Below are 70,551 nucleotides of genomic sequence, written 5' to 3'. Positions count from 1 at the left end.
GTGCTTGAAAATGATGATGAACATGTTATGGCAGTAATATTATGGGGAAGGCCGTTCCAGTCAGCTGCTGCACGAGAAAAAAATGAGTTGGCAAAAACAGTGGTACGGCCACAAGGACGCAAAACTTGGAAGAGAATGATCGACCGATGCGGTGGGACTTACATTGTGGAAGTGCGCAAATGTATGGTTCTTGTTTTAGTGGTGAATAAAAGAACTTGTGAAACAGGACAAGACTGGCTATGCGACGGCGACTAGAAAGATTAGCTAGACCTGACTACGATTTGAGGGATGATATGCTGACATCGTACTAGTATGAGGAGTGCATGAATCTGATAGCCCTGTTTTGAAAAGATTCGATAGCGTGTGTTAAATATTCTTGATAAGGGCTCCAGATGGGTGATGCGTATTCAAGTTTAGTTCTAATGAATGAGATGTACGCTTGTAGTCTTACGTGTTGTGGGGCTTCCCGTAGGTGATGTTTTAAGAAACCTAGTGTTTTATTAGCAGATGATATCAGGTTAGTCACGTGCAAACGCCAAGATAAATCATTAGAAATGGTGACTCCTAAGTATTTATATGACTGGACGAGGTCAACTGGGGAATTGCAGACTGTGTATTTGAAAACAAGAGGATTTCGACAGCGGGGAAAGGACATGCACTTGCATTTGTTAGAGTTGAGCATCATCATCCACTGGTAGCACCAGTCTTGCACATGGCGCAGGTCTGCCTGAAGGGATTCTTGGTCAGAATGGTTAGTCACTGAGCGATAAATGACGCAATCATCGGCGAATAAGCGGATGTGACAAGAGACATGCTGGGGTAAATCATTAATGTATATGAGGAATAACAAAGGACCGAGAACAGAACCCTGTGGGACGCCAGAGGTTACTGGAAGCGGGTTGGAAAGTTGGTTATTAATGACGACGGACTGAGAGCGATGCGTGAGGAAAGCTTTAATCCATGCAATTATGTTCGGATGTATACTTCAACTGGGAGAGTTTAAGAAGCAAGCGTTGATGAGGTACTTTGTCGAATGCCTTAGCGAAATCTAAGAAAATGGAGTCAGTTTGCAGGTTAGTATCAAGGTTGGCGTGAATATCATGTAGAAAAATGGCTAGTTGAGTTTCGCAGGAGAATCCCTTGCGAAATCCATGCTGTGATGGATGGAAGAAATTATTTGAATCCAAAAATTGCATGATTTGAGAGTAAATGACATGTTCCATGATTTTGCACGGTACACTTGTTAATGAAATGGGGCGATAATTAAGAGGTGAATCAGTACTACCTGATTTGTGGACGGGAACGACCTTTCCCACTTCCCAGTCGTCTGGAATGGTACCTTCGGAGAGTGATTGCGAGAACAATCCTCAAAACCTCAAAGCCTCAAAACTGGCTGCACTTATTTTTGATGCAGCGTTACATGTTCCATGGGTGTGTTCCGGGAACCAAAATTCTGTTACTGCTGTCAATTAAGTTGCCGTATACCCTACAGTGATACGAAGAATTTTTACGCAAATGCCTTTCAAAGAAGGTCCTCCAGCCAGTGGAGCTGGCCAGTTGGTGTGATGTGATGGTTAATCCCCATTCACTTAGTGTGACATACAGGGGGCTGGGAATTGACTGCATAGAGATCATGAATCCAGCGTCAAGGAATATGTTCACTTGACATCGCGGTGCTAGGTGGGCGAGTTTAATGTTTTCAATGATACACATCGCCAGAGTGAGAGAGACTCTTTAATGAAATACAGAGAATTTGGCCGGTGTTTCAATATCGCTGGCATGCTACTCTGCGTAGGGAGGGGAATTTGGGAGATAAAGACTGAAGGAGAGCCGCACATGAGTTGTGCGGCTTCTCATGACAACACAGATGCCTCGAGGGGACTTCAGTGTACTCACTGCGCTTGGCTTCAACAGTCAATGCAAGTGCAGGGCGCTTTCCTGCTTGGTGAAAATTATTTAAACAGAAACGTCGCGCCATGGAAAAAAAAAAATATTTGCGCTGTCGTTCAGCGCGAGCAATTCGCTGCACGTCTTTGCCGCGCTTATAGCGCTGTGCGCTGCATTCAGTCACCTTAATCCCCGACTGAAAGGTGCGCTGGCGTATGAATTCCTCGTGACTACGAAAATCGGTGCGGGCGCGCGCTCCCGCGTAGAACATGGGCACTGGTTTCGTTGCCCGATCGAGGAAGCTCTGGACGATCGAGCATGCATGCAGCGTCTCCACCTTGCTGAAAGGATGATCGAGGATCGAGGGAAGGCTATGCGTAGTAGAAAAAGTTAATTCCGACTGGCGCAGTTCCTGGCCGGTGTATGCCGCACACAAACATGCGTACGTGTACTGGCTATCAGATAGGCAGATCTGCCCTGATAGCGGGCGGGTTCACTGCACGCGGTGCGCAGCATATGCATAACGGAAAGGTCGAACCTAATCAGTTTTGAGTATGAAGTATGATCGACGTACGTACCGATACCACATTTGCTCTACTTTTTGCGCGCAACGCGCACAAACGCGTTAAGCTAGAATTAATTGTGCAGCTATAGCACCTTTTAAAAATTCATTCGCCTCAATATATGGTTCTCCCTAGATTAAAATTAACTGCGCAGCTAACACACATTTTTTTTTCACCTGGCCGTAGTTTATGCCGTGCGCCTGGAATCGTCTGCGCCGAGGACGAGTGAAGAAAAGTCAGCAAAGCCGAACAGCGCGGCCGGCCGTCTTTGCATGGGTGGCCATATATATGCTTCGCACGAAACGCAGAAGTACTTCAGTTATGCGAACCGCTTGGTTGTACGCATCAGTTTTCAAGTTCACTACGAGACAACGTTTACCGTACAATATTGATATATGATATGTGTACATCTTTGCCGAAAATGAGCCAGGATCGAGTGAAGCCGGCCGGATGATCCTTGAAAGCTAAGCATATGATCGAGAGCGATTCATGGCCTCCGTGCAAAGAATGATGCGCAGCTCATTAATGCGCGCTTGCAAGAATCATGCAATTTGCACGAATATTGTATATGTTTGAGCATACGTACGTGTGTTTCAGATATGTCCCCGCTAATTTCGTAAGCTGCTTTCTGGCCAAATAAATCTCCACCGGTGAGCGGTTGTGCTGGTACTACAAGATGTGTGCTACACAAACCGATTAAAACGTACAATTAAGCTTCTTGCCAGTATTATAACTTTCCCGAAGCGATTCGCAGCTATACCGGTGACGGTCGAAGCTAACGTCGCCCGCAGACAGAGCAGCGCTGCATGCAGATTTCTGCAGGACCGTCAGAGCCACGCCGACCGGTAAACAGAGCTGCTAATGGAGATGCCTTCAGCACCATCAGAGTCGTGCCGGTACAAACAGACGTGCTGACGGAGATCCCTTCAGCACCTTCAGAGACGCGCCGGTGCAAACAGAGCTGCTGACGGAGATGCCTTCAGCACCGTCAGAGTCGTGCCGGTACAAACAGAACTGCTGACGGAGATGCCTTCAAGACCGTCAGAGCCGCGCCGGTGCCAACAGAGCTGCTAATGGAGATGCCTTCAGCCCCGTCAGAGTCGCGCCATTGCAAACAGAGCATCCATGCAGATTCCTTCAGGTCCATCAGGTGCATGTAGAGGTGACAGTCAAGAATCCTGTTGGCTCCCTGAAGGAACTTTGAAGGATTTTTTGACCGGGGTGGGTGGCGGGCGACGACATTTACCCTCCCCACCCCCTGTCCCGTTTGTGTATTTTTTGTTAATTTTTTCTTTTTTTTTCTATATATATATATATATATATATATATATATATATATATATATAGCACAATAAGATAAACGTACTTGGTTGCTAGTTCAAATCACAACTTTGCGATTATCTTCATTTAATACCGACAGTTTCGAACAGAGGACCGTCCTTACTAAGGGTATACACACGAATGAGCACAATTTCTCATTTTCTAGGCACCGTACGCAAAGGTAGAGGTGAAACCACTCTCTCTCCCGTTAGAGCAAAGGGACGCAAAGTCTATGTCCATTTAGGGGAAGAGGGTGAGGGTTGCAAAGGACAGGGAAGGGGAAAAACATTTATGCATAAAAATATAAAAATAAAGGAAGCAAAGGTAACATTGAAAAATAAAAATAAATATAGGAAGGCAACGGCAGAGGCTTGGGTAACAAAGCTATAGAAATAGATAGGGAAGGAACTAGTTGCTTCTCAGAAGGCGCCAGCAAGAATGTTTCGAGAGAAGCTCCCTTCGGTGTGGTTGGTGAACCCAGGAGAATGAATAAAAACAATAATCTAACAAGGAAAGTACAAAGCAAAACCACAAAGAAAACAGAAAAACGAAACAAAAAAAAGAAAGAAACAATCGCATGCATGCATATGTACAGTACATCACAGAACGGACCGCTCCTCAGCGGTGCAGGTGTTCTGGATCGTTGTAACGTGAGTTACGAGTCAGCCACAACATTTAGAGCTCTTTAAGACAAGCCAGTGATCGGCACGGCGGAAGCGCGGCGCCGCGGTCGAGGGAGGCAGGGCGGCCGGCCAGACGCCGTGCGGGAACCGGATCCCGCAGCCGAGTGCCGCGGCGTCCGTCCCACAGTAGGCCATTCCCTTCGTGCTTTTCGTCGCGAAGGCATTCGAGTACAGACTGGTTCTTTAAAAGAAGGGGCCGGAAGGACCGGTGAAAAGGAACCTAAAGAGTAAATACATTTAGAAAATAAAATTAAGAAAAATAAGATTGGGGACGTGGGACCCCGCAGAGTGCAGGCTTCATGGAAGAGGAGGGATTCCAGACGTTCAAATTGTTCTAGCTAGTTAGGCTTTTGAGGAAGGGGAAACTGCCCAAGTTTACATTAATTCCATGTCTTAGTGTCCGAAATTTGTGTATGAAATAGGACTCTCTTTGTTCTCTTTGGCGACTTGTTTGGAAACCCGATTGGAGAAGGTTGACCTGAATGTTTTCGAATGCATGCTGGGGTAGGCACAGATGCTTGGAAAAAGGAAGATTGGCAGCGCGTGAATATGTGCCTTGTGGTTGTTAAAACGCAATCTGAACGGTGTTTCCGTTTGACCGATGTATTCCATGCCACACACACTGCAGTGTAGATGTATACTACGTTCACGCTGTCGCAATTTAGGGTTTTCCTAATCCTGAAGATGCAATCTGAGAATGTGCCTTTAGCGATGGTTGTAGTCTGGATATGACTGCAAACCTTGCAGCCTGGCTTACGGCACCGTTGACATCCAGGACTCGGGTTGGAGTTGGGCGTTGTTTTGGATTTAACTAAAATCTCCCTCAGGTTCCTGCTGCGCCGGTATACTGCTCTTGGTGGTTGTTTAAAAATGAGAGACAAGTGACTGATTTGCTGGATGATATTAAAAAGTTTTGATAGGATACTATTAACACGTGGAATGTTAGATGAATGCGTGAGAATAAGGTTGCTTGGACTTTTACTATCCCGCGATTTTGGGGAATTTAGTATTTTATTCCTGTCTAAACCACGAGTTTTCAGGGTAGCGTCATCGACGATGGACGCTGGATATTCCTTAAGTAAAAGATTTGTATTTAGCTGCTCAGCATGGCGGTCAAAGTCAACGAGCGCAGAGCAAATCCGTCGGTATCTGTGAGCCTGTGAGTAGGTTATGCCAGTCTTGCACTGCCGTGGGTGGCTGCTCTTAAAATGTAGGTACTGCTGGCGGTCAGTGGGTTTTTGTAGAGGGTTGTCCTAAGCACGCTGCCTTTTTTCTCTATTTGAACGTCCAAAAAGTTTATAAATTTTGTGGAGATGCTGTGGGTGAACGATATGGAAGGATGAAATGGGTTATACCTCGCTATGAATGCCAAGAGGCTGGCTTCGTCGTATGGCCAAATGAAAAATATATCGTCCAGGAAACGTTTATAAAGGAGTGGTTTGAAGGACTGAGTGTCAAGGAATTCTGTTTCCAGTGCTGCCATGAATAAGTTTGCGTAGGCCGGAGCCATCTTTGTTTCCATCGCCGTGCCGTTGACCTGAAGATAGTGTCTTCCCTCAAATTCAAAGTTGTTCTAGTTCAGTACTAAGCCTGGGATTGCAGAGAGAGTTTCCTCATCAAGATGACGGGGGAATCTGTCCTCAAGTATGCATCCACTGTCGCGCGTATGCCGTCTGGGTGGGGGATATTTGTATTAAAGATGTCACATCCATTGTAACCAAGAAGCTTTGGTTGGGAATTTTGAAGTTAGGTACCACTCATAGAAAGTGATTTGTGTCCTGAATGTAGGCCGGGATAGTTGCAAGGTATAATGGCCTTCAAAAGGAAGTCGAGGACGCCAGATATATTTTCGGTGAGTGTGCCGTTGCTTGACACAGTGGGACGGCCCGGACGGTTGGGTTTGTGTATTTTCGGGAGTAGGTAGAACCGTCCAGGAACTGGTCTGACTGGAGTCATTGCTTTAAGAATTTCCCCGGATATCTTTTGATCTTGATGAAGTGATTTTAACGTATTGTTAATTTTGATTTCGAACTGACTTGTGGGATCACTGGTTAGCTGCGTGTAAAAATGTTCGTTTTCCAATTGCCGGAAACCTTCTGTTATGTATTCGGACTTGTCCATAACAACAACAGCACCGCCTTTGTCGGCCGGTTTGATGACATCGCTGATTTAAAGAGTCAAGGGCTCGCCGTTCCTTGGATGACAGGTTGTTCGGGACTTTTTTTATTTTGATTTTGAATATGAGGCGAGGATAACCTTTTGAACGGCGGCGATGTAAATATCTAGATGTTTATCTGTGTGTTCGTTTGGAGTCCATGATTGGTTTGATGTCCAGGGTATGTTGATTTCACGGTTGCGTTCGCGATTTCGGAAGTACTCGCGCAGACGTAGATTCCTTGCAAAGTTATCCAGATCCTGATATAATTGGAATTCGTTGAATTTTCCGGTTGCGGGGCAGAATGTTAAACCCTTGGAGAGCAACTTTCGTTCCGAAGGAGAGAGTGGATGGCTCGATATGTTCAAAACGTTGTCAGCCTCGATGGAAGACCGGCTAGTATTAGGTTGCTCAGGGCCTAGCGTGCTTTTAGTAGAAGGCGGAATTGGTGAACGTGGCGCCGGGGTCACACCGTTTCGCCGGAGTTTGCTAAGTTTCTGCACATTTTTGTCTTTTTTCGTTCCTTCTTCGAATTCTTTTAGCTGAGTTATTTCTCTCGGCATAAGGTCCGGTTCACGACGTAAGGATTTTTCGACATGCTGGAACTCAAGAGCTTTTCGTTGGCTGTGCCGTATAATTAGGCCCACAAGACGTAATGCACTGTCATGTAGAATCTGTTTCCATTCCGCGTCCTCATCTGCGTTAAGGGTTGTCATCGCCGGGGTAAGCTGCAGTCGCAAACCTTTTGGGATGGTTTCCGATTCTGAATAGCTAGTTAGAGTGGTCGCGTGGTATTCATATCTAATTAGTTTTCCGATAGTTTTTCGGATTTTTAGAAATGACGGTGAGTTAGTTTCTGGGGAGCGGGCCGTATCTGTGGCGGCTGCGAGTCAGTCGCTGCGCTGCGTTAGGTTGTGGCTTGCCGCCTCGGTGCAGGCCTGTCTCGTCATGTAGGGGCGGCGTGGCGGTACGGGGGGTGTCTCCGCCTCTTGAGTCTTCGGACGAGCCAGTGATGGCGCTGTTCTTGCGCCGCTGCCTGCCTGGATCGTCGCCATCGATTGTGCACGAACACTCCATCCCGTAGCGGGGGGTCTGGCACCGAGGGCGCGTTTCAGGTGCTCGCACATGATAGCCACGCCCTCGAAGCTCAGATGATGTCCATCGGCCACGAGCACTCTCCATGGTCGCAGCTCTTCAAGTGCGTGATTGATATACCACGTCCCTGCCAAGCCGCCGTTGGTGACACAGCCTCCGCACCTGTTCCACAAAAACTTTCGCATGAGCGTTGAACCAGTGGACGAACCTTCTGTTGGCTCCTCGGCGTCGGCGGTTCAGGGCGCGTGGAACAGGAAGACTCCAACGAGGGGTGCTCATGGCCGATTCTCCCCACGATCTCCCTCATGCTTGACAGAGCGGCAGCGGCCCCCGTGGCCGCGATGTGAATAAAATACTAAATTCCCCAAAATCGCGGGATAGTGAAAGGCCAAGCAACCTTATCCTCCCGCATTCATCTAACATTCGACGTGTTAATAGTATCCTATCAAAACATTTTAATATTATCCAGCAAAGCAGTCACTTGTCTCTCATTTTTAAACAACCATTAAGAGCAGTATACCGGCGAAGCAGGAACCTGAGGGACATTTTAGTTAAGTCCAAAACAACGCCCAACTCCAACCCGAGCCCTGGATGTCAACCGTGCCGTAAGCAAACCTGCAAGGTTTGCAGTCATATGCAGACTACAACCATCGCTAAAAGCACATTCTCCGATTTCACCTTCAGGGTTAGGGAAACCCTCAATTGTGACAGCGCGAACGTAGTACATATGCTACACTGCAGTGTGTGTGGCATGGAATACATCGGCCAAACGGAAACACCGTTCAGGTTGGGTTTTAACAACCACAAGGCCAATACTCACGCGCTGCCAAACTTCCTTTTTCCAAGCATCTGTGCCTACCCCACCATGCATTCGAAAACATTCACGTCATCCTTCTCCAATCGGTTTTCTAAACAAGTCGCCAAGAGAACAAAGGGAGTCCTATTTCATACACAAATTTCGGACACTAACACATGGAAATAATGAAAACTTGGGCAGTTTCGCCTTTCTCAAAACCCTAACTAGCTAGAACAATTTGAACGTCTGGAATCCCTCCTCTTCCATGAAGCCTGCACTCTCTGGGGTCCCACGTACCCATTCTTATTTTTCTTAATTTTATTTTCTAAATGTATTTACTCTTTAGGTTCCTTTTCACCGGTCCTTCCGGCCCCTTCTTTTAAAGAACCAGTCTGTACTCGAATGCCTTCGCGACGAAAAGCACGAAGGGAATGGCCTACCGTGGGACGGACGCCGCGGCACTCGGCTGCGGGATCCGGTTCCCGCACGGCGTCTGGCCGGCCGCCCTGCCTCCCTCGACCGCGGCGCCGCGCTTCCGCCGTGCCGATCACTGGCTTGTCTTAAGAGCTCTAAATGTTGTGGCTGACTCGTAACTCACGTTACAGCGGTCCAGAACACCTGCACTGCTGGGAGCGGTCCGTTCTGTGATGTACTGTACATATGCATGCATGCGCTTGTTTCTTTCTTCTTTTTTCTTTTTGTGTTTCATCCCGGACGCGGCGGTTGAATTTCTTTGGAGGAGAAATTCTAGAGGCCCGTGTTCTGTGCGATGTCAGTGCACGTTAAAGAACCCCAGGTGGTCGAAATTTCCGGAGCCCTCCACTACGGCGTCTCTCATAGCCTTAGTCGCTTTGGGACGTTAAACCCCACAAACCAACCAACCTTTTTGTGTTTCGTTTTTCTGTTTTCTTTGTGGTTTTGCTTTGTACTTTCCTTGTTAGAATATTGTTTTTATTCATTCTCCTGGGTTTAGCACCCACACCGAATGGAGCTTCTCTCAAAACATTCTTGCTGGCGCCTTCTGACAACCAACTAGTTCCCTCCCTATCTATTTCTATTGCTTTGTTACTCAAGCCTCTGTCGTTGCCTTCGTATATTTATTTTTATTTTTCAATGTTACTTTTGCTTTCTTCATTTTTATATTTTTATGCATCAATGTTTTTTCCCCTTTCCTGTCCTCTTCAACCCTCACCCTCTTCCCCCTAAATGGACTGGAGCCCTTGCGTCTTATACTGACTTTGATTCCCTTTCCTCTAACGGGAGAGAGAGTGGTTTTACCTCTCCCTTTCCGTACTGTGCCTAGAAAATGAGAAATTGTGTTCATTCGTGTGTATACCGTGAGGAAGGACGGTCCTCCGTTCGAAACTGTCGGTATTAAATGAAGATAATATCAATGTTGTGACCCCTTCTTCTACAAGTCTGCCTGGCCCATTGAACGACAAGACCTGCTGCAACTAGCTCAGAGGTAGAGCACCGCACGCGTATTTCGGAGGTCGTGGGTTCGGATCCCACCGGCGGCATGTGGTTGTTTTTTCTTCTGCTTTTCTAATCAATTAGCTTTAAGCGACAGTAATATTCTTACTTGATCAACTCCACAAAAAATAAATTAATTAAAAAAAATCCCCTGTGCTCCTTGGTTTCTGTAGCTGTTCGCTTCTCTCATATATATATATATATATATATATATATATAGGCAACCGCGGTGGCTCAGTGGATATGGTGCTCGGCTGCTGACCCGAAAGACGCGGGTTCGATCCCGGCCGCGGCGGTTGAATTTCTTTGGCGGAGAAATTCTAGAGGCCCGTGTACTGTGCGATGTCTGTGCACGTTAAAGATCCCCAGGTGGTCGAAATTTCTGGAGCCCTCCACTACGGCGTCTCTCATAGCCATAGTCGCTTTGGGACGTTAAAACCCCATAAACCAAACCATATATATATATATATATATATATATATATATATATATATATATATATATATAGACCCGTGTACTGTGAGATATCAGTGCACGTTAAAGAACCCCAGATGGTGGAAATTTGCGGAGCCCTTCACTACGGCGTCACCCCTATATACCGGGTGTTTCACGTAACTTGAAACAAGGATTTAAGAAAGCCGTAATCCGCAGCCCGCTGAAACCAACGATACATTGTTCGCCATCTTGTGGCGCTCCTTACAATACTTTTGTATTGAGCTTAATTAGTTAACTAACTAAGGTGAATTATACAAATTTTCAAATACTCATTTTAGTGCCAAGACCGTTATGTTAGGTTGTAGAGTAGGTTTATAAACAACCCATCCAGTTTATTATAGCATCGTATCTCCTACGAGGTCCTTTTTTCCGGCATCTAAAGAAAGTCGGCGAAATATGAAAAAATACCACGTGTCTACGCTCGTCTGCTACCAAATTGCAGCGCTCTCAACGGCGCTTCGAGCAATCGGAGCATGCCCGCTGACCCTGGCGAAGTGAACTGCCGCCGCGCCGCTGCGGAAAGAGATGACGCGCTGACAAGCCGCTGCTAAGAGCGGCGGCCGTTGTATATATAGTAAGGACGTGGACCAACGTTTGAAACGCTGGAGATAATTTATTGACGTTTCGACCCTGGAACGGCCATCGTGAGAATGTCGGACATTCTGAAGAAAGCCGTTCCACGGTCGAAAAGTCAATAAATTTTTTCAAGCGTTCCAAACGTTGGTCTACGTTCTTACTACTACATACCGTGCCAAGATTTTCCCTTTCTTTTTGGATTATATATATATATATATATATATATATATATAGCGAAGTATACGCTTCGTTAAGGGAAACATATTTATTCAACTCGATGTTTCGATCGGAAGACCGATCTTCTTCAGGAGTGATCACTCCTGAAGAAGATCGGTCTTCCGATCGAAACGTCGAGTTTAATAAATATGTTTCCTTTAACGAAGCGTATACTTCGCTATATATTTTTATAAGCAGTCTAGTACTTCACGCTTTCGCAACCTATATATATATATATATATATCAATCAATCAATCAAATCTTTATTTACGTCATCCAGATGTTAGGGGCGCAGACAAAAAGCTCTCACTGGAGCTTGATTGCGCGCCTGCGCCCCCGTACAAGGTTTCAAGGTTTGTTTGATGCATATATTGGCAGCAACTAACAAAACAATTGCGTTTGAGGAAAAATAAGCGAGACACAACTGACTCGGAAAAAATAGATAAACAAGAGATAAAAACAGACAAAAACAGCAAAAGAAATAAGATGCAAAAATACTGGTTTGTAAGACTAACACAAAGCATTTAGCAATAATGGTAAGTGGTAGCTGAGCATTTGACGTCCATAGTTAGTACGTATTTGGGGAATGAACCATTTATCGCGGTTTCTTATGGCATGAGTGTGTTCTCTAGGTGTTAGTTGAGACAAGGTTTCAAGAAAATTACGGTAGGTATTACTTCTCCTATATCGTTTTATTAAGTTGACATTATATAGATCGTGTATTGGAGTTATGTGGAAGGCATTAAAAAGGGGTTTTGTCGTAACGTCGCGGGGGATGCTTGCAATGCTTCTTATGGCTCGTTTTTGGATTACATGTAACCTGTTTAAGTTTGATAGTGTGGTAGTTCCCCATACCGTGAAACAGTAGTTTAAAACGGAAGCAAACATGGAATTATAAAGAATTAGTTTCACTTTTTGTGGCAGAAAATAGCGCAGTTTACTTAACACACCAGTTATTTTTGACAGCCTGTCCGCTGTTTTATCGACATGTGTTGACCACGATAAATGCTTCTCAAAATATACTCCAAGGCTTTTTACGACAGGGACAACTTCTAAAGGCACAGACCCAATCCGAAGTGAAATGTCGCTATCGCATACTGTTTTGTTTCTTGGCCTAAAAAGCACGACTTTTGTTTTATTTATGTTTATAGATAGTGAGTTTACGATCGACCAATGATTTAAAAGATGCAAACACGTGTTTGCTTGTTCAGTCAGATTATGTATATTGCTAGAGGTGAAAAGTAAACTCGTATCATCAGCATATATTATAAATGTTGGGCGTGGGTCAATGAGAACGATGTCATTAATGTAGATGATAAAAAGTAGAGGCCCCAATATGCTTCCCTGCGGGACGCCTGCTAAAACTGATTTCGGGTCGGATAATTTATTGTTAATTACTACTTGTTGTACTCGCGCTGATAAATAAGAATTCAATATGTCATGAAAAACGCCACGGAAGCCATAGAACTCAAGTTTAGCAAGCATTGTCTGATGATTAATGGAATCAAATGCCTTTGAGTAATCTACAAATACACCAAGGGTTAATTGGTGCTGTTCGAAAGATTGCAGGATTAGTTCCTTTTGAGTTAAAAGCGCTGTATCTGTGGAATGGCCACTTCTAAACCCATGTTGATGAGGTGTCAATAAGTTATGTTTGATACAAAAGCTAATGATCCTTTTGTACAGCAGTTTCTCTAGGCATTTTGAAAAAATGGAGAGGATTGATATGGGACGATAGTTCGACAAGTTATTTTTCTCGCCACCTTTAAAAACTACTGTCACCCTAGCAACTTGCATGGCTTGTGGGAAAACTCCCTGCAGAAAGCATAGATTAAATATATGCTCTAAAACAGGGCTAATTAGACCCATGGTATGTTTAATAGGTTGAATTTTTAGACCATTTACGTCCCTTGTACTACTCGTTCGGAGAGCAAGAAAACAGCTTTCAATTTCACTGCGATCCGTTGGTGATAAAAATGCACTACTGTGATTTCTAGATTTGAGATAGCTTAGGGAATCAGGATTATGTACACTGTTAACTAAAGACACGAAGTGATTATTAAAAGTATCTGCTAGTTCTTTTCCCGAAAGTTTCTGATTTTGGACTAAGATTTCTAGCTCGACGGGTTCCTGTTCTGTACGGTTTAGAACTTTATTTATTCCTTTCCACATGAGGTCGCTTCGGTTTTGTACATTACCAGTAAATAATTTTTCCATGTATTCCTTCTTGGTTTCTCGAAGAAATGTAGTTACTTTGTTGCGATATGACTTAAATTTGGCTAAGTCGTCGGAAGACCTAGTTCGAAGAAACCGTTTAAAAAGATTATTTTTCTTTTGAATCATATTTAAGCAACGACGATTTATCCAGGGCTTCCGTGCTTTACTAGGCCTCTTAGTTGTTTTATAAGGGAAGCATTTATTGTACAAAAATTTAAGTGTGTTTATAAATGTGTCATATGCTTTGCTAGGGTCAGTTATTTTGTAGACGTGATTCCAGTCAACTTTTCGTATTTCATTTCTGAAATTTTCGATAGTTTCATTTGTTATGCACTGGTATGTCATATAGGAAGGCTTACTCTTTCGAAATGCCGTTGGCAACTCGACAAAAAGAAAAATTGGCAGGTGATCACTAACTTGCGCTAGTACCACTCCAGACTTAATGAATTCCTTTGACACATTGCTACAGAAAACATCAATAGATGTCTGTGTTAACGGTCGCGTTTCTTCATTTATGTAGTTGGTAAGGGCGTAACATTCGAACAACCTGTTTGCTTCTTGTGACTCGGGAGATGATGACGAAAAGTCAATATTAAGGTCACCACTTAGTATTAGCTTTAAGTCATTTTCGGTTACCCAAGATAACATTTCATCTAAAAAGGACAAAAAAACTGAGATGTTCCCAGCTGGGGGACGGTATACAGCAGAAAATACATTGCGGCCAGATTTCAAAGACATTATCTCATAATTTTCGTTCGTTTTTGAGAATTCTGGAATAAGGCAGCATTGGAAACATTTCTTAGCAGCTATCAACACGCCTCCGCCCTTTTTATTCGGGCGAGTTTGGAGATAAATATCGTACTGCGGCAGTTTCAATGGCACCGTATCTTTTTTATACCACGTTTCGGTTATCATAATAACGTCAAAATCAAAGGTAAAAGCATCCAAAAGGGCAATAACTTCATCTTCCTTGTTACAGAGTGACTGTGCGTTCAGATGAAAAAAAGTTGAGGCTTTTTTGTTTTTTGCGTACAAAGATGAAACATCATTTTGTGTAAAGAAGCCGGACACCACTTAAGTAACAAAAAGAGTGCATGGGAGGGCACGCCTAGTTTATCTTGTCTAAGTCTTTCAGGCAAGCGATCCTGACCACATCCGAACTTTCGTCCCTTCTAGCTAGAATGTGGCCATGACGTGTCCAAACGAATTTCCAGCTTTTCTCCTTTTTACGCGAAATTGCCATTCCTAGCAGCTTTTTCAGGGCGGGACACAAGTGCTCATTTATGTAAATGGAAGTTTGTCCGGGGTGGCCAAGGTCGTTTGTAGTCATATTGTTCTTTTTTGCCTTTGCTAGAACGGTGTCCCGCTTCAAGCGGTTGCGAAACTGCACAATGATGTTCGGGATTGTGGTATTCCTGGTAGGAACACGGTGACAAGCATCAATGTCATCGAGCGCTATGGACTCGTTAATCACTTCACCAACCTTCTGTAATGTGTCTTGAAGGTTCTCATGCTCAGTTTCGGGAACGCCCTTAATTTCAATGTTTTTATTTCTGGAATACTGCTCTAGAACAGTGCATCGCTGTTCAAAATCTTCTACAAGCTTCTTGAGTCCATCACGCTCAGATGACAGTGTAGCATTTTCAGCTCTGAGTACCTTGTTTTCTTCCTTAAGCGCTGTAAACTCAGCAGCTATGTCATCAAATTTTTTGGAGCAGAAGTCAACACTGTTGGATAATTCGCGGCACTCTTTTCGAACGTCCCTCTCGATTGAGCTACGCAACGAAGCAATTTCCTTTCGGAATTCTATTCGGAGTTCTTCACGTAGCTTGTCGACATCAGTAGGCATATCTCAAAGGCAACGTCAGCTTGGCAGCGACAGCAGCAAAAGGTACTATAATACTATAAACGTAAAAGGAGCACAACCACAGACCTGTGGGTGACAAGAAAAGCGTGTGTCGGTCAGGCTTTGTCCCGCTGCCCCTGTCGCTGCCAAGTGAGGTAGACGCTGGTCCGATGGCGCTTATGTAGTTGATGGCCCCTGGTGGTGGTTCCCTGTCGTTGCAGCCCTCGGCGATGAGAAGAATAACTTGCGAGACGTAGGCACCGCAGGCGTTGCCGTGACGTCACAAAAAGTTCTTTTCCGAAGGATGAAAATCCTGGCACGTGGATTACGGCACAGCACAGCAGATCAGGGGTATCTGTGGGTGACAAGAAAAGCGTGTGTCGGTCAGGCTTTGTCCCGCTGCCCCTGTCGCTGCCAAGTCATTATATATTATATATATATATAATATATATATATATATATATATATATAATATATAATTATATATATATATATAATGCCGCGAATCTTTGTAGCGTTTGTTGTGTTTATTTGTTCATGCTTCAAGGCTGCCGGCACGCCGCTTTATCGCTCCGTTTGTGACTCAAGACGCGCCTAGAATTATCTCGATTGATCGCATCCAGGCGGAGCCGATTCTGCTTTGTGCCAGAATGTTCTAGTAACTTCCCAAGCTTTATCTCGAATGTTCGCTGTCAGCTTTAAAAAGAGCACGGCCTACAGCGGCGGGCATTCTGTTCGACGACCGCCGAGCACACTTGTTGCTACGCCGCCGCCGAGTGATTCAGTTCTTTGCGGGCGCAAGTCAGCCCAAATAAAGAGTTTCGTTTCGAATACATTCTCGCTGTGTTCCTGTTCGCCGGACTGCAGTCACCACTACGTGAGATCTGGTGGAGGTGCTGATCTGGTATCCAGCTATGCCCCTCACGATGGAACCTGGTGCACAGCTAACGCCTGTCGTGCTTCGACAGCCCCGGGAGCCACCGAATTTTCGTGGAGAACCACACGAAGATGTAGAAGACTGGCTGTACCTGTACGACCGTGTAGCAGCACTGAAGGCCAGGGACGACAGCTCTAAGTTCCGAAACGTTTACTTTGCATTGGATGGCCCTGCGAGAACGTGGTTTGAAAACTACGAATCTTCACTCACGACCTGGACGACCTTCAAGAAGCAACTCCTGGATACGTTTAGTAGCGTCGTATACAAAGAAAGAGCTCAGCTGCTTCTAGAATCACGTATCCAACACCCGAACGAGTCAGTGACCGCATATGTTGAAGGTATGAAGCGCCTTTTTCGACGAATCGATCCTGACATGGCGGAGGAGAAGAAAGTGAAGTTTTTGATGCGTGATGCTAAAGAGGCACTTTTCGGCGGTCTGACCCGCAACCCACCGAAGACGGTCGCGGAATTCACCAGTGAAGCAGCCGCCATAGAGAGAACCTTGGAAGCACGAGCGCGTCATTTTCCTCGACAGCCCCAAGTGACCTCCACTGCCCTCCTGGATGGCACAGCATTCGGAGGCAACCTGCGGGATGTTATCCGAGAAATTGTACGGGAAGAGTTGCGTCGCCTGCTACAATCTTCCAACCAGCCTCAAGTAGCGACCCTTGAGGAAATCGTACGCGAAGAAGTGCAGCATGCGCTTGGCACCCCGTCATCTTCGCCTCCAGCTGAAGCTCCAGCCTTAATCTACGCCGCTGCACTACGCAGTCCTCAGCCCCAACGCGAGAGCCGAAGTCCACCTCTTCGACGTGAACCAGCTGTTCCAGAACGCCGTCCCCCTGCCCCCGCCCGCCCAGCCTACGAACGACGCCCAAGCCCCAGGAAGTGCGACGCCTGGAGGACTTCCAACAACCGGCCGTTGTGCTTCCATTGCGGCGAAGCAGGCCATGTACTTCGCCACTACCCGTACAGACGCGTCGGCCTGGGTGGTTTCACCATTGACGCCCCACGACCATTCCCCGGCCAGCGACCACGGGAAATAGACGACTACCTGCACACAGGGGAGTACGCGTCGTCAAGCCGTCTTTCCCGCTCGCCGTCGCCGTGCACCGCACGATTTGCATCACCGGGCCGCAGCTACGCCGCGGCTGTCCGAGAAAGGTCCCCTAGCCCCCGTAGGGGAAACTAAACAAAGCAACCTGCGGAGGTCAGGTTGCTTGCCGAGTAAACGACGAAGATCCTCCAGCGACCACGCCGTATGAAGACGCCGCCCCCACTACGCCGACGCCGCATACAAAGACAACCTCGACCACGACGCGAACCACCTTTAAAACGACGCCGCCATCAAGAAAAGCTTCGATCACACGCCCCACCCACGATTCACACACCCGACGAAGCCGTGGCACGACGCCGAGGTCGACGTTCAACTACAGAGCCAGGACATCCGACTTAGAAGTGGTTATCGACGGCCGGAAAGTCACTACTTTATAGTCGGCACGGGAGCCGATTATTCGGTGATGAATGGACCATTCGCTGCGCAGCTGAGGGAAGTAACGACCGCTTGGGATGGCCCACAAATTCGCACCGCAGGAGGCCACCTCATTACACAATCAGGACGATGCACAGCGCGAGTGACTCTCAAGGGACATACCTGTCCTGCTACCTTCGTAGTGCTACGGCAATGTTCCCGACCTGGGGCCGAGGAGTGCGGACGCGCGTCACGTCGGCTCCACAAATTCTGTCTCGTTCCACCGGAAGTTTTCGTTGGATTTGGGATATTCAATGGTACCATTGCGCGTCGCAAGACGTCAGGATCCTGTGGATACCAAATTTGTCCCTGTGAGTGCAACGGTGTGGTTCTTACTATCGATATTGTGTGGACCACCTGGAAACCGCTAGGCGTCCGTTAGGCTTAGCACGACTTCGGCCGGGGAGGCCGGCCCGGAGGCCCCTTCGCCGCCGGTATACCGCCGCTTTTGTGGACCAACCATGTCGATGGAGGTGACCGTCGAAGGTACGGATCTAGACCCGGAAGATTATGACAGCAGTTGGGTCCAAACGCTCAAAAAAAAAGGTTGATGCGAAGAGCCGACGCAAGCTTCTCGAAGGTTCCAAGGACGCGGCCAAAATGGCGCCACGTCGGACGCGGGGAAGCCGGAGACAAAATGGCAGCGGGGGCCGCTCCCGGCCCTACAAAAGCGTCTCGGAGGAGACTGGCCGAAAGGTCGATCGCTATGAATCTTCCGAAGTTCGCGCAGGAAGGCATCAAGGTGATTATTAGGCCTCTTGAAGGTCTAGCCGTGATCAAACGCACGTCGGGCCCGCTGATCAGTCAGGCCCTCGCCAAGGCTGCCGGAATTAGCTGGTCGGAGCAGGACTCATGGTGTGTGAACGGAAAGCAAGGTACGGTGCTCTTTCATTCCTTGGACATTAGTCGAGGCGTGAAGGTAGCCGCAATCCGTAGCTTTAAACTCGACGACGAGGCGCATGAAGTGGTGGCCCACCTGGTCGCACCAGAAGATTGTGGACGAGGAGTAGTCCATGGGATCTGTGAGAGATTCACGGAAGAGCAGTTGTTCAAAGCATTGAAGAGAGATCCGCATAATCCAACAATCGCTGGAGTGCGTCGGATGGGGAAGACATCCACCATTATTATCACCTTATGGGAAGCTGAAGTTCCAAGATTTGTCAGGATTGAAGGCATGCTCACCCCGTGCCGGCTGTTCAAGAAGAGATACGAAGTTTGCTTCAGATATGAGGAACTTGGTCAGCGCTCCGATGTGTGCGATAGTGAACACCCGAAGTGTCGTGGCTGTGGGGTGGTATCGCCACCCGAAGATCACCAGTGTACTCCCAAGTGTCGCCTTTGTGGAAAGGACCATTTAACGGGAGACAAACAATGTAAGGAACTCTCCCGTACGCCATAAGTGGTCAAGAAGAGACAGTGGGAAGCAAAATTAGCCGCCGAGGAGGAGGCCAACAAGAAGTTAGCAGCCGAGGAGGAGGCCAAGAAGCAACAGAAGGTCCGCTTCAGTCGTCGAGACGGCCGTAGTGAGTCTCACGGCCGGTCGAAGAGCCGCCCAAAAGACCGTTCCGCTTCGTTCCCGCGCCTGCAGCCGCCACCGTCCAGGACGATGATGACGGGCTCTGGACTCAAGCAGCAGCAACAGCAGCAGAAGCCGCAGGCACCGACAAAAGTGGATTACGTGAGTAGTGTTTCTCGGGACTCAGATGAAGTCAAGGCTCTCAAAGAACAGGACCAATTGTTACAAGCGCAAGATAAGGCGCTGCAGGAACAGGTTAGGGCGATAGGCACGGCTTCGCAGCCGATGAATAGCGAAACGCCGCCGGCGGCGGCGCCGCAGAGGGAACACGCAGAGATCTCTAGGGAAAATCCTCCTTCAACAAAAAAGAAAAGAGGTCCCGAGCAGGACCTTGAATCCCGCATGCAAGGTTTGGAAAGACGATTCAATAAGAAGGAACAGGACGATAAAAGTTTCCAGCAGCAAGTTATGGCCGCTTTAGAACACCTGAACGTTGCTATGGAAGAGATGCGCGCCGAAATGGTGAGGAGAGATGAGAGAATTCAGTGGGTGTATCAAGAGATTCATAACCTTCAAAATGGCTCTGCGTCCCCGTAGAAATACTATTTGGCAGTGGAACTGTAGGGGCTTCGGTGGCAAACGCGCGGTACTCCAAACGTTTCTGACGAACATTGACAAAACCGAAGTAATCGCGTTGCAGGAGTGCGGTAAGAACGCCAAGCTAGCGAGTTACAAATCGTACGCGGGGCGAGGTGACAACCCGCGAGTGGTCACCCTTGTCAAAAGGAATTTAACAGTGCTGCAGCACGATACCGGGACTACAAATCTAGACCATATATTCATCGAGATAATCCCGCAAAAGAGAAAATTCAGAAGTCTATTCGTTCTTAATGTATATAGCCCGCCACGCCAAAAGCGTCAATGCGGCTTCGATGAGCTCTTTGCAAAAGCGCGAGTGATCGCGAAGGGAGAACCCCTATTGATAGTCGGGGACTTCAACGCGCATCACTCGGCATAAGGGTACAGATACACGCAGGTAAAAGGACGCGAACTATGTACCAGTATTCAACACAATGGCCTAGTGCTTCTGACGGATCCCCTGAAACCAACCCGCCAGGGTAACAGCGTTTCGATGGACACTTCTCCGGACTTAACTCTCACCGGAGGCCGCATCTCCGCCACATGGTGCAACACGGGCGAAGACTTGGGCAGCGACCATAAGATTATTGAAATTGTAGTAGACAACGGCCCACCGGTCGTTCGCTACAAGAAGCTGGCGTCGGTGAACTGGGAGGCTTTCCGAAATGGCCGCATGGGTCAGGAGGAGGGCATCAGTAACATTGACGATTGGAGTAAAAAGGTCATTCAATAGGTCCGCGAAGCAACGGAGGAGGTGGAGGTTGACGAGGACGTCGAAGGAGTAGATAGTCACATGGTCAGTCTCTGGCGTAAGAAGAAGGATCTCGAAAAACGACTCACGCAGAAAAGGGGGAACAGGAACTTGCGAAGGCAATTGGCCGTGCTTAACAAAGAAATCGAAGAGTACGCACTCGCTTTAACGAGGCAAAACTGGGGCAACATATGTGACAAACTAGACCGAAACATCGGGAAGGCAGGTACATGGCACTTGCTTCGGCATCTTCTAGATCCGGACAAGTCCAAACTGGAGGCCAGACAACAACTTCATAAGCTAGTACATACATTTGACGGGACCACGGCTACTCTCATATCGCAAGTTCGGGACCGGTATTTGAGCTGCGCAAACGGTACAGGACAGCCACTACCGGATTACGGGGGCCAGGAAAACCCGGACCTAGATAGCACGATAACGGTTGCTGAAGTCCGAGCACAAATAAACAGATTGAGAACCAAGACTGCAGCGGGTCCAGACGGGATCAGCAACCGAATTCTAAGAAACCTGGATGACGCGTCGATCCAACATCTCGCAGCCTACATGCAGGAGTGTTGGGAGGCCGGTCGGCTCCCGGCGGCATGGAAGGGCGCAAACCTCGTGTTCATCCCGAAGCCGGGGAAACGGCCGGGTTTCGAGCACTTGCGTCCCATCTATCTCACGTCGTGTGTGGGCAAGCTGATGGAGCATGTGATTCAGGCCTGGCTGAACCGGTTTTTAGAGGACAATAGTATCGATCCGAATACCATGATCGGATTTAGACCGCATTTGTCTGCATGCGATGTCATGTTGCAGCTAAAAGAACACATCATATATAATTCAACAGTAGACACCAGGGTGGTCGTTGGTCTAGATGTGGCGAAAGCTTTCGATAAAGTGAAGCACTTGGCCATTCTGGAGAATCTGGGTGCGTTAGACGTAGGAGTTCGCACCTACAATTACATACGTGATTTCCTAACAGACAGAACGGAAATATCAGTATGGGGGGACACACAGTGGAGGGTATTCGACTGGGCAACAAAGCTACACCGCAGGGATCGGTGTTATCCCCGACCTTGTTTAATATCGCCGTCCTTGGCCTCCCCGCACAACTGAACGAAATCCCGGGAGGCTGAATCACACACTATACGCAGATGATCTGACTCTGTGGATGTGCAGGGGCAGTGACGGCCAAATTGAACAAACGCTCCAGCGAGCAATCGATGTTACAGAAAGGTACTAAGAACCGATCGGGCTAAGGTGTTCAGCCGAAAAATCGGAAGCCCTCTTCCTCCCCCCAATGCGATCGCCCCAGCGTCCGCGTATAAAGCAGGACGGACCATATAACCCGGGAATCACACTCAGGGTCAACGGTAACATTATACCAATGGTGGCAAGCATTAGAGTTCTTGGACTATGAATTCAGGCCAACGGCAGGACCTCGGAAACTATTCAGAGGCTAGAGGCCAGCACAAGGCAAACTTGTAGACTCCTGAAACGGATTGCAAACAAACATGCAGGCATGAAAGAAGCTAACCTCCTCAGGCTAGTCCAATCTTTCGTAATCAGTAGGATAGTCTACGTGGCGCCATATCTGCGGCTTCACAAGGCAGAAAAAGACAAACTCGACATTCTCATTCGTAAAGGGATAAAAACGGCACTAGGTTTACCACCCAATACATCTACGAACAGGATTATGAGACTGGGTGTTTCCAATACCCTCGAAGAGCTCATTGAGGCTGCAACAACCTCGCAATACCAGAGACTGTTGCGCAGCCGTACCGGTCGCGCCATTTTGGAGAAGCTAGGGCATGAGCTACGAGCATGCTCCAGACGTACTGAAAAGGTTCCTACACACGTTAGAGACAAATTAAAGATACCTCCACTCCCCAAAAACATGCATCCCATCTACCATGAGAGCCGGAGGAGGGATAGAGCAGTAGCTGATCAAGCCCGATTTGATGGCAGACAGGACGTCTTGTACACAGATGCCGCAGAATGCGCGGACGGTACGGGGCGCGTTTCGGTAACTACCAGGGAAAACGAGGGCCCGGTAGCGTGCTGCAGCACCCGAAACTCGACCGCAACGGAGGCGGAAGAGCTGGCCATTGCGCTGGCTCTAACTCAAAATCAGGTCAAAATTATTGTCACTGACTCAAAGTCAGCGATCAGAACCTTTGACGCGGGCTGCATTTCAGCTGTAGCAGCACGAGTTCTGGCCGGTGCCCCACCACCGGCAGAACAGGTCGCGCTCATTTGGACACCGGCGCACCAGGGGTTGAGGGGGAACGAGAAAGCGCACACACTGGCCCGAGGATTAGCTACCTTCCGGGATCCCAGGGGCGTCTCATACGCAACCCCATCCCTCTCGCGAGATGAAGAGCCCCTACGGTTCGATGAGATTCTTAATACATACCCAGAAATTCTAAATCATTACAAATTAGGCAGAGCGACATTTCCAAAACCGAATAGACAACTCACTAAAACCGAAGAGGTCGTGTGGCGCAAGTTTCAAACTGGAGTTTTCTCGAAGCCGCAGCTCTATAGTAAATGGCACCCGGAGATTTTCAGCCCCAGGTGCAAGCGTTGCGAGGGCATAGCGGACATGGTCCATATGATATGGACATGTCCTATCTTTGGAGAGCCTTACAGAACTGCTGAGTCCTGGGAGGCACTGCTTCTGAAAGAGGACGAAAAAGAACAACGCACTGTCATCCGTCTCGCCCTGGCCGCTGCCGAGATCCAGGAGATTCCGGTCGACGGTTAAGGGGAGGACATGGCTGGGACCTAGCTGCGTCTCGGATCCGGGTCAACCTTTTGACGGGTGTCAATAAATGGTATTTCTCTCTCTCTCCCGCGAAGTGATCTTGCGCATGGACTTCCTTAATGAGCATCAAGCAATCATCGACCTGCGATCCAAGATAATCACACTCTCCACGGACGAGGCAATCCCGTCGTTGAGAACTCCGGAACATCACGTTGCGCTTAGTGTCCTGGAGGAACAAGTGAGTGTCCCACCCCGCTCAAGCATCATCGTCACTGTAGGCGCCACGGAAGCGAGTGACACTGAAGCCATTATCGAAGGGAACATGCAGTTGCTTCTCAACGGAGGAGTCGGCATCGCAAGAGGCATTGCACATTTCCGCGAAGGCCAAGCCAAAGTACTGCTGACTAACTTTAGCGAAGAATACCGGCACATTAACAAAGGAACGAGGATTGCATTCCTCGACGAAATATCCGATGTACGAGACTTCTTCGCGCTCTCCGACCATCCGTAGAAGATTCGCCTGACCAAGAGAATTCGCCCACTTTGGACATAAACCCAGCCCTGTCCCGGAACAGACAAGACCAGATCCGCTATCTCCTTCGAAGCTACAGCGAGTGCTTCTCGTCATCGCCGAAGGTCCGACAAACGCCCATTGCCAAGCATCGCATTATAACCGACCAGCACGCCCGACCTCTCCGCCATAGCCCCTACCGAGTGTCACTGCGAGAACGAAAAGCCATCCGGGACCAATTGGAAGAAATGCTGCGCGACGACGTTATTCAGCCTTCAATGAGCCCCTGGGCGGCACCTGTCCTAGTGAGAAAGAAAGACGGTGCACTTCGATTATGCGTTGATTACCGGCGCTTGAACAACATCACAAAGAAGGACGTCTACCCCCTGTACAACATGAACTGGTGGGCGAGTTGGTCTGACATATCTAGTGAAGGAGCGCAACAGCACAAGGCCAAGGGAAGAAGAGGACTGCGTTTGTGTTTTCAGCGCTGTGTTTGTCCTCTTCTTCCCTTGGCCTTGTGCCGTTGCGCTGCTTCACTAGATATGTCTACCCCCTCCCTCGCATCGACGACACACTGGACCGGTTCTGCAACGCCAGGTATTTCTCATCGATGGACCTGAAGAGCGACTACTGGCAAATTGAGGTCGATGAAAGAGATCGCGAGAAGACCGCATTCATCACTCCAGATGGCCTCTTCGAGTTCAAGGTGATGCCATTTGGCCTCTGTTCCGCACCAGCCACGTTTTAGCGAGTAATGGACACAGTGCTGGCAGGCCTGAAGTGGCAGATTTGTCTGGTATATTTAGATGACGTCGTTGTCTTCACCTCGAACTTTGAAGAACACCTAAAAAGGCTTCGAACAGTACAAGACGTAATCAAATCGTCCTGCCTAACTATGAAAGCAGAGAAGTGCCACTTTGCCTATGAAGAGCTGCTGTTTCTGGGCCACATCGTTAGCAAGGAGGGAGTACAGCCAGACCCGCAGAAAACCGCTGCTATCGCAATGTTTCCACCACCGGCCGATAAGAAAGCTGTGCGCACATTTCTCGGACTATGCGCGTACTACCGACGATTTATGAAGAACTTTTCGCGCATCGCCGAGCCACTGATCCACCTGACAAAGGCAGACGTGCCATTTAAATGGGAAGCGCCGCAAGTGGAAGCCTTCAAGGAACTTCAGCGTCGTTTACAGTCCCCGCCGATCCTCGCGCACTTCGATGAAAATGCCGAGACTGAAATTCATACCGACGCAAGTAGTGTGAGCCTAGGCGCTGTCCTCGTTCAGAAAATTGACGGAGTGGAGAAGGTCATCGCGTACGCTAGCCGTTCTCTGTCCAAAGCCGAAGCTTATTATTCGACAACTTAGGAGGAGTGTTTAACAAAACTTCTGTTTAGGCTAGATGGTGCATAGCTTATTTTGAAACGAATTCAAGCGCACAACAACACGCACACAAGAGAGGAAAGACACAGGACAGGCGCTAGCAAGCCATCCAGGATCCAACACATAACATAGCACACGCAACTCGTCTTGACACCTTCTGACTTGTCGCCACAGCTCGGACCTCAAAAGCTTCAATAAACGCTTCAGAAGACCCCAGGGGGGACGCAGAAATCCCAACAGGGCACTCACATCCGTCGGCACCAGACACTTGCGAAGGCAAAATCCAAGATATCTTGCACGGCATGTCAAACCGACGATGAAAGAAACACAAGTGTGGACGTGAGTAGACGAAGGGGACGAAGCACATACAAAAGAGCCCTCATATTTCGATAGATAATTTAACAAAACTTCTGTTTGTGCTAGATGGTGAATAGCTTATTTTGAAACGAATTCGTTTCAAAATAAGCTATGCACCACGCACTGTGCTGGCTCGCCAGTTTGAAGGACCCCTCCGGCCACCTCGCTCGATGGAGCCTGCGGCTCCAGGAGTTTGATGTAACCGTCGTTTACAAGTCCGGTCGGAAGCACTCTGACGCCGACTGCCTGTCACGAGCCCCTGTAGATGCACCGCCGCCGGACGACGATAAGTACGTGTTCCTGGGACCCATCAGCTCCAGCTCTTTTGCACAACAGCAACGCTCGGACCCTGACATAAAATGCCTCATCGAATACTTGGAAGGCAAGGTTTCTTCACCCCCCGCCTCTTTCAAGCGAGGATTGTCTTCGTTCTGTTTACAGAACGATGTCCTCGTGAAGAAGAACTTTGCAGCGACCAAGACAGCATACCTCCTTGTTGTACATGTAAGTCTGCGCGGAGAAGTTCTTCAGGCCTCACACGACGAGCCGACAGCTGGACATCTCGGGTTTTCTAGCACCCTCCAACGCATTCGAGACAAGTATTACTGGCCCGAACTGTCTGCCGATATCGCACATTATGTGAGAACCTGGCGAGATCGTCAACGACGAAAGACCCCTCCAAACGCGACCAGCATGATTTCTGAACCCCACTGAACCCCCCTAAGGCCCTTTAAGTGGATCGGCATGGACTTGCTTGGCCCTTTCCCGAAATCAACATCTGGAAATAAGTGGATCATTATAGCGACCGACTACGTGACCCGCTACGCCGAGGCAAAAGCCCTACCGAACAGAACAGCAGCAGAAGTCGCCAAATTTTTCGTGGAGAACATTCTTCTGCGACACGGCGCCCCCGATGTGCTCATCACTGACAGAGGAACCGCATTCACGGCGGAACTGACGCAAGCCATCCTCCATTACAGCCAAACCAACCACCAGAGAACAACTGCATACCACCCGCAGACCAACGGACTGACCGAGCGCCTCAACAAAACCATCGCCGATATGCTCGCCATGCATGTCGATTCCGAACACAAGACCTGGGACGTCATCTTGCCTTACGTAGTCTTTGCCTACAACACCGCACTGCAGCAGACCACCCAGATGACGCCTTTTATGCTCGTCCATGGCAGAGAGGCCACGACCACGCTGGACGCCATGCTGCCGAACGTTACCGAGGAAGATAACGTCGACGTTGCCGCCAAGCTACAACGCGCAGAAGAAGCCCGAAGACTTGCCCTATTAAGGATCAAAGACCAGCAGCGGACCGACGCCACACGCTACAACCTACAACCTAAGAAGACGCAACGCGGAATACAAGCCAGGAGACCGAGTCTGGGTTTTGACGCCCATTCGCCTGCGAGGATTGAGTGAAAAGATTTTGCGCCGCTATTTCGGCCCGCGCAAGGTTCTTCGTCGGCTAGGTGAATTGCACTATGAAGTCGTGCCTGACCCAATGACTGCATCCCAGCGACGCCGCGTACGACCAGAAGTAGTCCATGTCGTACGCCTAAAGCCCTATCATGCACGCTAAATGATGCCATGTTTTCACATTCGGTGTTTATTTTTGCACAATCCGTTTTTGATCGTTTATAGCCGCATTATGTTGTAAAGCAACGAGTCGGTGCTTCTTTGAGGGGAGTAATGCCGCGAATCTTTGTAGCGTTTGTTTGTTTTGTTTATTTGTTTATGCTTCAAGGCTGCTGGCACGCCGTTTTATCGCTCCGTTTGTGACGCAAGACGCGCCTAGAATTATCTCGATTGATTGCATTAAGGTGGAGCCGATTCTACTTTGTGCCAGAATGTTCTAGTAACTTCCCAAGCTTTATCTCGAATGTTCGCTATCAGCTTTAAAAAGAACACGGCCGACATCGGCGGGCATTCTGTTCGACGACCGCCGAACACGCTTGTTGCTACGCCGCCGCCGAGTGATTCAGTTCTTTGCGGGCGCAAGTCAGCCCGAATAAAGAGTTTCGTTTCGAAGACATTCTCGCTGAGTTCCTGTTCGCCGGACTGCAGTCACCACTACGTGAAAAAAAAAAATATATATATATATATATATATATATATATATATATTGTTACGGCTATAATCTTTACAGCCGGGGTGTTCTATTCAACCGGCCAGCGGCGAGAGGTTGGATCGGCGAGCGGGAATCAGCGTCCAAGGGGGCACAACACTCTCAACCTCTTCTTCTTTTGTTCTCCGGCCCTGCCCTTCCTGCGTTTCTACAATCCCGTAACACTTCCCCAGTCGCAGGCGAAGCCCGCTGGGCGAGGCAGGCATCGGCACGTGGATGACAAAGTTTCAGCCGCACGACATGGATGAGTTCTGTGCGGGCAGAACGTCGGCCGCTTGCGGTGACGCGCGCAATCCTATAAGTGAGGTCACTGAGTCGCTCCAAGATGACATAGGGACCGGTATAGTTCGCGAGCAGTTTCTGGCTTAAGCCACGCTTCCTGAGTGGACGCCAAACCCAGACCAACTCGCCAGGAAGGTAGGTGACTCGGCGATGATGGTCGTCGTAGCGGGCTTTGCAGCGGTCCTCTGAGGCGAGAGTTCTCAGGCGGGCTAGCTGGCGGGCTTCCTCAGCATTGCAGAGGATCTCAGCGATGCTAGGGTCATCGTCGGTGGAGAATGGAAGTATGGTATCCAGGGTGTGTCGTGGAGAGCGGGCATAGAGGAGGAAGAACGGACTGTAACCCGTAGTTTCGTGTTGAGCGGTGTTGTATGCGTATGTGATAAAAGGTAGGATGGAGTCCCAGTCTTTGTGGTCAGGAGCGACGTACATGGAAAGCATGTCGGTGAGTGTCCGGTTGGTTCGCTCCGTTAAACCATTGGTTTGTGGATGATAGGGGGTAGAATGTCTGAACTGCACTGTGCACAATCGAAGGAGTTCTTCAACAATATCGGCGGTGAACTGGCGGCCACGGTCGCTAATTACGACTCGCGGGGGTGCATGGCGCAGGATCACAGAGTGCAGCAGAAAGACAGAGACGTTAAATGCAGTAGCCGAGGGGAGAGCAGCTGTCTCACAGTAACGAGTGTGGTAATCTGTACAGACGACAATCCAATGGTTGCAGCCATGGGACTTGGGAAAAGGTCCCAAGAGGTCTACCCCAACCTTCTCAAAAGGAGATCTGGGAGGCGTAACTGGGTGAAGAAGACCAGGAGGAGGACCGGTGGAACGTATGTTACTCGCACACTGCGCACAACTAGCGACATACTTCTCAGTCGTATCACGCATACGTGGCCAGTGAAAGCGCTCTTGGATGCAGTGGAGTGTCCTCGCAGAACCCAGGTGTCCCGAAGTGGGATCGTCATGCATGACACGCAAAACAGAGGAGCGTAGACTGTCAGGCACAACCAGAAGGAAACGAAGACCAGTGGCGGAGTATACATTCTTGTAGAGAAGACCATCGCGTACACAGAATGCAGAGGAGGTTGTAGGGGCCTGCGCAGCGGTAAAGAATGGCGTGAGATGCTGATCCTTCCGTTGCTCCTCATGGAATGTTCGGACATCGGGGAATTTAGGCTCTACGGAAGCGATGCAGTGGTCAAAGTCGCGGCGTCACATTCCGTCGTTGCAAGCGGCAACCGAGAGAGACAATCCGCGTCAGCGTGTCGGCGTCCACTCTTGTACGACACGGTATAATCAAACTCTTGCAAACGGATTGCCCACCGTGCAAGACGGCCAGATGGGTCACGGAGGTTGATCAGCCAACAGAGGGAATGGTGGTCGGTAACCACTGTGAAAGGTCTCCCATAGAAATAGTAGCGAAACCGCTGAACGGCAAAAACTACCGCAAGGCACTCCTGTTCAGTAATGGTATAGTTACGCTCAGATTTGCTCAGGCAACGGCTGGCATAAGCAATGACTTGTTCCTTGTCGCCATAACGCTGAATTAGCACGGCACCAATGCCAACACCACTGGCATCAGTATGCACTTCTGTTGGGGCAGAAGGATTGAAATGGCGGAGAATTGGATGCGATGTGAGGAGAAACTTAAGCTGACGAAAAGAATCGCACTCAGATGTCCAATCATAGGGAGCGTTTTGTGGAGCAGGCTCGTATATATTGTAAGGATAAAGAAGAAGATGCGTCGGATGATTGGAAAAGACGAAGACGAGGTGACAGTGTTCTCGAGAGCTTTTGCCAGCGCAACGCTTGTGTGTCTTTTGCCGACCTGATCCGAGACTGCTGCCGTTGCCCCAGTACCTCGTAACAAAGCCCCCGTTACATTTGGTGGAGGTGCTGGGTAAAAAACATCGGCCCTGGAGCTCCGTAGTCGTGCTCTCCCGACGCGCAAGATGCCTGAGGACGTCCAACACCAGGCCGTACAAGTGGGCCAGGCTGTCATCTGTGCCGGCTCCCTTCGTCAACGGGACCCGGCCATTTTCAGCGGGACTGACGAGAACGATGTTGAAGATTGGCTCACATCGTACGAGCGGGTGAGCGTATACAACAAATGGGACGATGTGACGAAGCTAAACAACGTCATCTTTTATCTCGCCGGTGTGGCTAACCTCTGGTATCGCAACCATGAGGCAGATATTCAAACCTGGCCCACCTTTAAGACTAAATTTGCAGACGTATTTGGTCGACCGGCTGTCAGGCAACTCCGAGCCGAACAGCGATTGCGTGAACGATCTCAGCAGGCTAGTGAAAGCTTCACTAGCTACATTGAAGATGTCGTCGACTTGTGCAAGCGGGTCAACGCTCGTATGTCGGAAGCCGACAAGATCCAACACATCTTGAAAGGCATCGATGACGACGCTTTTCAGATGCTTCTAGCGCGGGACTTGCGTACCGTTGCTGAAGTCGTCACGCTGTGTCAAAGCTTTGAGCAGTTGCGCAAGCAGAGGATTCTGACACGCCAGCGGCCACAGCAGGTTGAGTCGCTCGCTGGGCTCACACCTGCTCCTGACCCCTCGCTGCTACAGCAGATTAAAGACTTCGTGCGGGAAGAAGTGGCACGTCAACTTTCGTTTCTGCCGAGCGCTCACGGCCGACCATCATATCTGACTCCAGCGCTCCGACATACAATTCAAGAGCAAGTTGCTGAGACTCTTCCACCGGCTCATCCGTCACCACCTGTCACGGTTCCGCTGACATACGCTGACGTTGTCGCCAGACCACAACCTGTGGCGGCTCCGCTCACATATGCCGAAGCCGTCGCGAGACCGCCTCCTGTCTCGGCTCCAGTGACGTATGCCGATGTCGTCGCAAGACCGCAGCCGCCAATCTATAGTGCGCCTCCGGCGCATTTGCGAGGGCCAGTGGCTTACCATCGATCTACTCCAAGGGTCAGCGATTCCTGGCGCACAACGGACAATCGGCCGATTTGCTTCTTTTGTGGTCTCCCAGGTCATGTAGCTCGGCATTGCCGCCGTCGTCTCCCGGACGCGGAAATTCCTCCCCAAGCTCCTGGGTACTGGCCCCCACCGAGTCAGTACTCTGTGCCAGATGCGCCGCCGCAAAGTCGTACTTTCTCGCCGGACCGTTCTACCCTCTCCAGCCGCCGGCCCTCTTCTCCACGACGCCGGTCTATCTCGCCTATGCGACGTCGCCCCACCGCTAACCAGGAGGAAAACTAGGCGCCGCAGTTCCTGAGGCGAGAACTGCGTCCACAACGAACTTCGAAAGGCCTCATCCGTCAGCCGCTAACCTCATTGAAATTTCCGTCGACGGCGTTTCTGCCATGGCGCTTGTCGACACTGGTGCTGCCGTTTCCGTCATGGACGCAAAGCTGTGTAGTTCTTTAAGAAAAGTAAGGACGCCAATTGCTGGACTCTCACTGCGCACTACCAGCGCTCAGAACATCCAGCCGTCAGCAGCGTGTACCGCTCGCGTTGTAATCCACGGGACCATCTATGCCGTCGAATTCGTCGTACTGCCCTGCTGTTCTCATGCTGTTATCCTGGGCTGGGATTTCCTATCGCGCCATGCTGCTATCATCGATTGTGCTCGAGCCGAGGTCGAGTTCTCTCACCTGCCCGAAGCTGTCTTGGACGCTGCCCCTCCTGGTGCCTGTGTTAAGGCCCTCATTGCCGAAGACATTGACCTGCCTCCCTGCTCTTCAGTCCTCGTACCCCTCTCTTGCGGCCCTCTTCGCGACGACACTGTCCTCTTTACTCCGTCCCCTATCTTTCTGCACCGCAAGTGTCTGCCTCTGCCATACGCCGTATTGACTATATCCGCTGGACTCTCCGTACTGTTCGTGTCTAACCCATTCTCGTTCCCCAACGCCTTGCGCCTAGGTGAATGTCTCGGCACGGTACAACCATTCGCGTCTCTGCTCATCCGCGAAGAGATGGACGACGCGCCGCACCTCTCCATAGCCGCACTCAGCCCACCTACTGCTGCGCCCGATCCCTCCTCAACCGAAGCATTCCTTCGCTCCATCGACGACAACCTTCCAGCGCCGCAAAGTGCACAGCTTCTCACTTTATTTAATCAGTTTCGCTCGTCATTTGACTCACATCAAAGTTCCTTGGGCCAAACTTCCACTGTCACCCATGCCATCGACACAGGTGACCACGCACCGCTGCGACAACGTCCCTATCGTGTGTCTGTCGCCGAGCGCCAAGTTATTGAAGACCAAGTCGACAAGATGCTCCAGAGCGGCGTCATTCAGCCCTCAAGCAGTCCATGGGCGTCGCCTGTGGTGCTCGTCAAAAAGAAGGATGGCTCCATACGCTTCTGTGTAGATTACCGCCGCCTTAATAAGATTACGCGCAAAGATGTCTATCCCCTGCCGCGCATAGACGACGCTCTGGACTCTTTGCAAGGGGCCGAACACTTTTCCTCCCTCGATTTGCGTTCCGGGTACTGGCAAGTTCCTATGAAAGAAGCCGATCGCCCCAAAACCGCCTTTGTGACTCCGGATAGCTTGTATGAATTTACGGTGATGCCCTTCGGGCTTTGTAACGCCCCCGCGACTTTTGAGAAGATGATGGACACCATTTTGCGCGAACTTAAGTGGAAGACATGCCTTTGCTACCTCGACGACATTGTGGTCTTTTCCCCGGACTTCGACACCCACCTCTCCCGTTTGAAGCACGTCTTGACCTGCCTCTCTGACGCCGGCCTGCAGCTGAACTTAAAAAAATGCCGTTTTGCCGCCCGTCAATTAACCATCTTAGGTCACGTTGTCTCTAAGCAGGGCGTCAGTCCCGACCCAGCGAAACATCGTGCTGTGGTTGACTTTCCCAAACCTACCTCCATCAAAGACCTGCGCAGCTTCCTGGGTTTGTGCTCGTATTTCCGCCGGTTTATTCGCAACTTTGCGTCCATTGCTGCGCCTTTGACTCAACTGCTGTCTGGAAGTGCGGATTTATCACTGTGGTCTCCAGCGTGCGACGACGCATACAACACCTTGCGCCGTCTCCTCACGACGCCGCCCATTCTGCGCCATTTCGACTCGGCCGCTCCTACCGAAGTTCACACGGACGCCAGCGGTGTTGGCCTCGGCGCTGTCCTCGCCCAACGAAAACCTGGCTTTGACGAATACGTCGTTGCTTATGCTAGCCGCACACTCACACCAGCAGAACGCAACTACTCCGTAACTGAAAAAGAGTGTTTGGCGATTGTATGGGCCCTCGCGAAGTTTCGACCGTACATCTATGGGCGCCCTTTTGACGTTGTGACCGACCACCATGCGCTCTGTTGGCTTTGCAACCTGAAAGACCCCTCCGGCCGCCTCGCTAGGTGGGCCCTTCGCTTGCAAGAATATGATATCCGCGTCGTGTATCGCACCGGCCGCAAGCACCAAGACGCTGATGCACTGTCACGCTGCCCCCTTCCAGCCGAGATCGCCAGCCTTTCCACCTCTGACGCTTCTCTGCCCTTGCTTCGCCTCAGCGACATGCCTTCAGCGCAACGCATGGATCCATGGATCGCTTCCCTTCTTGACTTTCTCGCCAACCCGACGGCTGCTTCACCGTCACGTGCGCTCCGCCGCCAAGCTGCCCATTTTGCGATTCGTGACACCCTACTTTATCGCCGTAACTACAACTCCGAAGGTCGCAAGTGGCTGCTCGTTATTCCATGTCACTTACGCTCGGAGATATGCGCATACTTCCATGCTGCCCCCCACAGCGGTCACGCGGGCGTTTTCAAGACCTACACCCGCATACGGCTGCGCTACTACTGGCGCGGAATGTACACCTTTATCATGAAGTACGTCCGCTCATGCATTCCCTGCCAACGTCGCAAGACACCTCCCCATCGTTCTGCTGCTGAGCTGCAGCCGTTACCATGCCCTCCACGCCCATTCGACCGCGTTGGCATTGATTTATACGGTCCGCTTCCGTACACCGCAGCCGGCAACCGTTGGGCTATAGTAGCGGTGGATCACCTTACACGATATGCCGAAACTGCTGCCCTTCCGGCTGCCACAGCGACGGACGTCGCCTCCTTCATTTTACACCAATTCATCCTTCGCCACGGTGCACCTCGTGAACTGCTCAGTGACCGAGGCCGCGTATTCTTATCTGAGGTGGTGAAGGCGCTTCTCAAAGAGTGCAACACGATTCACCGAACTACCACCGCCTATCATCCGCAGACCAATGGCCTCACTGAACGATTTAACCGCACACTCGGAGACATGCTCTCCAAGTACGTCGCTTCTGACCACACGAATTGGGATCTCGTCCTTCCGTACGTTACTTATGCGTACAATACCGCTACGCAGTCTACCACCAGATTCTCTCCTTTCTTCCTACTTTACGGCCGCCAACCCTCTGCTACTATCGACACAATTCTCCTTTACCGTCCTGATGAATCCGAATATCGGCCTGTTTCCGAAGCCGCGCAACACGCTGAAGCCTGCCGCCAAATTGCCCGGTCACTCACGACTGACACCCAGCATCGCCAGCGCTCCCGCCTCAACCACGACCAAACCTCACCGAACTACACTTCTGGCGCACTTGTGTGGCTATGGATCCCTTCAGGAACTCCCGGTCTCTCCTCAAAATTTCTTGCGAAGTACCATGGTCCCTACCGTGTGCTGGAGCGCACCTCTCCGGTTAATTATATCGTGGAACCCCTCACGCCGTCTGCTGATCTCCGCCGCCGAGGACGGGAGACCGTTCATGTCCAGCGCCTCAAGCCCTACTACGACCCCGCCGTCTTGCCATCATCCTAAGTCGCCAGGATGGCTCCTCTTGTCCCCGGGGCGATTGTAAGGATAAAGAAGAAGATGCGTCGGATGATTGGAAAAGACGAAGACGAGGTGACAGTGTTCTCGAGAGCTTTTGCCAGCGCAACGCTTGTGTGTCTTTTGCCGACCTGATCCGAGACTGCTGCCGTTGCCCCAGTACCTCGTAACAAACCCCCCGTTACAATATATACATATATATATATAGCCGCCGCGGTGGCTCAGCGGTTATGGTGCTCGGCTGCTGACCCAAAAGACGCGCGTTCGATCCCGGCCGCGGCGGCTAGAATTTCTTTGGAGGAGAAATTCTAGAGGCCTGTGTACTGTCCGATGTCAGTGCATGTTAAAGAACCCCAGGTGGTCGAAATTTCCGGAGCCCTCCACTACGGCGTCTCTCATAGCCTTAGTCGCTTTGGGACGTAAAACTCCATAAACCAAACCAAACCAACCAAGCAATAAATGTTTGCTTAAATGAAGCGTTTCTGAATTGTGCACGCACACACACACACACACACACACACACACACACACACACACACACACACACACACACACACACACACACACATATATATATATTACAACTGTTCGAACAAGTTCCATTCGTGAACGACGTATCCGAGCGCCGGAACTTGAGTGAAAACCAAATTTCTTGCGACGTAATTTGCATTTAGCGAAGGCACTCAAATATACATCATGTTTCTTCTGCATATTATTCATGAACACCCCTGATATCAAAATTGAAATTGAACAGAAAATGGAATTTTGTAATGTAAAACCACTTTCCAAACTTTCTTTTTTTCTACCATTAAAAATACCAAGATGGTATACATTGCAAATCAGAGACGCATTGTGAAATTCTTGTTGAGTTCAATACGTTCGCCTGGGTGCTGTTTAGATTACTTTTCAAGTAAAAAGTCCAGAGAAATCTAAAACTGCTTACAGTTGCACGAAAAAGCGAAGAGGGCAAAAATTAATGAAACTCTCATTTGTCATTTCCGACAGCAGCACGCAGCGCGTGAGAGAAGCTCATGAGGGCCGAAGATGGTCTCTGAAACGTAGCGTCAATTTCTTTTAACGACGAGAATTCGTGGCACAGTGCCGCTTATTCTTATTCTTGCAAGCTGGATCTTTTTAAAGTTCCGCGCTCATCAGTCTGAATACCTATATAACGACCGGTGCGGCAACACCGACAGGAGGCCGTAAGTACAGAAGTTAAAACTGTAAGCGGCGTTCTCTAGGCCTTCATGCCTGATGAATTCTCCACCTTTAAAACAGCAGCCATTGTTGGTAAGACGACAATATTTGAGGGGTTTTCTACTGCAGAAAACGAGATGACTAGTACCTTTCCTCGGTCTCAAGCGTTTCATTTCGTAAACATTCACAAATATACAAAGGGGCTTACTAAGCTTAGTTTGGCACCACTCAGCTCCAGGCTCTGAAAGGAATCCCCTATCCGCTGAAGCAGCCACATTCTTCAGAGCTGCGCTCACAAGGATTACTGTAGGGAGAACCAACATGTTCTTCTTTGAAGGGCTATCTAGCTGGTCGAATGGCCTCGTCTCGCGCTTATAGCAGGGCAGCCGAGCCCCTGGACACTTAAGCACCGAGCTCGCATTTTGACAAGGTCGACGCCGCCGTCATCCCTTACTATTTAACATGAGCAAATAGAAGACAGGGCACACACGCCACTGACCTTCTGAGAGATACATTGGGAGGTCGGACAGCAGCTGGAGGATGCGCAGCTGTGTGTAGCGCTGTTTTTCTGAAATATTTGCACAGACTACAAGTGGAAATATTTCAGACCCTTTTCGCGTGCCACCTTTCTATACCATTTGGAAAGGTTTGCTTACTTAGAAGTCATTCACAGCTGGTCCCGGGATAAGCGCTTGAGAATAAGAGGAACTTTGAGACTGAAATTCAGAAGTAACTATGGCACAACGCTGCTGTAGGTCAATACAACTGTAACAGACAGTGGCATTTCACTCCGTAGTTAAGAAGGCTGCAGTAGGTCGAGAGTGCACAGTGTGAGAGGGAATGCGAGTAGCATGCGATGAACCTGTAGGGTGAAGTATCGGTGAGGAATGGAGGGGCAGACGAAAGAAAATGGCATACGATTAAGCGTGGTTAGGCATAACCCGAATAAGGTGCGTCAGCACTTTGGTTCTCGCTTCACGTTCGGTTCAAGGCTGGCCTTTTAAAGTCAAACGGCCTTCAGAGAAAGATAGGCGAAATCGGGTTTAAGCTCCGCCGCATGGGTATGACGCGCTAGAGTTAATGGCTGAATATCCACATTTGCAAAATAGGTCACTCTACTTTACATTGACAGATCATTGGGAGGACACGTACCGCTCCTGGCGCCGAAGCGCAGCGGTGAAGCGATGCACCACCGCTCTGCGATGGCAGGCGCTGCCAGCAATGGGGTTTATGCACCAGGGTTGCTCTTACCGATCAACCTCTCGCCGCTAATCACTATTTGAACTGCCACCTGCTGTGGTGACACCGGACAGACACACAGGCGATATCGCTTAGTGGCAGCCCTAGTGCCATCGCCTTATTAGCGAAAAGAATTCGACAAGTCCTTCGAAAATAGAGAGCACAGTGACATACAGGAATAAGCTACGGTTGCTATCCTGTTTAGTAGTGCTGTTGATGCAGTTTGCTAACCCATACCTCTTGAAGTTCTTGAATTAGTTCCGAGCTAGACCTTTTGAAAATGTGTCTCTGTGCCCTCAGGTTTTCAAACACGGTAGATTTCTACTCAAGGCTAGAAGGGAATACCTCCAATACTATACCATCAGTTTCATTGCCGGCATTTCAAGCGACGGCCGAAATCTTTCCCTGCTACGTCCAGTGACCATTGTTAACTCGTCGACAAGAGATTCAAGGGCAAACTTCAAACGCTTCACAGCCATTCTTGTGCATGCGGTGCAACTTTTCATGAATTTCAATTTTCCTTTGAGTTTGTCTTCTTTTATATGGGAGTGATTTCTGAGCCGCTTGTGAAGACAGCGAAGCGACGATGTTGAAAATGTCCGCCACCACGAACGTAGCGCTCGCCCTTAAATGCTACAAACGGTATTTTAGAGCTGCGTTTAGAGGCGATTTTCTCAATGATACAGGTCGTAGCGATCCTGAGGATGCTGCGTCATCATCCGACTTCAGTTGAGAGCACGAAGAAGACCCATTCAACGAAGTCGGATCATCGTTGGCTGCGCCGCCATCATTTTCTTATTTGGGCCAGTTTTGGTAGACAATGCGGCAGTTTTCAAAATGATATTGCTTTTATCGATGATAATGGTCTCATTTCAAGGATTTCAGCATCCTTTGGGCAGGAGGCGCTGCCGCCTGCACTGCAAATGTTTCACCCAACTCTCTAGCGCACTGCCGTGCTCAACTATATCACCTAAATTGATTATTTTAGCCGCAAACAATAAGAGCTGGAACTTCGTTTCTTTTACAAGTATTTTCTGTAGGTAAGCAGACCGCGTATATATTCGAAAGTTACTTTAGAATGTTGATCATTTTCAGTAAAATGTTTACCTTTTCCGATTTGCTTCAAATTTTAAATGAAAACCGTTAGTTTTTATTGGCATTATTACTTTCTGGATGAAGACAAGTTGGACACTGCAGCTTCTAGCTTTAAGGGTCGAAAGCTGACATTTTGTTTAAGGCTTTTTAGGCGGTTAAAGCGGAATAATCGTGTGGAATAAACGAGGCGCTTTGTTCTGGAGTGATTTATAAAGTTTGCCAGGTAAGCTTTGTGAGGATGCCAGATGATGGATGCATACTCATGTTGTGTCCTGAGAACATATGTGAATGATAGAAGGTTTGTTTCTGTGTTACTTTTATACAGGGCGCGCTTGAGGAATACCAACGTTTTAGAAGCCCTGTTAGTAATTGTAGGAGCAGTGATGGCGTAGAGGTATGGCGTCCGCTTTGCGTGCAAAAGGACAGCGGTTCGAATCCCGGTGCAGTCCAATTTAAAGCCCCTTGATAATATAAAGTACCGCTAACCTTAGAACTTTGCCGCCGCCGCGCGACCTCCTCGCTTCCTACTCGCCTCTGCGCTGCCGGGCCGCGGGCGTTGGCAGGAAACCAGGTTTCGCTTCACGCCGATTGGTCTCCCTGGCGTTGCCCATGGAAACGCGGGCGGTTGTGACTGTGCTTGCAATTTTGTTGTCCGTTCGTGGCATTTTTCGTCTTGTCTGGACGCACCGGACGGAGCACGCTTCGTTTTCTACAAAGACCCTTGGCAACGGTTTTTTTTTTTGCTGAGCGCTCGCAGTGTGCCGGGTTGCTGTGAACTTAACTGCAGAAATAGACGTGAGGATGGTTTCGCCGTATTCATGATCCGCCGTAATTAGGTGCCACTATTAGTCACTATTATCATAACGGAGTGCGCCGTAGAAGTAGGATGGTTCGGCAGGATACCAGGAAGCTATCTCAGGAGACTAAGGATCTGATTAATAAACGGCAAAGCATGATGACGTCTAAATCCATAGATACAGTAGAGCTAGTAGAGCTGCCGAAGTTAATAAATAAGCGCAAGGTAGCCGAAATCAGGAAGTTTAACATGGAGAAAACCTAGCATGATTTAAAGAGTGGAGGTAGCCTAAAAGCAGCGAAGAGAAAACTAGGCATAGGTAAAAACCAGATGCATGCGATAAGAGACAAAGAGGGCAATGTCATTAGCAATATGGATAAGATAGTTAAAGCAGCCGAAGAATTTTACACAAACCTATAAAGTAGCGATTGCAAACAGAATGTTACTGAGAGAGGCAGTGGAACACAGCAATGGGACATCCCACCAGTTACGAAGGAGCAAATAAAGAAAGCCTTGGGAGCAATGCAGAGGGGGAAAGCAGCTAGAGAGGATCAGGTAGCAGCAGATTTGTTGAAGGATGGAGCAGAGATTGTGCTCGGAAAACTAGCCACCCTCTACGCAATGCCTTGTGACCTCAAGCGTACCTAGAGCTTGGAAAAACGCTAACATTATCTTAATTCATGAGAAAGGAGACGCCAAGGACTAGATGAATTACAGACCGATCAGCTTACTTTCTGTTGCCTAAAAGGTATTTACTAAGGTAATCGCTAATAGGGTCAGGACAACCTTAACTTCAATCAACCAAATGACCAGGCAGGCTTTCGTTAAGGATACTCGACAATGGACCATATTCACGCAATCAATCAGGTGATAGAGAAATGCGCAGAATATAACCAGCCCCTATATATAACGTTCATTGATTACGAGAAAGCATTCGACTCAGTAGAAACCTCAGCAGTCATGGAGGCATTGCGGAATCAGGGTGTAGAAGAGTGTTTTGTGAAAATATTGGAAGATATCTATAACGATTGCACAGCTACCATAGTTGTCCAAAAAGTCAGCAATAAAATTCCAATAAGGAAAGGTGTCAGGCAGGGAGACACGATCTCGCCTATGCTATTCACTGCCTGTTTACAGGAGGTATTCCGGGGCCTGAATTGGGAACAGTTGGGGATAAGAGTTAATGGAGAACACCTAAGTAATTTGCGATTCGCTGATGACATTGGCTTGCTAAGTCACTCAGGACATGAACTGCAAAGCATGATCAATGAATTAGACAGGCAGAGCAGAACGGTGGGGCTAAACATTAACATGCAGAAAACCAAACTAATGTTCAACAGCCTAGCAAGGGAACAGCAGTTCGCAGTTGGTAGCCAGGTGCTGGAAGTAGTAAGAGAATGAGTCTATTTAGGGCAGGTAGTGACAGCAGATCCAAATTATGAGAGGGAATTAACTAGAAGAATAAGAATGGGGTGGAGCGCGTATGGCAGGTTCTCTCAGATCATGAATGGTAGCTTACCAATATCCCTGAAGAGAAAAGTATATAACCGCTGTATCCTACCGGTACTCACCTATGGGGCAGAAACGTCGAGGCTAACAAAGAGGGTTCAGCTTAAGTTAAGAACAACGCAGCGAGCTATGGAAAGGAAAATGATAGGTGTAACGTTAAGAGATCGGAAGAGGACAGAGTGGGTGAGGGAACAAACGCGGGTTAATGACTTCCTAGTTGAAATCAAGAGGAAGAAGTGGGCTTGGGCAGGGCATGTAATGCGAAGGCAAGATAACCGCTGGTCCTTAAGGGTAACGGAGTGGATTCTAAGAGAAGGCAAACGTAGCAGGGGGTGGCAGAAAATTAGGTGGGCGGATGAGATTAAGAAATTTGCGGGAATATGGTGGCCGCGCGTGGCGAAGGACAGGGTTAATTAGAGAGACATAGGAGAGGCCTTTGCCCTACAGTGGGCGTAGTCAGGCTGATGATGATGATGATGATTAGTCCGTTATACTTACAGCTGATATATTATTATTATGACTACATTCGGAGAATTTGGGATATTTAAGTCACTAATAATTATTCATTTAATATCGGTGACTAATTATGTACTATTAATTGGTCACTTATTACGTCGTGTTCAAGAACTGGCAATTTGATTACATTCGGAGCATTTTGTGTAATGTTATTAACTAATTACATCTAACTAAAGAATGGTCACTAATTAGCGGCCGTTATTGACTCCGTTACTACCTCCAGTGGAAGTACCATTCATTTCATTATATTTGGAGCATTTTAGCCATTTCATTCACTGATTACTTGTCACTAATTAGGCGTCACTAATTAGTTGTCACTATTTAGTCCTGTACTACCTCCAGTTCAAGTACCGTTCATGATTATATTCTGATTACTTTAGTCATTTTGTTTACTAATTATCTCTCACTAATTACGGGTACGTAATAAGGCGTCACTAATCAGTCTTCCAGTACCTCCAGATGAGATACCATTCGTTTGATAGCATTCAGATCTTTTTTATTAGCCAACCTTCAGTAATTAGCTGTTAGTAAGGGGCTACTATTTTGTCCTTTAGTGTGTGCAATTTAAGTACCGTTTATTTGATTACGTTTGGCAGAGTTTGAGCCATTTCATTCATTAATTTTACTCAAAGCTTTGATGTCTCCAAATGAAGTACTAACAATGTCAGTTAAATTGAGTGAACTTTTGCCGTTCTGGCCGCCTTTATTCTCTAATACATTTGCGAAATCACCATTCTCTAATTACCAGTCACGTGCTTCAACATCTCATTTCATGGCACTATGAAGCTTCAAATCGATGCAAAAATGTGTTTCGCGGAAGAACATGCTTTTGAGAAGGGCACAAACAAAAACCGAAATACCCACAAAGTAACTTCCAGCACTACCAATGCTTTTACTGGCATCTATGAAGATCTGGTAGCTCAAGGCGCCCGCCCTCACAACGCGCGCCAGCTTTCGATGCTGCGGATTGGCTACGGGCGCCTGGACGAAAAAGCGTGTCGTGTGCAGCGCTGGGAGCCTGCGGGCGAGGGGAAACGAGGAGGAAAGCGCCGCGCGGAAGAGAGTGTGGCTACTTTCTTTTATCAAGGGGCTTTAGTCCAATTCTTCACCGAATAAAAAGAGAGTGGGAGGTTTTTAACGCATTTATACGAGGTAGACGTGCGAAAGCATGAGTTCATACTTCACCTGTACTTTCTGACTTCTGCATGTGAACGCACCGCGTTTCTCATTCTTCATCGTCACACACTCTATCCATTCGACGGTAGGTGATCCGACGCCCTCCTTCCATTGGCTACAGCTTGCGCGACGATCTCCTGAACTTTTCTGAGCTTACCTTAATTATTACGATGACTGACGAAGCGGACTCCCGGAGTGCCTCAACAAATCTATGACATGCTCGCCATGCATGTGGATGCCGAACACAAGACTGGTTACAATTTCACAGCGAAAGACAAACACGGACAAGTAAGGAAATACCACAAAGCGCTCACTTCAACAAAACTTCACTGCTGCGCGCAGCGTATACACATTCCGTACCGTGAGCATGCGCAGAAACGAAAGGAAAAAGGGGAAGATGTCACGCTTTGTCTGGCACCAGGACCCACTCTCCCACGAACAGGCGAGCAAAACACAGGCTAAAAAACTACAAAGCACGATCCTGAGAGGCACAGAATTAAATCCGCACATTCCTGACTCACTGCATGTTCACCATCATCATTATCATCATCAGCCTGACTACGCCCACTGCAGGGCAAAAGCCTCTCCTATGTCTCTCCAATTAATCCTGTCCTTCGCCAGTTGCGGCCATGGTATCCCCGCACACTTCTTAATCTCATCCGGCCACCTAACTTTCTGCCGCCCCCTGCTACGCTTACGTTCTTAAAAAGTGGCGCTCTTTTTCATTCATAAACACCGAATGAAACGCGGTCAATTCTTCGAAAGGGACCATACACTGCTCGCAGTCACGGCCGTGTATGCCGAGATGGCGAGATGCCCCGATGACACTGTTACTATGTTCCAGCAGCCTCTTGTTCAAACATCTGCACTTTTGGCCGATGTAGGTTCGGCCACAGGGCAATGTATTGAACAAACCACATTCTCTGCGCACCCTCCATACGGTCTCCGGTGTCTAACAGTGCAATCACTGTTTGCAACTTAGGTGGAATTCACCTACCTGCACAACTATGAAGTTCTAGCTGGTGCAGAAAACATAATACGCACCCCTGCTTTCTTCCCTATTTTTTTGAAGTTGTGGGTTATGGCATGCATGTAAGGATTGACGGTCACTTTCTTCACCTAATCTTGTCAGCCCCACCTTTGTTTGATTCATGCTTATTGCTGTCTCTGAGCATACTATCAGCCACAGAAAACAACAGAATACTCGGATAACCGGAACCTTTGAAACGGGTCACCTGGCCATAGAAGTCTGATTCCCGTCTATGCTCACAAGATTCCGCGAGGGGGTTACAAAAGCAAGGCTTCACAATAGCCCTTTCGACTAGTTTGGAGTGGGGTGAACCAAGTAGGAGTACGGGTTTGCTCCCTTACGGTTCGTAAGCCGTGTGAAGGCATGTGGTCAGCAGAAAAGTAAATACCTAGGTCAAGAAACCTTATGAAGTTGTTTAAGGCAACTTCATGCGTCGCGGTTTGTGTTTCAAGACACCCTGAAAACTCTGACAATATGCTGAGCCTATCAGAGTGCTCGGACAGATCTTGTGCGTTGGTCATAGCGACGTAATTACCTACATACCTGATAAATGCCTGCCACATTCGACCCTCTACATCTGCGATCAAGTTCACGGTCTCGTTCCGCTTGAAAAATATCGCTCAAAAACAGGGGCAACGCAGGAGCCTATTCATACTCCGTTTTTTTTTCAGTCATGATGTTGCCTTCCCAAACTGCAGAAGTGGATTTCAGGAATGTTGCAAGCAATTCCAGAAAGTTTTCTGCAGACAAACCGCTAGTGTTCCGAAATGAAATTACACCTTGGTTATCTATGCAGTTCCTGACTCTGGTAAACAAATCGTCTTGAGGAATAGAATGATAAAGATATTTAATATCAACTGAGAATGTTGACTGGTTAGCCTCAGGCATTTCCTTCAGAAATCGATCACCTCGTCAGAGTTTCAAACTTTCAGAGGGTCGTAATTAGTGAGATAGAGCAAATTATGCTGCAGGAACCTTGAAAGAGACTTTTGCCAAGTTCTGTTTTCAGAGAAATGCGATATTTTTCCAGCGGAACGTGACCGTAAACTTGAGCGAAGATGTAGAGGGCCGAATGTGGCAGGCATTTTCAGGCGTGTAGATGATTATCTATTAATCGAGCAATGGCGAAGGCAGGGGACAGGCAGTAATATCTAACACAAGGGCAATATAAAAGGACCACCAAAAACAAAACTCCGACTAGCTTCTTCACACTGCCGAAGTTTAACGGACTGCGGCAGCCCGATTGGTCTGCCACAGTCCGATGTGCTCGATAAATAGGCGATGCGCGCTCCCCTTCGTCGAGACCGTCAACAACAGAGCAGCTGAACGCAACACTAGACGTTTATCAAGGGCGACAAGGCCTTACGCGACTGCGAGAGCGAGGTTTGTATCGTCACTCGGGCCACTCTGGCTGCAAGCGAGCGGCGCGAGATAAGAGCGCCGAGGTGCCGCCCCGCAGCCGCTCCGCTCTCCTGGGCGGTGGTCCATTTACTTTTCCGGCCGATACTACCTTAACCAACTCGCCCAGCAACACACCCTGCGCATGTGTATGCACTGCGAGACCAGCGCGCTTATAATTTTGCTTATGCCGCTGTTTGTGAACAGTGTTTTCGAGTGCCAGTGCAGTACGTTTCGCGAATTCAGCCTAAAACGGGACGAGTGGATGTTTTCGCTTCGTATCTAGCTTTTAACCCGTTATTGTGGACCTCGCGCAATCGTGTACGACACATGTATTACGTACTGCGAAACGAGCGCCCTGATTTTGATCATGCCGCTGTTTCCACCTAATCGCATGCGTGCGCAACTCGCGCGAACAGGCGCGACGTTCTTTGGTTACCTTGTGTGTGCCGCTGCTAGCCCCTGTCCCATGAATGTTCAGTTCGCACGAACATGTTGGAGCGTATAGCATCCCAATAGCAGCGATCGGCGCTCCGTGACAAGCTTTAAAGGGCGGACCTTGAGCGCGATGCATTTTTAGCTATTTATGTCCTGTGGCGAAAGACAAATCCCTAATTCTTCACCACTTACAACAGTGGGTTTCAGATATCCTGCATTGAAGAACTTATATTGGAGTGCTATGGCCGTGTCGCAGCGATGCGCAGTAGAGGTTAAATGAATCACAGCGACAACGCTGAAGTGTCTGAAAGATGCGAGCATAAAATAAGAAAACGTATATTCTTGCTCGCTGTGCTTGATCGCCAGTCTTTTTTTGAGTGTGTGTGTAGCGGCCATCTGTGAAAAAAAATTAAGAATTTAAAGGACATATTTTCTAAAATTGAAAACCAAATTAGGTCTAGTATAAGGAGTGGAGCCGGAGCTGCCGACAGTCCCACTGTCAAGTGGAAACGCTTCGAGCAAATAGAGGCTATATTGGAGCCAGTGTCGAGGGAACCAATGTAAATTGAATATTTTTGTCAGTCTGCATCCATGTGCACGTTCGGGACACTAATACCGTGATTGCAGTATCAATTACAGGTCTATTTCATGGTTACCAGCTTTTTCAAAAGGTCTCGAAAAATAACCCATTCTCGCGTAATGTCATTCACAACAAAACAAACTAATCACAGATGCGCAATTTGGGTTTATGAAAGGGCTGTCTACCGAGACGGCCCTCTTGACACAGAAGGAAATAATATTAGACGCTTTTGAGCGAGGAAAGTACGCATTAGGCTTATTTTTAGATTATTCCAATGCCTTCGACACCATTAACCATGAAACCCTGTTATTGAAGTTGCATCATTATGGCTTCCGGGGCGTTTTTCTTCAGTTCCTAAAATCCCATCTTCAATACCGCCGCCAACAAGTTGTTATCAATAGTCATTTGTCTCATGTACGAGCAGTTCACGCAGGAGTGCCTCAGGGAAGTAGAAGAACCGAAAACTGAGCGAGTTGGTGCATATTGAAGAAGTAAAAAACAGCGCAGCGACGACGGACAAAACAGAAGAAAGAAGAAGGACAAGCGCTGACTAACAACTGAGGTTTATTGGAAAAAAACACATGTATTAATACCCTCCAAAAAACAACCAGGACGCATGCTACCCTGCAATCACTTCTATTCATAGGAATCAATACACTTAATCTCACAGTCGTGGAGAAGCACCGTGGCAGTGCTTACACACGTTTTTTCCAATAAACCTCAGTTGTTAGTCAGCGCTTGTCCTTCTTCTTTCTTCTGTTTTGTCCGTCGTCGCTGCTCTGTTTTTTACTTCTTCCTCAGGGTAGGGTTTTGGGGCCTCTACTGTCCTCTTTTTGCATCAATGATCTGGTAAACATTTACAAAACAGCAAAATTCGTCATATATGCTGAGGATAGCAGCATACTTTTAATAGAGACTGATGCTGACCTTGTTATTTCACAATAGTAAACCAAAAGCTGTTTTTTTTTCAGGCCGAAAAACCGTAACATAGACACGCAGGCCATACTCCATCTCGGCACTGGAAATATTCAGATAGCGTCGCAAGTTAAATTTCTTGGTGTTCTGCTCAAAAATGTATGTCCCGGAATGCTCACATAGATGCAGTTGCAACTAAAATTTCTCGCATTACGGGGATCGTGTGTAAATTTCGATATTTTGCTCCTGTTTGCATTAAACGCCTCATTTTCTGTGTCTTGTTTACTTCACATAACAATGCTCCTTAAGCGTTATTCTAACGGAATTAAACAGAATGAAAACATTTTAAGCGCAATAGCAAACCTCACTCCTAAACGAAAAACACGGAATGCCCGCAGTACTGAACTGTGGGAAATACCTCGAGCACGCAATTAATATGGTTACCAGATGCTACGTAATATGCTCCCGTCGCTTGTAAACAAACGAGTTTTTTCATAGCCACAATACTGTTTTTTTTGTAAATATATCATAGCCACAATAATTGTACTATCTACTTTCTCTGCATTGCACCGTACATTGATACTTCATTAAACACTCTCATATTCTTGTAATTGTCTTGCTTATCTCTTGATTCTGCACCAGATCCTCCCATGTCTGATGCGTTGAGTTTGTATTGTAGTTTTGTTGCAAATGTCATGTTTTTGAGGGGCCGTGAACCCCGTCAAGACCAGTTAGAGGCTTTTTGTTCACGCGGTCCTCAGCATCTGTAAGGTTGATGTTGCAATAAAATGACGATGATGATGATGAAGTACAATGCATAAATTCAGGGTCATATAGAAACAGTATACTTTCGTGCTTCTTATCTTGGATTGCTTTTTTTGCAGGCTGTGTTAACGCATTCATTTCACCCTGTCTCAGGGGTAAGTTATGAAACACTGTGCAGCTTTCATTCTTTACAAGTTTTAGCTTCATTGCCAATGACTCACGCCTAAAACCTGACCAAAAATCTCATGTGTGAATTCAGTAAATATGTGAAAAAAATCCTGTTTAATTCATATAATTGATTATTTATTGATTGGAAATAGATCTGAAGACCAGGCGGATTCAGCTACTGAAGTCACCGTTCCAGTGCTTGCAGTGGGAGTAACATCGGACTCGTGCTTTGAATCAAGTAGACCATCCACACCACAAGCAGCTGCAACTGAAAGGTAACCGTGTGAGAATGTAAGGTTTATTACTGCGGTCATTGAACTTTAATGCACGTCATCTGCCCCAATATTTGCAGCCAAATCGACCGCAGAGCAGTGGACAGCGATTCTGGTGTGGAAAGAAAAATGGTACAGAACGACTTCAGGGCGTTCATCTCTCCTTTAATGCATGTTTACATGAAACTAACTAGTGGCTGCGGTGCTTGCTTCTGGAGTGAATTCATTGCGCCGTTGACAAGCATTCTCTTTTTTAAAAGCCAAGGGCAAATAAAAGACAGCTCTCACCGAGGGATGCACAATGCTACAGCATAAATTTATTAACGGCAAGAGGGTATGAAAAACATTTTTAAAATTCTAGCTCATCAGAAGCATACGCCTATGCAGTGGTTGCTGCTGCCTGTCTACAGCATTTTGCAGGCTGTGTGGAATGAGAGCCAGCGGGCTTATGAACACTAGCGGGAGCCACATGATACCATATATCACACGTATATGGCACTAGCTGGGCAGCTACAAATGTTGCCACCAAAAGAGCTATGCGAAACAATATTTGTAATCGTAAACTTAATCTACAACAGGCTGCAAAAAGTTTATCAAATGAGAACCCTACAAATTTACGTTGACATCATCTTGCTAATATAATTACAGGCAGAAACAACCTGTACCAAATTACTAAATACTCAGAAGTAATTCAGAAGTAAATGGAAGGCAATATTAAAGAAAAAAATTATCATTACACCCAAATTCGTACGTACACTCTTGGATGGATATGTGCAACTTAACTGTGATTGTGCGAATTGCACTGTGCACCAATAAATATAGACCATTAAGGTTTAGATTTAAAGAACTTAAGTTTTTTCGACCAAGCCGCCTTTCATTTACTTTTGACGGCGAGTGTACAAAGGAAACAGAACCGGCCTGGCACTCCTGATTTTACTGGGAGAGAAGCGGAGACACGTTCGCTAAAGATAACCGATTGAAAGCGATTAATTAAAAAAATGCTTGCTCCCAATTACAACCCCAGGCGATGAATTAAATATATTAAGTTTGCATATTAACTTTTGCGACATCGATACAAAAGGCACTGATTGGTTGAGACGAATTAACAAGGCTGAAATGTCTCCTGAATAAAAAAAATAATGTTAGAATCTACCAGATACTGCTAAGGACATAATGTGTTCTAAGAGATTGCGCTATACGCAAGCGAGCGAGGTGGGGCTGTATTCAATGAATTTTTGTCTCTAACTGGAATGATATGTGACCGTTGGCAATCGTCAGAAATGTAACCGTTCCAAAGAGAATGGCGGAGCAGTTTTCATTGCAGTAGTCTGGACATGACCTTGCTTAGCTTGAGTAGCTTTGTCAAAATGCCATTTGTGTTCTGGACTGGAGTCTGAAGGTAAATGGTAAGTGGAAAAGTCAACTCCATGGCCTGTATCCAGCTCTGTATATCCCCCAACCATCCTACGCGCCTCATGCTGTCTCATCGAGCTCTTCAGGTGGCATACTCTATCAAAGAGTTTTGGGAAATCAAGCGTTATCACATCTCTTCACTCTCATATATCGATCGTGATTGATAGCCGGTAGATTGTTTTTATTTACTGACTTGAATTTTTCTAGAAATCTTTACTAAATCAATCCTGTTATACGAAGAACCATTTACAGGCTTCTTAAACAGTTCTAATAAGTTCTGAAATTAATGATATTATATTTCACACAGACCGAAAGAAGTTGGGTGGCAGGTGTAAACTTTTGCTGCGAATGAATTTATGCAAGGGTGGCCAAAGCAGCATTCTCTCTTCGGCTAATTCAGCAGTTTCTAGTCGCACTGTTTTCAACCACCAAGCACTGGTGCACATATATTTCATCTCTTCAGAAATTCATTTCGAATATTTTCTCACCAAGTCGATATCTTCATATCAGCATTACTACCGATTCATTAGCACGAGGTTCCAGAGCGATGTTGCACGACGGGGAGGAAAAGAATGGCGACACAGGCGTTTCTTCCCTTTGTAGCGATTCGGTCCATAAATTGTAGCTTATGTTATATGATTTTCTTGTCCCTTTCTTTTTTGCTATAAGTTGATGCTCAACCATCTCCAACTCGCTCAGTAATCTCCAGTGTTCAAATTTCTGAGTGAGTAGTATTAGGATTTAATAAAGGTTACCTTAAATAAAGGTTACCTTAAGTGGGCGTCATTACAATTTTCTTCTAAGCTTTAGTCATAGCGTCCTTGGGAGCACCGAGAAATGGTTCCAGGCCAAATGAATGAAGCCATAAAAATTCAACATTTTTATATTCTCTCCCACATGTTCAACACTTTCACGGCAGCATTTTTTTAGTACGTATTTCTAGCTAAATGGCCGCTTAGTAAACATAGTTAATATCACCGCAAGCAACGCTATTGAAGGTGATCAGTGTGGGAGTCAACCGAGGAAAGTGCGATCAAGATACATTTTCTGCCTGCTCTCCCAAGAAACCTTAATAATTATAGCAAATGACGAAACACAGCCATTTGATTATTAGAATGCGCACCTGGAAAAGCAGAATTTCGGCTGAACGAATGAATTCTTTCTACATTCATACAGGCTCCAGCCCTCCCCCTCTCCCCTTCATGAATGAACACAAAATGTGCTCCCCCTTTTAGCTTCACCAAAATAAAGGTGATTAAACATGCTTCGCTATACATTTTCATACATCACTTTCAGCAAGTAGGCGGGAGACCTTTGCTGAACAGCGGAGGTCCGCAGCATGTGCCCTTGTTGACGCTTAAAGACAGGTGACTTGCGCTACTCGGCGATCTGTGCGAAGCGTGCCTAACTAGATCGCCTTGTTGTCGTCGTTGTTTGCGCAGTCGTTCTAGCTGTGCCATTTAAAGTTTATATTAACAGTAGCGATCGTGATATGAGTCGACTTAATCTCGGAATGCCACGCGAGTACCAAATCTTGATTCGTTTCTTGCCTGCAACCGACATGTTTCTACATGTTGTCAACGGGCCGCTTGTGACTACATTCTGCCTTTCTTTTGCGCTGAACTTCTTGCCAGTCGATACCTTTAAGAATATAACGACAACGCAGTGGTGTGGGGCTAAACTCAGTAAGTGACCTTCGATATCATTAGTCGAGCTGTGATATATATGGGACAACCGGGCTCTTCAAAACACTTGAAGCAAATTAACTGTGATAATTGTGCTCAATAACTTCCGCTTCTTATCAACGTCAAGAGAAAGGAAATTGTAAAGAAAAGTGTCTAAAGAACGGAGAGGAACTGGCCATTCACATTTGTAAGGTACATTCAGGGACAGAAGTTCCCAGGACGCGGGAGCGCTCTCGAAGAACGTATCGCTGCCGGTGGTATATTTTTTGTGCGCCAACACTTAAGACCTCCACTCACGGATTTCGCCACTGTTTATCTCTGCGAGCCGGGGCCATGTCGCGTCTTGTAAGACGCGACATGGCCCAACTGCTCTCAATCATCCATGATTATTTTATCGCCGTATCCATTCCTGCCAGAAGGAGAGGGCACCCGAGAACGACCTACGGAACACCGTTCTAATCCTTTAGCTTGATACGCTATGCAGCGATTCGGCAGCCCGCAGAAACTAGCTGCTGGTAAAAGCCAAAGGAAAAATGCAGCTTGCTAAGAGTGACGGCATACACCAGGTAGCGGGCCAGCTTGTCGACAAATAGTTTGAGCTAGTTTTTTCCCCATGCTCTGGAGAAGAAGCTTTCAAGAGGAGCGCCCCTTGGCGCGTGAAATGGGCGCTCTATTCTCTGACGATTTCAAACCGGTGACGCAGTGATGTGTTTGTACCAGAGCGGCGCATCCTGGGAACATCTGGCCCCTACAGTGTATCATTAAAGCTAGGTTGTGCAGCATGAGCTTTTGTAATTGTTTCATTTGCTGTGATTGCTGCTGTCAGCATAAGTTGGCTATGATCATGGTTCTGGTTTTAGAACCTCAAAACAAGTGCTACAAGGTGCGATAAATGTGTTGGTACTCACTCATGCATCATGTCCTGCAGCGCGTTTCAGCTCATCATGCCGACCGCGTTCTCGTTCTAAAACTAGGGAAGTGCTTGTGCTGAACTAGCAAACTTTGACTGGTACTCACATGGGAGTTTGCGATTTTTCACATAAAGTCAGCAAGAAAAGGCGATCATAACTGATAACAGTGCTCGTTCGTAGATAGCACACCTTGAAAACTGAAGGATGTTATTTGTGATTGTTTTTTATTGTGGGTAGCACATCTTCATACCCTATGTTTTTGAAAGTCGTAATTGAAAAAAATATAAGTAGTAGACGGCGCTCAATGGCCTGAAAACCCTGTGGTCGTTTGCTGATGAACTAACCATAGAATACGATTTTGCTACTCCTTTTAACATGGCGAGGAAGTTAGAGCGCAAAAAAACAAAGACAAAGTGGAGACGTGGACGGGACAAGCGCTAACTTTCAACAACTGCTTTATTGAAGTGCGGGAAGGGAACCTAGCGGGGTCGCACTTCCCGCACTCCAATAAAGCAGTTGTTGAAAGTTAGCGCTTGTCCCGTCCACGTCTCCACTTTGTCTTTGTTTTTTTGCGCTCTAACTTCCTCATCATGAACTACCAACAGGCCCAAATTACTACTCTGCTGAATTTAACATGGCACTTTTCAGACGGCAAATGAAGACTGTTCGCAGGCTCCCAATTTTTAAATCGCTCACACGAGTCACAAGGACAAAGCAAACACCATGAGCTCTATCGCACGCATGCTGTGACCTAGTGACGACAGCGTGAACCATGGCGCAGGATGCTGTGAATCCGGCGCAACGGCTCTCACACAGCTAAAACCCGAAACGTTACGTAAAGTGTTAACGCCTAGCTTAGAAGCAACACGGGTTTTTGGGAAACACTGAGATACTGCGCCCCATAATGCTCAACATGCACAGCGTTGACTTTTCACTGTCCTTATTCACCTGTTAATTGCTGTCATCATTAATATTCGAGAATACATGTGGCAGCACGAGTTGTACTAAAGAAAAAAGATGTCCAGTTATATACTAGTCAATTTTAAAAGCCTAAATAATCGAGCTTCCAGTGATCACGTATTGCGTCTGCCATTAACTAAAGTATGTCACTCACTCGTTTCTAACAGATGCATGGGAAAACGCAAAGGCTTTGAAGACTGCTACCAGCATTGTATTCGCTTGAAAGAAGGAGATCATTGAATTTAACATGCACCCATCATTTGTAAAGGTAAGACTGCAGCGGCCTCATCGCGATGGCAGCATGAGGGAGTATCGAAACTCAATTGCTGTTTCGTATCTCGAATGTGGGTGGCTCATAGGGTGGGCTCATAGGGTGTAACGCTACTGACAGTCTTTGGCTGCGTGCTTGACGTGTGCTGTGTACTCCAATATTTTTCACGATGGCGCCTGATAACGAGCCGCGCAGCGCAGTACAACATGCTGCAATCCGCAAGTGGCACAAAAATGGCGGGCGTTTCACCTAGTAACGTTTTTAAATTTCAATAACGAAGTGCGTCACGCAGGGACACATGATCTCACCAGTGCTATTCACCGCTTGTTTACAGGTGTCCGACGCCTGGATTGGGAACAGTTGGGAATAAGAGTTAATGGAGAATACCTAATTAATCTGCGATTCGCTGGTGACATTGCCATGCTAAGTCACTAAGGAGATGAGCTTCAAAGCTCATCAATGAGCCAGACAAGCATAGCAGAAAGGTAGGTCTTAAAAGTAGCATGAGAAGAACCAAAGTAATGTTCAACAGTCTCGCGAGGGAACAGCAGTTCATAACTGGTAGCGAGGTAACGGAAGTGGTAAGAGATTACTGTGAGATTGGGAACGCCCAGAGCAGGCCTTACTGCCACCGACATGAACGGCGTTCGCCGCGAAGACGACTATGGTAGATGATGATGAATGTAGGCAAATGAAGATGAGGTTCGCGCACAATGCTTACAATAATTGTCCCCTCCGACGAAAGCGACCATCCTGCTCGCGAGTTAGAGGGATAATGGGCGACGGGCAAAGAGCTCGATACCACGACAGGGACGGTCTGTAAAGGTGAAGCGGAGGCGAACGATAGCTAATGGGAGACGTTTGTTCAAGCATGGTGTAGGGACCAATATAGCGGTTCATAATTTTTTTTATATAACCATGTAGTGTGCATGGGTGTCCACAGCAGAACCTCATCACCAGTTGGAAAAGAGAAGCACGGTGGGTGAGGTCATTAGCGAAGTTTGCAGGAGGCCTGGGAAGCTTCTGTGTTCAATACCGAAAGTTAATGGCATTGGGCTAGGCGAGAAGTGAATTGTTCGTGGCAGGGTGCTTAAGAGGCGACTAGAGCAGAGAAGAAAGATGCCCTCATGAAGAAGGTATGGGTCCGGCCGTAAACAAGTAAAAAGGGTCGGTAACGTGTAGTTCGTTGTAGGGCAGTTTTGCAGGCAAACGCAACAAATGGCAGCAGGGAGTCCAAGTGGATATGATGAGGTTGAATGTAGACGGAAACATGTCCGAAAGGTTTCTATGGAGGCGTTCTGTGAGGCTTGGTTTGAGGGTGATAAGCGGATGTTGTTTTTTGAGTGGTAGTCGAGACATGAAGAACTTGCGCTAAGATGGTGGAGAGGAAAGCCTTGCCATAGTCACTGAGGACAACACGAGGGGTTCCGTTGTGCAGAAGAATGGCGTGCAAAAAAAAATGGGCTGTCTCTGCAGCGGAGTCTCAAGGAAGAGCTGCCGTTTCTGCGTATCTGGGGAGGTGGTCCACAGAGGTGACGATCCAGCGATTGCCCGGCGGTGTTAATGGCAGAGGTCCGCAAAGGTCGATGCCGACAACTTCAAATGGGCTGAATGGGCGTGGAAAGGGTTGAAGGAGGCCCGCAGGAAGAGGCGTTCATCGTTTGCGGCGTTGGCAGGGGACACAGGAGGAGACGTATTCTTCAAAGGCGCTCGAAAAGCTCCTAGCACTTCTGGACATCTAAGAGACCAGCGGTCGGATTATCGCGGAATGCTTGCAACAGGTGACGGCGGAGGGAGTGGGGAACGACATGAACCCAGAATGGGCCAAGAATGTTGTAGGTGTACCGGAGCAGTGTGCCATTCTATATCGTGAAATTGGTGAGCTGGTGGCGCTGGCGAGCATTCGTATTTTCCGCAGCACTTGTGAGGCAGTCAGTGAGCGTTCGGCAGTGGCGAGATCTCTGGGCATTGTTGGAGAGACGAAATCAATGGAGGCGCGCTGTCACTGCATAAAATGGTGTGTGCTCAGGACGGCCTGGTGACGAAGGAGGTGACGTGGGTTGGGGTGGCGGCGAAGTGAGTGGACAACACGAAAGAGCGACGGCGCCCTCATGTTGTTGGAGGTCGAGAATCCGGCGCCCGAGCCGTCCAGACAGGTTCTTTAAGGAGAAGGATAACCAGCACAAAGAATGGTGGTCTGTTACAATCCAGAAGGGTCGGCCGCATATATAGGGGCGAAAATTTTCAACACCAATACCATGGCGAGGCACTCCTGCTCGGTGTTGGTGAAGTCCCGCTTGGCTGGAGTGACAGTACGACTCTCGTAGGCAACGACCTTTCCGGCTGATGAAATTTTCCGCTGCAAAAGAACAGAACTGAGACCGTGCCCGCTGGCGTCTGTGTGCAGAATTATTGAAGCAGATTCATAAAAGCAGCACAGGACAGGATCGGACGTCAGGGCTTGTTTAAGTTCTGCAAACGCCGCCTCGCAATCGCTAGACGAGATGAAATTTGTTCCGGCAGTGAGACGCATATTTAGAGGCGACGCGATAGACGCGAAGTTGTCGACGAACCGACGAAAGTAGGATGCCAGTCCAAGAAGAATACGAAATTTTTTGGCACTGGATGGACAGGGGAAAGGGAGAGCAGCAGCAATTCTATCAGTGTCAAGTCGTATGCTATCTTTGCTGACGATGCAGCCAAGCACTTTAAAGGATTTGGAGGCACACCGACATTTTTAGTATTGCGATGAAGGCCAGCCCCTGCAAGCGTGGTTAAGACTTCAGCCAGGCGTTGAAGATGATCTGTAAAGGTAGACGAAAATATGACACTATTGTCGAAGTAACAAAGGCAAGTTTTGCATTTGAGGCCCCGGAGAACTGTATGAATCATGCGCTAGAACATGACGGTAGTATTGCGCAAACTAAAAGGCATAACGCTGAATTCGTATAATCCATCTGGGGCGGTAAAGGCTCTCTTTTATTTGACATCTTCATACATATGGGTTTGCCAGTAACCGGATGGCAGGTCGAGGCTGGTGAAAAATTCGGCTCCTTGTAAGCAGTAAAGAGCGTCGTCAATGCGAGGAAGTGTGTATACATCATTGCGAGTTATCTTGTTAAGAGCGCAATAATCGACGAAGAAGCGTACTGAACTATCCTTCTTCTGCACTAGCACTACAGGAGAGGACCACGGACTCGAAGGAGGACGTGTGATGTGATGATTCAGCATGTCAGTCACAATGGAGTGCATACTGCAACCGCGCAAAACGACGAGGGACGAAGAGAGGAAAGCACAGGACAAGACGCGCCACGTGCCTGTGTTATTTGATGGTATCGGCTGTTCATTATTTTTGATTACAATTCCTGTATAAATGTGGTTTTCCTGCAGTAAACCTTAGTTGAAATTCCGCGTCTTGTCCTGTGCTTTCCTCTCTTCGACCCTCGTCGTTTTGCGCGGTTGCAGTATGCACTCCATTGTCAACCACCAACTAGCCCGCTTTCACTTGTTTCAGTCACAATGGCCTGGATAATCTGGCATTCGGAACTAGACACTCGGTACGGGCGACGACGAACTATCCCAGAGCCGTCAGTTTCTATGTCATGGGTGGTGGCACTTGTTTGGCCCAAAGCTGCAGAATGTGTGTGAAAGGAAGAGGCGTGCTTCTGCAAGACGGCAGCCAAGGCTTGGGCCTGATCTGACTTGAGGTCGCTGCTGATGGTAGCGGAAAGTGTCGCACCAAAGAAAGCAGATAGGTAAGCTGGTTGGGTGGGTTTGGGTTGCAGCCTTGAAGGCACAAGAGTTCCTTTAACGTCTGCGAACAACAGACGTGATGGGGCTGGAGGAGAACTTGTTCGATATTGTGGAGCTACAGTTTTACCTGCGAAAACTTCAGAAGTCAGTGTTCCAGGTGGCGGTTCGAGGGCTGAGAATGTGGGTGAAGAGGCGGTGAAGGGCGACGAAAAGTTGACGTGGAGCGGCGACGCGATGCACGGACGTTCGGAGCTCGGTCAGGAGGAGTCGGCGGTGAAGGGGAGCGATGATCGGGATAGTCGTAGTTCGGGCGGTACGGAAACTGCGGGGGGTACATGTCGACATGTCGGGGGTCACTGTAACCCACACGCTCGTCACCTCACGCGCGACATGGCCAGGGATTCCGCAGTAAAAACAAGCGGGACGAGGTGGACGCGGATGCCATAAAGGAGGATAAGCAGCGACGGGAGGTCTTGGTGAAAGGTCTGCTCAGTTGGGCTACACAGATTCAGAACAGGACGGTAGGAAGGGTGAGGATGGTGTCGCAGCAACTTGAGCATACGTCATACAGCAACTTCAGACAGAGCGCTCTTGACTAATCGCACGCGTGAAGGAGGCCAGCTCGTCCTTGATCATGTCACGCAAACTGGAGACAGGAGTGGGGGGCAGAAATCCGGCGTCAGACGATGAAACAGCGCCTTGGAGTTCTTCGTGGATGATGGAGCGAATAAGGTTGCACAAGTCTGCATCAGTAGAGGGGCGGGAATCCCAGGTATCCAGAATCCGTTTCGGCTGCTGGTCGTCAAGACGCTGGCAGGTAGTCCGAGGGTGTACGATCAATGATTGGTTCTGGCCAGTAAGTGCAGTGAAGGCGGCGAAGCAGCCGATGTCTTTCAGGACATGGCGAACGCGGTCGGATTCAGGAATGTTCTTGTTCACACGACGGCAGAGAGCAAGCACTTCCTCAATGTATGATGAGTAAGCGTCGCCTGGATGCTGAGCGCGAGTGTACACTTTTTTTTTATAGACTGCGAGCAGCTCACGGAAAATACGCTGTAGCGAGTCTCGGCAGGTTGGAGTTTCCGAGAGGAGAAACGCAGTGGGTAAAACTCGGAGCCGATTTTCTGCTGAAGAACAGCAGCAATGGCCACGCCGGAAGCATCCACCGCGATACGAGTGCGCGCCCAAGTCCTAAAAGGATCAAAAGAATCGCATCGGTGAGGGCTTGTTTTGCAGCCGTCAAAGCAGCCTGAGCTTCCGAAGACCAGGAAACTGCGGAGGAGGAGCATTTGATTGTGTGAAGGAGATCGGTCAGGGGATGAAGAAGTTTGGCGCAGCGCGGGATAAAGCGGCGGGAAAAATTCACTAGGTTCAGGAACTCGCGGAGCTTGCGTAGGGTAGTCGGTACTGGGAAGTCTTTAGGAACTTTGACGTGAGAAGCTAATGGACGGCCGATATGTGGTAGGCAAGGAACTCGAGCTCAGAAGAGCCGAAGACACATTTCTAGGTGTTCTTGGAGGCGTTCGAAGAGTTCCCGGAGGTGGCGCTCGTGATCTTGGTGAGTACGACTCGCCACGAGGATATCGTCGATGTAGGCAAATACAGTCGGGAGTCCGCGCGTCACTTCAGCAATGAATCTTTGGAAAGTTTGAGCTGCGCTGCGTAGCCCTAAGGGAATGCGCAAGTACTCAAAGAGGCCGAAGGGTGCAGTGATGGGCGTCTTCGGGATATTGGCCGGTTCAACCGGGATTTGATGATATGGATTAACAAGGTCCACTTTAATAAAGATCTTGTATCCCTCCAGATGTCCACTGAAGTCTTGAATGTGTGGAAGGGGATACCTGTTGTGGACAGTGTGAGCGTTGAGAGCCCTGTAGCCGCCGCACGGACGCCAGTCACCCAGTTCTTCCTTTTGCACCAGATGGAGCGGTGAGGCCCAAGTGCTGGACGAAGGGCGAATAATACCCAGCTGCAGCATGTGGTCGAATTCCCGTTTAGAAATCGCCAGACGCTCAGCGAAGAGATGGCGCGGACGAGCTGCGACGGGTGGACAACGCGTGACAGTGGTGGGTTATACCATGCTTGGGTGGATGGTGGAGATTACAAGGCCTCGTGACCTAGAGAAAGTCTTCGAGAACTTGGGCACACAGGAATGATGGGATAAGCGTGTGGATGCCAGTGGAAGCGACAGCCGATACGCCAGTGATGGAAAGGCTGTCGGTGAGATGTGTGCTGTCGATGAGACGGTGGCGACTTATGCTGACGTCCAGGTCAAAATGCGGCAGGCATTCGGATCCGATGATGGGTTGATGAACGTCGGCGACGATGAAGACCCTTCAAAACATGCGCCACAGGCCAAGGTCCAGAGTGAGGGACCAGAGACCATACATGGCGATGGAGGTTTAGTTGCCCGCACGGAGAGTAAGTCCAGGTGACTTGGAAGTACGCTCATCTTTGGAGGACGGCAGCACGCACACTTCAACACCAGTGTCGATGTGGAAACACAAGATGGAAATACGATCTATGACTACGAAAAGGCGGCCAGGGTGAAGGGCAGCTGGTTGGCTGGCTGGTCGCTCCGGGTCTGTAACCGTGCAATGACAGAGGACTCTGGTGGAGAGGCAAGGGCGGCGACGGAACAAGTCGCGTCGTGGACTCGATCGCGCTAGCTGGGCGAGGCGGTCAAGGTTCAACTCCCCCGCAGCAGCAAAGACGAGGCGGGTACACTGCGGCAAAGGCTGCAGGAAAAGCTCTGTCAACAGTACGACGTTCGAGTTGGCGTTGCTTTCGCCCAGGAGCTGCCGCACGCTAGTAAGTAGCAGGGAGGGGCTGCGATCTCCAAGCTTTTCTCAGGTGAGCAGCTGCTGGAGGCGCGCGGTCTCAGACACCATGGTGCAGTCCAGAATGCACTGCCTAAGTCGCTGGCACAGAGTATCGCCCAAGGGTCTAACGATCACATCCGTCACCTTTTAAGCCATATCAGGAGGCAGGTTGGAAAATAAGTTACGAAACCTAGATGCCTCCGAGGTGAAGTGGTGCAGATGGAAGATGGCTCCCCAAGCATCCCCAGATCCTGGGATGCTTGGGCCAGTATGTCGGCAGGCAGAGCTGGATAGCTGCGACTACCCGTTGGCGCAGGGTGGCGTCAGGCGGATGTTTGCCTGACAGTGGTATGTTGCTGGGGTCGGTCATCTCATAGGCCGGAGTCACCACTGTAGAGAATTTACGGGGTCGCCTTGGAGCACCAGAACAAGGGGTCCAGCAAGGCAAGCTTCTCGAACCGAACAGCCCGTGCCGTGCTTGCGCACCGAGCACGCGCCGCTGCACTTTATTTTCTGCTTTTGCCGTCTGGAAACGGCGATCTTAGCGCCTCCGCTTTACAGCGTCGCTGAGCGCTGCAATCATGAAAAAAAGTAGGAATGAAAAAGATGGATTCCAATTATCCTATATGTGGGAAGCACGACCATGTGGTTGACGCCACAGTTTATATAGTGAGTTTTCCTGTTGTCTGAACTACAAAACAGCGAACAGAAAGCTTGTGAACAATGAGAATTCGGTTATTATGAGCAGCACTTGCATGCTGGAGGAATTTGGTTCAGTTTATATTTTAGTGGCTTTTTTTAATTTCCACTGGAGCAGAGACTGCTCAGCGAAAGAGCGGTATTGCTATCGTGCTTTTTCGGTGCGAGGTGGGGTTAGTGACAATTCTTCCAAGAATATGTCCGCAAGAAAGCCATCGACAGGTCATACGAAATCATGCAGCCATTGAAAAACCGGTTTGCTCGTGGCGGAGCTGGACGTCGAATTCCGCACCTCCGCTTATAGGAGTATTACAAGCCCATGTAAGAGGGGCTTTGGGGGAGGGTAAGCTACATAAAAAACACATTCAATGGAAAGAACTTAAAAGTCGATCATAAATGGCAACAAAAGAGCAATAAACAGTATACTTGAACAAGACAATGTCTCAAACTAACCAATAATGAAATCAAAAGGAAACAAATTAGTGAGCTTCGACAAGCTATTAGTAAGATGGCCCTGAAGTGCACATGCAATTAGGGTTATAACTAAATTGCAATGTTCGTAGTGATGAAAAATTTAACTATTAAGTAATGCACTTTAAGTGAGATATTCTATAAAACAGTTTCGAGCTACCAACGATTACAACACCTCATCAGTGTCCTTTATCCATAGGCACGGCTAGGTAGCCAACAGTGTCTTGTATATAGGAAGTTCTTTTCTAGAAAGCTTCTCTAAAACCCACGCGAACTAGAAAGGAACGCTTACAGCGATGGTATGGCCTGAATGTAAGTATGACAATCACATCAGCTATTTTCTGTGTTCCGCTAGCTCAGAGCTTTTTGTGACATTTCGTATTTGACTACCAAGCACTGATGCATTTAGCTCATTGTTTATGATATTAGTTTGGTGCTTAGTTGTTCTTTATAAATTTCTCAGTCATAATATTCGTGATTAATTAGCACGACGTTACAACGCGATGTTACACAGCACAGAAGATAGGATGACACGGGCGCTTTTTCCTTCTGCTACGATTACTTCCATTACACGTACCTTTTCTTATATCATTTTCTTGTCCTTTGTTTTTTTTTTGTCTGATTCAACATGCTGCTGAACGATCATGAATTTGCTCAATTCGCTCTCCTCTTAAAGTTTCTAATTAAGTATTCTTATTTCTCTACTCTATTTCTATTCGCACTAATATACGATTCAATGATATGGTTAGCACCATCATTAAGGGTAAAGAAAGATCTGCAGTAAAAGTGGCTATTGTCAGAAACTGATTTCTAGGTGTGGTCATGGTGTCACTGGAAGAACCGACAAAGTTTTGCCGGGCTAATGTTTTGTCACCCCTTTTCGAGCGACATTTTTGTCAGTAAACTGGCCATCACCTTCTCAGTATCTTAAGCAATGCTATTGATGCAAGTAAGAACAGGAGGAATGTGACCAAGATGTATCCTACATCTTTGCTCCAGTCTGAGCTAATAAATTCTTTGCATTAAAAGAACACGTTCATTTGATTACTTCCTGGACCACTTAGAAAACCCGAATGAACAAGAAAAGTGCTCCGGCTGTCGGCTAGAGCGAATTAAAAGTGATAAAACGTGCCTCGTGTTACACTTTTCATACATCAGTGTCAACGAATAGACGGGTGACCTTCGGTGAAAAATTGAGACCCAGAGCATACGCGCTCGTTACCGTCCAAAGAACGATGACTTGTTGGCTTGCGACAGTCGGTGCTCAGCGCAACGAGCGCTTCTCTCTATCACCTTGCTGCCTCTCTTGTTTGCGCAGTCCTTCTAGCTGCGCCACTAAGAGGTCGAAAAGAGCATTAGCGCTTGTCAAACGAGTCGACTTCACCTTGAAAAGCCACGAGAGCAGTGCATCGGGGTTCCTGCCTTTCGTGCAACCGACATGGTCCTACAATCTCTCAACGGTCCGTTTGTGGCTTCATTCTACCTTTCTTTCGAGCTGAGTGTGTCGCTGTCATGTAGGGAAACACACCCTTGGTCCTTACACTGACTGCCCTTCAACAGCTACCCTAGAAACCCTACCGATAATCAACAGTATTCAGGACCTCTCTCTAGCACCTTCTAACCCTTCAGGATATATCACATATACCAATTCAATGCAGGCTATAGGGGCAATTCATAGGGTTCGGGTACCTGCACAAATGCGGGATGACTAGGTGGATTCCTGGCAACGCAGGAATTCCAGGTAATGAGGTGGTGTAGCGCCTAGCTCTTGAACTTCACCACCGGGCGCCTGGAATTCCCTGGCCATATCCACGCACGTAGAACACTACTCCGCACAACAAACAAGAAATAAATCTTCACTACTACAGTATTACAGAAACCCTTCGTACACTTCGTGTTTCAGAAAAATCTCTAAGCACCACACAAATGCGCATTTTTCGACGCATAAACCTAATACACTCGTTACTCCTGCTCTTCCTCATCTGTGCCGTATCCAACCCTTCACCGCTTGCTCGAATTATCCTGAAGCCTATGTAATTTGGAATATTGCCTCTTCTCATTGCCTCGTAGTCAATTTCTCTCATTCGGCGAAGCAATGCAAGGGAGGATGGCATCTCAGGCTTGGTGTTCGGCGTCCGCACACATGGCGAGCATACCAGCAAAGGTGTTGTTCACACGCTGCTTGACTCCGTTTGTCTGCGGGTAGTATGCAGCAGTTGGCCGGTGGCTTGTGCGGCTGTAGTTCAGAATGGCTTGGGCAAGCTCGGTCATAAATGGTGTTCTCCCATCCGTTATGAAATCTGAAGCGTAATGGCGAGAACGCATCTGCTCGACGAAACATTTTTCTTTTGCTTTGGCGCAGCGGGTTCAGTAGCCAGTCGCCGCGATGATCCAATTGTTACCCGATGTGGAAGTTGGGAAGAGGCCGAGGAGATCCATTCCAATCTGCTGAAAGGGCTTACTTGGTGTTTATACTAGCTTCAGTCGCATATATGGCTTCATTGGTAGTATCTTTCCTTGTTGACAGTCATGACATGTTTTCACGTGCCCTGCGATGTCGTCAGACATTCCTGGCCAATAGAATTTTACTTCAGTGCGGCGTACTGTACGGATTAATCCGAGGTGTCAAGCAGTTGGTTCGTGATGCGAAGCATGCAGAATGTCTTCTCTTGCGCTGTTCGGAATGACGGGGGGAAGTATGCGGTCTTGTTGGGGCCGAAATTGTTCCCGAGGATGCCACTTTGCAGGTAAAAAACAGGTCACACCACTTTCAAACGCTGATGGGGGAAGAAGCCTTGCTACCGAGGTACTGGACCAGACGCTGTAGGCCAGTTTCCGAACGTTGGCGTTGCGTGAAGTCGCTGGTGCTTACTGGTCACAAAAAGGTGTTCTCATTGTCCTGTTCCGGTCGCTTCTCGAAGGCGGTTCGAGATAGGCAGTCCGCATTGGTGTGGATGCCTTAAGGTTTACCCCCTTACGACGCCTGCGAGGTGGCCGTAGGTATCCTTCAAATTGGCAAGCCATCCCAGTGCGAGATAATCGCTGACCACCTTGAATGGTCGTCTGTAGGTGAGGGCGGAATTTCCAAGCTGTTCTGATGACGACGAGGCACTGCTTCTCGTTGGTGGAATAGTTAGCATCGGCCTTTGACAGGAAGTATTTAGAGTACGCGATTACTTTCTCCAGTCTATCGCTATTTTGAACGAGCACTGCGCCTAGGCTGACGTTGCTTGCGTCGGTATTATTTTCGGTCTCGGCGTTTTCACCAAAGTGCCCCAGGGCCATAGGGGACTGTAAATGACGCTTAAGTTCCTTGATGGCTTCCGCCTGCGGCGCTTTTTCATTTGAACGTCTGGTCTGCCTTTCTCAGTCGGGTCAGAGGTTCGGCGATGCGCAAAAAATTCTTCACATATCGGTGGTAATACGCGCTGCGCACTGTCCGGCTAGCCTGCGCAGAGCTTTTATAATGACAGGTGGTGGAAACGGCGCTATTTCAGGTGTTTTCTGCGATATGGGAGTACACTGTCATTCGTTATGTTCCCTAGAAACAGCAGCCGTTCATAGGTGAAGACGCACTTCTCAGCTTTCAAGGTTAGCCCGCAAGATTTCATTGCCTTTTCAGGTGGTCAAAAGTTCCATGCGAAGACAAGGACCTAATCTAAGTATACTTCACAAATCTGTCACTTCAGACTTTTGAGTACTGTCTTCATTATAAGTTGAATCTTCGCTGGCGCGAAAGGGAGTCCAAATGGCAATGCCTTGAACTCGAAGAGGCCATCCGGTGTGACCAATCTGATGTTCTCTTGGTCTCTTTCATCGACTACAATTTGCCAGTAGCCGCTCCTCATGTTCTAAGAGAATTACTTGGCGTTGCAAAGCTAGTCCAATGTATCGTCGACGGGGGATGAGAGGGCAGACATCATTCTTTGTAACGTTGTTCAGGCGGCAGGAATCGACGGAAAACCGAAGTGTGTCGCCTTTCTTCTTTGCCAAAACCATTATTGATTGGAACCGGCTGCCTTCCGTAATCGCAACTGAAGCGAATACGACATAATTTCATGAACTTTTAAAAATGAATGCGACGTGTAGTTTTCTCCTAGTTCTGTTCTGCGCACCATCACGTGTTTAAATTTTGCTTTCTGTTCTTCTTGTTAAATTGTCTTTTTCATTATGTTAATTTTGCGCTCTGTTGCTCCGCCACATATAGGTGCTTGTTCAATATTCAGGTATTGCGCTTTTCGTGTTTTGTTTTTTGCAGAGTTCGTCATGTTAGATGTTCGCTCTTGTATCTTCATGTTCAGTTTTTTTACCATCCCCCTATGTAATACCCTCCTGACGAGGGCCTTTGGGGGTTACTTGTAATGAACAAGTAAACCTGTGCCATCCGGGGCTCTTCGATGGCTGGATGACGTTGTCGCAAAACGTTTCTTCCATTTGATCCTGGATGGCTTGGCGCCCTCGCAGCGATACACGATAGGTGCTTTCGCCGAGATGTCGGGCGTGTTCGTCAGTTACAATGCGGTGCTTGACAATCGGCGTTTGTCGGACCTTCGAGGATTACGAAAAACACTTAGTGTAATTTCCTAGAAGAGTGCGAACCCTGTCGCTTTTGCGGTGACGTTGAAAGTGGACTATTCTTAGTTCGGCGACTCTTACGATAATTGGCCCCGCCACGGTGGCTCAGTGGGCGCTCGGCTACTAGCCCGAAAGACGCGGGTTCGATGGCGGCGAAATTCTAGAGACCCGTGTACTGTGCGATGTCAGTGCACGTTAAATAACCCCATGCGGTCGAAATTTCCGGCCCCCTTCACTACGGCGTCCCTCATAGCCTGATCTACTCTGGGACGTTAAACACCAATAAACCAATAAACCAACTTTCGGAGGATTAGTCGGAAAGGGTGTTTGCCCTAATGTTTATTAGTTCTAGTCTAGAATATCTTATAGTCCAGAAACGCAACCCTCGTACCTTTGTTCAGGTGCAAGTAATCTTCGCTTAAAGTTGTCACCAACACTTGAGCTTGTCCATTTTGGAAATGGGGTCCCTCTAGTGGTGCCCATTCCTCGATCTAAGAACTGCGTGTTTGCTTCGATGATACCCTCCATGTTCCTGGGAATCCTGGCATCCATTTAGACGCTGACGCTTAACTGGGATGGAACTTCTACTCCTTAATCGAACACATTCAAGGTGGCGTGATGCTTCGGTGTCGTCTTTAAAGGTAGGGCTACCTCCGGCGAAAACATGATGGTCTTGAGTTGATCATCAGTGACATCGCGATGCTCAGTCAAAACGTCCGTGCCTAATATCACTTCTCGAGAACACTGCTGCACGACTATGAAGTTCGCAGGGTAGATAAGTCTGGTGACCATTCCTCGGGAGGTACGTTGACCTGGTGGCGAAATTAGCAGGCCTCCAACTGTTAGGATACTTATGCCATCCCAAGTGGTTGTCACATGCTTGAACTGCGTACCGAATGTTCGACTTATCACGCCATCATCCACTTCCTTGTCAATTAGGACAGTAGGATTACGGGCGTACATTGGGACTGCAAGGGCGGTGGTGCGTGTTCTCGTATTGCGGGTTGCTCTTGTAGTTCGGTCTCGGCTTTGTCAGGTGCTATGATTGCGGATGGCGAAGGGTGTTCTCACGCTTCTGGGCGATGGCGTCATTTTGATGCTAAGTCGAGTTGTCGTCGAACTAGTCTTTGTGTGCGGCGTAATCGTAATGAATACGGCCGGTGCATGCGTTGTGGTCGGCGGAGGATTTTCGTCAGTTCGTCGGTAAGCAACCTCAGCTCCCAAGGTTGCTTTCTTGAATTTCTCCTCCCGGGGCTGGGATAACATCTTTGCACTGCCACTGTGCAGCTACGGTCTGGCGACACGGAGCTCCAGGCTCACGACGATGGGGGCTGGAAAGGCGTTTCGGCATATATTCATCCTAACGCAGGTAGTCGTCGATTTCTTACGGGCTTTGGCCGGAGCATGGCTGTGGTGCGTCAATGGCATAACGGCAGAGGTCGATTCATCGGCACGCAGCTCATCGAATTACAAATCACAACCGCGATAAAACAAACACATGACAAAACGAATACTAATGCATCTGGCGAAAAAAGCTACATAAAAACTGCTCTCATGTAGTGAAATACAAGAATCTAGACAGAAATAAAACGCATTGACAAATGAAACAGATATTTGGTGCGAATTGGTACCCTAAAAAAGTCAAAACTGGATGCCCAGCAGGTACGTACCGATGTTTTTTTTTATATAAATGCTTGAACTCCAGTTGTAGGGACTGTCCTTCGTCTTCCCCTTTGGTTGGCTTCCCCGAGATGCACCCTCCATAGATAGTTACCCTAACAAGGGAGGGCGCTGATGTTTCAGCCACACGAGCGGCACGGATTGCGTGATTGCTGCGCGCGTGCGGTGGAAATCAGACCTCTTTGGCCCAGGATCTGGCTGCGTACGAATGTTTCGCGCGGCGCTCCACTCCTCGCCGGCCGGGCGAATGGAGAAGCTTCTTGGGGAGGAATGTTCTCCGGCATCTCGATCCGTTCAGCCGCGGAGTATCCCTTGCCCTGGCGCGGACGAACGTTCGCTCGTAATCGTGCTGGTGAGTCGGACATCCTCGATTCAGAAGAGCAAAGTTCCGGGCTAGTTGGCAATGCAATTAAAGGAAGAAACAGCCCGACGAAACACGGACACACGAAGAAACGACACAGACACGAGCGCTGTCTCACAACTGAAAGTTTATTCTGGTGGAAAGACCCTTAAATAGAAAACATGAGGGGGTGGGTAAAAGGGCTGCTCCAGCGATAATCGATTCCTCAGCGTATTTTGTTGCTAGCTGGTGTTATTGTCGGACGTCCTCGATCCCTCAGCATATTTTGTTGCTAGGTGTTGTTATTGTGGCAGCAATAAACGCGTCGTTTGTGTCAGCCAGAGTGCCCTTCCTTTGTTCCGTCAGAGCAAGACCCGCCGTGGTTGGCGTGTGCTCGGTACCGTACGCCGTTCTGAACTGTGTCAGCCGCGGGTAAAGGAGGAAACTTAATTTTCCTCGCCTATTAAAAACCTCACACCTGGCGCCAACGTGGGGCCCACTCTTGGGACATTGGACGACTGTCTATTCGGTTCGAGGAATGCTCTTCGTCCGGACTTGACAAGTGCTAGGCCTAGTGTGAATTTTGATCGCTGGGACCTGCGGCATGCTTTCTTTAAAGCGAGGTGCATTGCGCTGCAGAATATTTGAACTTTTGGACATGCTCAGTCAGCTTTTCGCAAAGTTTTTTCTATAATTCCTTGAGCACGAGAACCAATTGGTCCACATGGAGGGAGCGTGAGGCCTAGCGCCCGCGGAGTTGCTGAGCCCGATGTGAGTGAGTACGGAAGCCTCGTGAGTGATCCGAGTGTTCTGAATTTGCTCAGAACAAACTGGTGGGCTAGTTGGTTACACATCTCAAAAAATTTTTCTGTGTACATTTTCTGTGCACATTTTCTCTGCTGTCTCTGTAGCGACTCTGGGAGCCGGGTGGCCTGGGGCCACGGGTGCCGCTACGAGCTCTCTGGTAATGCAGCTCGGCACCGGGCAATCCGACTCCATCCGATGCGGTGGGTGCCAACAACTCAGAAGCTGCTTTGTGCAGTGAGCGGGTAGGGCCACCCACAGTTCCGGTATCTCTTCGCGGGCGCGCGCACGTAACCATTCTACGATCTTTGTTTTGTTCCGGGTCATTTTCACAATGGTAGTGAAGCCTAAGGCTGTTCGGAGCTGCCTGCAGCATGCCGGAAGAGACGCGGCCACCGGACCATGGTCCAGCGAGGAGGCGCGCTTTGCTGCCCACCCGGTTTGTAACTTCGAACGAACTGAGCAGTCTCGTTCAACTCAAGAAATGGCTTTGTTCACTCTAACTTCGCTTTGCCTAGGCGCTTGACACGTTTTAGTCGCGAGCTGACCAGTGAGCCATCAGGTCTTTGTGGACGCCGTTTCCCCACCGTTACTTGCGTTAAAGGCATGCGGAGTGCTTTCCAGAAATTTTGCAGATCCAGTAGAACCATTCAGGTTTGCTGTCCTGTGCACATCGTTTCGCTGCCGCCTGCTGCGACGGAGCTTTCCGTATCCCGTTCGGCGCATCCATCCCCGGCAGCCATGATGAGAGCACAGCAGGCACCTCGGGCGGCTATTACCTGGTGACTATTGCAGAGTCCTGGCCCGCAAACACGTAGCCCGCTGGCCACTGGAGTCGTCTCAACAGAGAACTTCATGCCGCATTCGGAATACCGCGGAAGTCTACGTGGATGTTGTCGACGTGACCTCCGCTGCAAGACCTGCCTCCAGTGCATAAAGACCAGGCGACTCCTCCATCGCACGTACTTTAAGGCACGTGGGTGTCTTTGAGGTTGGTGGGGTGAAGGGACATTGCTCCTCGTGTTCCACTTTGGTTGGCTTTCGCGCGATGCACCCTCCATAGCTTAGTTACCTTAACTAACAACGGAGGGCGCCGTTGTTGCACCGACACGAGCGCCACGGATGGCGGGATTGGTGCGCCCCTGAAGTCCTGGCTTCCTCAGCGTATTTTCTTCCTAGTTGCTGTTAGTGTTGTTGTAGCAATAAATGTCCCGTTTGTGCCAGCCCGATTGTTCCTTTGTTCCCTCAGTGCAAGGCCCACCGTGGTCGGCGTGCGCTTGGTAGCGTACGCGGTCACGGGGAAGGGTCCGGCGTTTTTGAACTGCGTGAATGGCGGTTAAAGGGCTAACGTGTTTTTCCTCCCCTGTTGGAAACACCGCAATGTATGGTAATAAACTTCAAGTAAAGCCGCAGTAAATGCGACCATTTCCAGTAATGAAGCCAATAATCGAGTCATGTTTATCGAGAAATGAGCAATCTGATGTTTTAATTTCTGTTTTCCACAGTGTGTACGAATCTTTTCTTTCTTGCAAGTGGTATGTAGGAGGTTATACAGGTGCTGTTTCGGAAACATATTTCTCTGAAAAGAATGATGTATTATGATTTATTTGAGAGTACATAACTATTCCTAATTTTTTAAGAGACGATTTGACAGACGACGGGTCACTACTGAAGTCTCGTTAGATGATGGTAGCAGCGTACAATCTTGCGGATCACATCCCGAAGAATATTCCGGTGGCTTTCAGTGTGAACACATCAAGTACAAATACTCCTTTTAATATTGCCTCCATCATACACCTCAGTTGCTATATTTTGGTCCATAATTGAAACAAATTGTTGTCAACAGTCTTTTATCTACGCTGCAGCTTGTATGCTTTATTGTCTGAAAAAGAAGCAAAGAGAGTTGACGTTCTTTTGAACAAAATAACCATTGTTGTCTTAACCGCTGATAAAGTCCTTGAAATACAGGATCATCTTGTGCAAGAAACGAACATCCGTTGGCAGGATCGAGCGTGCGCAACGCTGGAAATAAAGAACGTGCGAATTCAGTACCGTCACATTGCAACGATAGTGTTACAGGCAACCTACGGCTCACCTTTGGTCACACTATCTAAATGACGTTAAGGTTTAGGACGAAGTG

General features: G+C 48.3%; 1 protein-coding gene and 1 pseudogene across 1 annotated transcript; both read left to right on the top strand.

Moving 5' to 3' along the window:
• Window positions 1–18,496: 18,496 nt before the first annotated feature.
• Window positions 18,497–20,678, top strand: LOC149361077 (uncharacterized; annotated as a pseudogene).
• A 9,370-nt stretch (window positions 20,679–30,048) lies between these two features.
• Window positions 30,049–68,660, top strand: LOC149361076 (uncharacterized). Its single transcript, XM_089567988.1, has 2 exons — window positions 30,049–31,204; window positions 68,519–68,660. Exons 1-2 carry the CDS (start codon window positions 30,084–30,086, stop codon window positions 68,658–68,660), a joined length of 1,263 nt encoding a protein of 420 aa, XP_089424114.1. The 5' UTR covers window positions 30,049–30,083.
• The last annotated feature ends 1,891 nt before the right edge of the window (window positions 68,661–70,551 follow it).

Source organism: Amblyomma mixtum, chromosome 2 (assembly GCF_055824585.1).
Source record: "Amblyomma mixtum isolate Tamu chromosome 2, ASM5582458v1, whole genome shotgun sequence".
NCBI lineage: Eukaryota > Metazoa > Arthropoda > Arachnida > Ixodida > Ixodidae > Amblyomma > Amblyomma mixtum.
The sequence above is the reverse complement of the archived record's forward strand: the minus strand, read 5'-3'. Positions and strand labels throughout refer to the sequence as shown.

Excerpts from the sequence above, each read along its gene's own strand:
- LOC149361076 (XM_089567988.1), top strand. The coding sequence starts at position 30,084 with ATGCCTGAGGACGTCCAACACCAGGCCGTACAAGTGGGCCAGGCTGTC. Across the intron at positions 31,205-68,518 it reads ATTCCTCCCCAAGCTCCTGG|CGACTCTGGGAGCCGGGTGG; the intron begins GTACTGGCCCCC and ends CTGTCTCTGTAG.